This window comes from Procambarus clarkii, chromosome 39, assembly GCF_040958095.1.
Source record: "Procambarus clarkii isolate CNS0578487 chromosome 39, FALCON_Pclarkii_2.0, whole genome shotgun sequence".
Taxonomy (NCBI): domain Eukaryota; kingdom Metazoa; phylum Arthropoda; class Malacostraca; order Decapoda; family Cambaridae; genus Procambarus; species Procambarus clarkii.
This window is the reverse complement of record NC_091188.1, coordinates 5,889,473-5,948,785: the sequence shown is the minus strand read 5'-3', so window position 1 is coordinate 5,948,785 and position 59,313 is coordinate 5,889,473. Positions and strand designations below refer to the sequence as shown.

Genomic DNA, 59,313 nt, shown 5'->3' with positions numbered 1-59,313 from the left:
TAATTTAAGTAATATTTGTTTAAAAAGTATGAAGAAGATGACCAGCAATTTAACATAGAAGTCCAAATATCAGTAACAAGCAGTCGCAAGTAAGTTAATTATTCAGTGTGAACACTTACAGGTGATAAGAGAGACGTGATTGATGGATGTCATAGTGACGGAATTTATTTCCCGAGGAGGCTGGAAAGATTCTATATTCATATAGTCTGTCACAGTGAGACGAAACCTCAATTCACTACACTTCAATGTAGGACACTGGAGTGGCATTGTTAGTTCTGGAACACAACCTTAAGTTTCCATTCACCTGAACTCTAAGAGACTCGAACCGTGAACCCCACGAGTGTGAGGCCGAAGCTCTATAGTCTGAGCTGTGTCGATAGAGTCTCCTAGAGCCCAGGTGAATGGAATGTTTATTTCCACGAAAGTGTGGATAACAATTTATACAACCTAAAGTTTTCAGCTTGGAGTCCTGGCCATGTTTGGTTGTGCCTGGATTGTACCGACCTGAAAACTGACCTTCCGAGTAAGGGAAATATTATTCTCTTACAATTTTCTCCTCGCACCTAACAAAAGTTTGGAGAGTTTTTGGTAAGTTTTGAACAATGATGAAATATTGGTGGCCATTCCTGAGAAGTTTTGAGAATTGCTGATATTTTGAGGACCGTTTTGGAAGTGTTAATTACCAGGTAATTTCAGTACTCTGTTTTGTTACAATTAACAAAAAAATAAGTAATTTATCGGTATTATGAGAGGCAATAATGTTTGAGTCCCCGCTAGAAAAGGTGTTAGTAATTACGTAGAATGATAGGGTTGAAGAATCATGCACTGTGTTGCGTGTTGTGAAATAACAATTAAAGATTTAGGCTGGCAGAAACAGGATTCTACGATTGCAAGAGAGGAAGCTCCCCGGGACGAGGAGAAAGACTCGTGCTACAGTTAGTGGTAGTCTGATCTGTAGTTGAGTAGTGACAGACGGAGGCGATGAGAATGACAGAGCTTCATCGGATATCTCAGATTCGAAATGGATTGATTGATGAAGATTAGCCACCCACGAGGTGGCAAATTACCAAACTTAGTTCCGCATCTGCTAAAACAGCAGATGCAGAACTAAGTTTGGGAATTTGAATTAGAGAGAGAGAAATTAGCTTTTTAAGCGAAGATGCTAGATACCGTATCCAGGGAAATCCCGAAGAAAAAAACAAGATTTGAGAAAGAAAAGTGAAGAAAGCAGGTGAGGTGTTGTTACAGAGAGTTGTGGATTACACATGATGCCATATTCGTCAGTCATAATCGCATTGTCAAATACCGACAAGTAATTATTAAAAGAAAGAACCAAGAACGATAAATGTGTAATTAAACCACACATACAGTTGTGGCACTTGTCGGGGAGTTAGTGCCAGGCCTCACCATCGCTGGCACCATCACCCTTACTGTTGGACCACGTCCTTGCACACTTAGCAGTGACGGCCGATAGTCTGTACAAGTGCGCTTGTTCTGACCAAACTACCTGACAGCGTGCCCATTTAGGCACACCAGGGTTCGTGCCGGAAAATGATCAGGAGATGATGAGGTAATTACGAGAGAAATCGCTTGTGTAGAGTGTCTCAGGAAGGTTTATAAATTGTCACGTACGTCTGAAGGAATTGTCAGCTATCGTTTAAATAGTTGAGGATAGGATAGGTATGGGGTGCATAATAAAGAAAGGTAGGATGAGCAACCAACTTCTAACGTAATGTCCGATAATCTTGATGTCATTACTCCCGTCCCGTCTTATTCTCATGAAAACCTTTAATCCTGTTTTCCTAATGATGCGTAGAAAGCTAGACGAAGAGGAACTCCCTGAAAAGTTCCCCCACCTTACCAACACTGTCATCAAATGAAGCAATATTTGATGACAGAGCGTGTACCTGTCTTCTCTTTATGTTCATTATTACAATGTACAGACACTTCGTAGAGACGTTACCCCTGACTTATCAATACACCCTTATCAAGCTGATATACTTAGAGTGGGGTGTACTTAGGATTCGGATAGCATTAATATAATGATAATCAACAAGCCTTTCTTAGGATGTCAAGATAAAAATAGATGCAATCTACTTCAGGGGAAAAGAATTAGTAGATATATAATAATAATAATAATAATAATAATAATAATAATAATAATAATTTATTTAGGAAAAGTACATACATAGATGTAGAGTTACAAACAAACTGTTGGATTTAAGATAGAGTTAGTACATACAATGCCTAGAGCCACTTATACGCTCAGCGTTTCGGGCAAGCGCTTCTGGTAAGAAGATTCGCTTCTGTCGTAAGATATCAAAGTTAACATGTGCTGTTTAAATCAAACAAATGTACTCGGCAAAGGAGAAGATCACAATTATAAGACTCAAAGTCTTGTTCAATTAACAATATACCAGAAAATCTTAATGACAATGTTATTATAATTTTTGCTTCATACCAGCCTGGACAACGTCTAAAGAGATAGTGATATAGACTGCATTATCATATACACTAAACAATTAATATTATAAGAGAGAGATATGTAAGATCCAGTACATGAAGACTGGAGGCAAGAGAGGCCAGAATGGTGAGCAATACGACCTTGGCAAGTGAGGTATAAAGCCCGACTGGTGGCCGGGAAGGAGCCAGTGTACAGACAACTGACTACCGAGGCAGTTGGAGCATCTTAAACACAAGTGTTTCATCATCACCCCAACACGACGCTAACAATTATGTTCACCTCAGTGAGTAGCTTACAGTTCACACACTAGTGCGGTCGACTCACAACCGATTGGTCCCGGGTTCTATTCCTGGGCAGGGCGAGACGTTTGGGCATGATTCCTTACACCTGACGTTCCCCTAACAGGAAATTGGTAACCAGGGGATAGTTAACGACAACGGCATTTAACACATTTTGTAAATGATCTATAGATACATTTGAAGCTGTTCTTGGTCTATATATAAGGCAACAGTGACAGTTCATTCAAATTCTAGAATTTTAGAGCTCATAATTTGCTGCATGCGGCTTCGGAAATCAATGCTTTTTCACAATCATGATAACAGCTATACAGTCGAGCGATTGAGTATCCAAGAAGTTAAAAAAATGAGCGCAGAAATATAAGACAATCTGGAATACAAAGTAAAGAGTTGCTTTTTGCATACATATTTCCTTAACCATCGCTTGAAACACAATATTATATTATCACATAATAACTTGCATTGATGTGTCCCGCAGGTGGTGTTGATGTGCATGATGGCGGCCCTGGGTGTGGCTCTCCCAACCGGCTACAATGTAGGTATTGAGCATTTATAGTCCAGTGAATGATAAACATGACTATAATTTTCAGTATTTTATTCATAAATTGAACTGAAAATATGACAAGGTCGTATCTTTCTTTCTTGTGTAAACAGGTTCCCATCCCTTACAACTTTGATTACGGAGTGAGCGCCGGGAACAACAACTTCGGCCACCAGGAGGCCGGTGACGGCCACAACGTGAAGGGTTCGTACTTTGTGCACCTTCCCGATGGCCGCGTGCAGACTGTGAATTACTGGGCCGACGGAAGCGGCTACCACCCCACCGTTACCTACCAGGGCACCGCTAGTTACCCCAGCTATGCTCCCTCCTATGGTTACCACTGACACACCCGCCTCAACAAACGCCTGGTTCAGATTTACCCCCAACATGGTCAACCATTAAGCCAGAGCTGTTGAAAAATAACTGAAGATACTGTTGTAATATTCTTTCCATGTATTGTTTCCTGGCTGTACAAGAAAGGGTGTTGATGTTAAACTGGAACTTGATCGGTTGTGTAATAAGAGGTAGGCTTTAGTACCCAATACTTTCCGATCTCACGTTCGATCTCTTGTATTTTTTCTTCCTAATTTAACTTATATTATTCCTAATAAATATGCAGATATAAAATGTAATGTTTTCCTTCGTTCATGATATATTAGTTGAATGCTGTAGACCAGTTTATTCTCTTTTCCTATGTTATTATTAATGACAAGCCGTTAGGGTGAATTCAAGAAAGGTGTTGTAAATTATGTTACGTTGATCATTAGATGTCATAAACGAGAATAATCTCATGAATGATCAGGTTAGGAACATAAGTTAAGTGAAGTTATGTGTAAAATCTGAAATGTTATTCACAAAAAAATCTTCCTCTAGAATTACTGGTACTTTAAAGTGCAGAAAAGAATCAATAACCTAATCTATCCTCTCCTAGACCTAATATATGCAGTTCTAGACCTAATATGAGGAATTCTAGGCATATTAGGTCTAGAGATATGCTCAGTCAGGCATATAGAGATATGCTCAGTCAGGCATATAGAGATATGCTCAGTCAGGCATATAGAGATATGCTCAGTCAGGCATATAGAGATATGCTCAGTCAGGCATATATAGAGATATGCTCAGTCAGGCATATAGAGATATGCTCAGTCAGGCATATAGAGATATGCTCAGTCAGGCATATAGAGATATGCTCAGTCATACATATAGAGATATGCTCAGTCAGGCATATAGAGATATGCTCAGTCAGGCATATAGAGATATGCTCAGTCAGGCATATAGAGATATGCTCAGTCAGGCATATAGAGATATGCTCAGTCAGGCATATAGAGATATGCTCAGTCAGGCATATAGAGATATGCTCAGTCAGGCATATAGAGATATGCTCAGTCAGCCGCAGAACAAGGCCCTCTGCCTTGTTCTGTGGTTCTTGTTTCCTCGTCCCCACTGCTGGTCCCGGATGTGCTGGGAGGTGAAGTGGAGGCGTGGTCTCCTACTGTGGTGGGACCAATCCTTTCCCCCCTGTCATCGAGGCTGCTGACGTCTTGCGCTGTGCAACGGTGCGCCCTCCCTCCCCTCTGCGTTTTCCCTGCTTCTGGTTCCACCTCTGGCTCTGAAGATGTGCGGCCGGGTCCCAAGCGCTCGTAATGTTCTTTTTCTTCTTCTGCCTGGGCCGATGTGGGTGATTTTGACAACTCCGAGTCTGCGTGTGTCTGTGAGGTGGTCTTTGGGGCGTCGGTGTCGACTGCGACGGTGGTAGCGGAGGTTCACGTGCCTGCTGCTTCCGCTGATGGCCCTGTATCTATGTTAACCTCTGTTTCTTCTCCTGCTGGGGGGTGGTTCCACCTCCTCCTGTGGAGGATGGTGCGGCTGATGATGAGGGCCGGGGCTTTGTGGTGGTCCTGAGGAAGGATGTCTGTCGTGGTGTTTCTGTGCCGGTGCCTGACCCCTGTGAATGTTGTTCCGGCTGTGGACCCTGTGGTGTTGCCTTCTGTGGGGCCTCCTCCCGAGGTGCGACCCGCTGAGGCCGTGTCTGGAACCATTGACCTGGACCTTCAGTGTATTTGTATTACTCTTTTCAGACGAATTTTTGCTCGCGGCGAGCCCTCACAGTGGGAGCGGGTGTTGACGATCCCTGTGCGTCCGTCTACTGTTTGGGTGCCTAATGGTCGTGTCTTTCTGTCCGGGCTTCCGAATCTGATGCAGCGTCCTCGTGAGCCTGTTGATCCTGCCACGGCGCTTATTTGGGAAGGGTATTGCCTCCGGTTTCCGATGGCGCACTTTCCTGAGAAATATGAGAAAGCGTGGCGCTGCTTGCTCTCGCCTCCCGCTTGTTCTGTCTGCTGTAGGCCCTCCAGGCTTATGGTCGTGTGCCTTGGGTTTCTTTATGTTTCATGGTTTTGTATTTTGTATATTTTTGTGTGTTTTGTACCTGTACTGTAATTTTCTGTTTTGCTTTCTCCTGTTTTTTTTGTTTGTTTTTGTTTTGCTCCTGTCCGTTGTGGACAGGCTACTGTAATGTGTTTTTGTGTGTTCTCCCTCTTTGGAGCTTTTAAGTTTGTGGCTCATGTTTGTCATTGTTTGCTGTAGACCCTTCAGGCCTGTGAATTTTGTGCTCTTGTGATCTATGTTATGTGTTCTAGTTATGTGTTCTGTATTTTGTTTTGTGGCCCTTCAGGCGTTAGGTTATGCTCTTTTATTTTCTTACCTTTGTGTTTGTTTTCTGTGAATATAATGTTATGTATTCGCTTGCTTTGCATGTAAAAAAAAAAAAATCAACCAATGGGTGCGGTGGGGCCAAAGTCTTCATTCTGGTAAAAGTGATGAACGCGGCAAAAGCTGTCGTTGTTGTTTTAGATTCAGCTACTCAGAACAAAAAGTTCCAAGTAGCACGGGCTATTGCGAGCCCGTAGTAGACTTACCTGGCACAGCAGCGGGGCTGTAACTCAAAAACTGTCGTTTCTAACTTCAAGCACGATCACATGGCGGCAGTGTGTGTTCGGGTATGGCGACTCAAGAGTGCTGGAACAAGTGGAAATTTGTTTGACGGAACTCAGGGAGGATAACATCCACACTCCGAGTAAGGCGCCAGGATCAGAACTCGGGAGAACATCGAGAGAGGACGCAGCTATATTGAAGAATGTTCTGTGTTCGGCATCACTTGTGTGTTGGAGACTTACTGTATGGCCAGTATGGGGGCCCTCTGTGGATTTAAGATTCGCTGTGCCTCGGTGGACAGTGTCGTTTTGGGTGACCTGAAGAGAGCAGAGCTCTCTGTAGACGAGTGCTGAATAAACTGTGATTCCACATAAGAGCGAGACTCGTTAAAGTTTGCACATAATCGTAGCAAAAGAGATTTCTCTAAGCAAGAAAAGCTTGTCGTAAACTGTTGCTCAACAAGAGGGCGAGACCGAAACACCTGTCAGTAATCACCACACGAGGCACTACCGGTGTTACAACACGTGTCAGTGGGAGTACTGACTTGACCTCTGCAGTAACCATCACGGGACGCCCTACAGGTGTTCAAGAACATGTGATATCACCTCACAATACCGGCACAGGCTGGCCGCTGGAAGGAGCCATTTAGAATACCTCGACCATACGGCAACATAATACACACCTAATTATAAATCTTTTATGCTACGAAAGTTTGACGGTAAAATATACATAATACATGATACTAAAGTACACATAATACCAAGAGATTGAAGCATGTAACAAGCTGCATTTTGAGTATTTATCTGAGGGATGAAGTGAGTGGCTCAATTCATCTGGAAAATTGAAAGTTTAATGTGAATCACAGTTTAGTGCGGAGGTTTTAGCAGGTAACACTCGACCTTGACCGACTGCGGGACGGCGAGAATGACGACCCAGGGACGGGCTTGAAGTATAAAGCCCGACTGGTGGCCGGGGAGGAGCCAGTGTACAGACAACTGACTACCGAGGCAGTTGGAGCATCTTAAACACAAGTGTTTCCTCATCACCCCAACAACACGCTAACAATAATGTTCACCTCAGTGAGTAGTGCTCAACCTACAGGGGCATACATACTCCGTGAGGTGTATCCATGTTTCTTCCTGTATAAACACTGAACTTACTGGTTGGTAAATGTACCAACCAGGACAGGAAAAAAATAATGTTTCTTATTTTTTTCAGCTGCTCCTACTTGTTGAGCAATTTTCAATGACGGGTGGATATTAGTGCTTAGGTTATTTCCTTCGTGAATCGGTTGCATCGTAATGTAGTTGGTAAGATAGTTACGATGAGCAGTGTAATAACCAGTGTAATAATAAGTGTGCAATGATATTTTGCAATATCAACAAATAATTGCGCCTTCTGGCCATTTCTGGAGTTCATGTAGATTGGTTTTCAAAGATTCGATCTCGTTTTGCCTTCCTAATTTACATATAAACCTTTGTGTCGGTTGCAAATTTAATTATGTGATTTGTAATATTCTATTCTTTGCCGTTCATAACAAAAGAAATAATTGGGCCCGTTTCTAATGCCTCTGTTCACCAAGCAGTAACTAGTTACCCCAGAGTTAACTGTGAGTACCCCAGTGAGTACTGTGAGTTACCCCAGAGTAACTGTTGTGAGGTTGCATCCTGGGGTAGGTCAATAGTTCGAAATAGGGGGGACGGGGGCGTTAATATAAGCCTAAAGTATATGTGTATATATGCACAGTATTTAGAAAACACAAGAAATTTAGAGTCGATATATCGGTCCGAAACCATGACCCTCATCAGCACTGAGAGAAAAAAGGAACTATAGTTGCTCTTTTGGCTTCATGTCAGGTGTCCTGGTCATAAGGACAAACATTAGGTAGCAACCTCCTTGTTACATATTCGTTCACCAAAAGTTGATTCTATTATTTTTTCTTTTGAAGTGTTGGGGATAATTTATAAAAAAATTATTCAGTCTTGATAAGGGAGCCGAGTGCTGTCTGGGGCTTGAGGTTATTGTCCTAATTGATGATTTTTGTGTTGGGTAATTAGGGGACGAAGTTAATTTTGGGTAGAAGAACCCCCAAGCACAGATACCATATGTAAAACAAGGTAGATAGAAGAGAAGATAGAATAATATAGCATTGCCAGGGCAGAGCGAAGTACGTAGCATCTGTTTTGTTTTTTAATATAATGCCTACTGTTTTAGAATTTTGTACGCTATATTTAGTATTTGGCACTGGAAATTCAACTTGTTACCAAACTTGTTCCTGTTAATTCAACTTGTTACCAAAGAATTTACCATCTACTTTGTTACTAATTTGGCTAATATAAAATTCTTAGGTTAATTAGATAAATGGATTTATTGCCAGACAAAATATAGGTTTTATCAATATTAAGGGTGACTTTTTAAAAAGTTAGCCAAAGATGAAATTTTTTAGTACAGTATTCACTGCGCCATTTAGAATAAGGGGGGCTAGGACTGGAGAAAATGAAGATTGTGTCATCAGCAAATAGAATTGGCTTGATGAATTGAGTGACATTTGAAAGGCCATTCATGCGAACGAGGAAAAGGAGAGGACCAAGTATTCTGCTCTTTAGAACGCCAATGACCTCTGACTCTATAGTGTTGCAGTTTTTGTCAAGAGCTGTACGTATCAGGTCATAATTACTAATTAGTGCTTCTTTGGAGTCTGAAATCATATTGGCAAGAACTAAGCTAATGTTATGCTAAATAGGATTAGAGTTGCTAGTACATTAGCTTTTCAAATATAGTTTGAGAGAAAGAATGCTCTGTGGACAGAGCATTTATATAGCTTAAGGCGTTAAGCTTTGCCTCAAGACGAAGCTTGGGCTGATCTTTAATTGGCTTCTTGGGTGGAAAAGGGGAGATGAAAATTTGAACTTTAGAGAGTAACTTCCCACGATGCTGGAAAGTGTTGCTAGATAGAGAAGTCAATCATTGAATATACGTTTTCTTTGATATTGTATTTAAGAAAGAATGCAAACATAATTGGGTGACTAAAGCAAAACATTGAAATTAGTTGACTAAATTCAATATGTTGCACACATTTTTAACTGTAATTATGCCACATAACCCAATATGTTTCTAATTTTGAACGTGTATATATAACTCATTTTTTTAACCGTGCAATAGAAAATACTAACCAGAAAAATGTCAAAACATGGTAATTTTAACCGTCCAGCCCAAGTGGTTGGACAGCGAACAGAACAATTTCGTCTAGGTCCGAGTCCTAACCAGGGAGAATTGACTGGGCACCAAACCCTTTATTGTTCATTATGATTACCCAGTAATATTTGACGACCGGGTAGTGATCAAACTTTGGCGAGTCGTGTTCCAGTGAAAGCTGCTAACAGTAACTAGAATTCTTCCAGTCTTGCGTCACATGTTTACACAAAAAATGGGAAATATAATCATTCAGAAAGATTTAATCTGAATGTCATTTTAATTTAGTGTTTGCGATATGGCACCAATGTTATTGGCTGTTTCCTCATAGTTTATTGAACAACATGACTTGTCTCCTAGGTCATTTTCAATAACATGATCGACCTGCTGAATAACAGGACCTGCTGACGTCCTGAATAACACGACCTGCTGACGTCCTGAATAACACGACCTGTTGACGCCATGAATAACACGACCTGCTGAATAACATGACCTGCTGAATATCATGATTTGCTGACGTGCTGAATATCATGACCTGCTGAATAACATGACCTGCTGCATCCCGCCATATTCAATAACATGAGGTGCTGCAAAACCCTAAAGAGAGAGATAGCTTGCTGGGGTGTATCATCCCCTGACGACGCACACACACACACACACCCTCATAACCTCCGAGTGTATTTGGTCTCGGGAAATACTACACCAAAAATGATTAGATGAAGCTCCATCTTATACTTGATTGTCAATTTTAAGCTTTGTGACAAGTTGAAAACACTCCATAAATGCTCCAAACTGACTCTCCAAACACCTGCGGTTTACAAATATTTAAGAATATTCTCTAGTATTTAAAAACATAGACTTACATCTACTTGTAATAAATGTAGGCCTACATTTATTTAATGTAGGCCTCAGACACTATATTATATTATTTAATAACATGTAGTGATGTGTCCCGCAGGTGGTGTTGATGTGCTTGATGGCGGCCCTGGGTGTGGCTCTCCCAACCGGCTACAATGTAGGTATTGTATTGAGGATATATATTTCACTGGCTTAGAAACATGACTTTTTGTGTTTTTGGTATTTTACTCATCTACATAACTAAAAGCGTGACTTCAAGGCCATACCTACCATCTCTTGCATAAACAGGTTCCCATCCCTTACAACTTTGATTACGGAGTGAGCGCCGGGAACAACAACTTCGGCCACCAGGAGGCCGGTGACGGCCACAACGTGAAGGGTTCGTACTTCGTGCACCTTCCCGATGGCCGCGTGCAGACTGTGAATTACTGGGCCGACGGAAGCGGCTACCACCCCACCGTCACCTACCAGGGCACCGCTAGTTACCCCAGCTATGCTCCCTCCTATGGTTACCACTGACACACCCGCCTACACATGCTCAAATGTTAACGTAAATATTTTGTTGAAATCTAAAAACACACACAGTCATCGATTTATTGTTGAATCATTTACGTTATCGAAATTGGTCGTTGAAAGTAAACACAGCAGTAATGTGCACTGCTTCTCCCAACTTCTGTTCTTATTTTTGACGTGTAAATAAACTTTTTGTGAATAAATATCCGAACATAAGGAGTTGTGTTTCTGTCAACATTTTCTCGGTACAGATTCAAGCTCCGTATTGAGTGAGATATAAATGTAATTAATTATAAAAGTGCGAAAGAATTATAAAGCCAATTTAATAGATGTTTTACATCTGTGTGGTTACTACCGACATCGGTCTTGTTCATAGCTTGGTGGTAAGGGGTAATGGCCGCCTTCAGCCCTCGAGGACGAAGATGAGAACAACGTAGGCCATTGCTGCGTCGTAGACGATGATCGCCCGACCATGAGAAGGGGCGCTTGACCGGCTGTGTCACCTCCTACGTCCTTAACACGTCTCTCGCTCTTAAGACTTGTCTCGCTCTCAGGACGTCTCTTGCTCTCAAGACGTATCTTTCTCTCAAGACGTATCTTGCCCCCCAAGACGTGTCTCGCTCTCAAGACGTCTCTCGCTCTCAGGACGTGTCTCGCTCTCAAAACATGCTTCGACCCCAAGACGTGCCTTCCCCCCTCCCCCCCAAGACGTGTCTCGTCATCCTGTCGTCTTTCTCACTCAAGTGAAGTCTCGTACTTCAGACATCTCTCTTCCAGGCCATCTTCATCTCCCACGACCTGGAGCCAGACTGATCGTTACTTATCGATGACTTCAGGTAACTAACGCATGCCATCACGTAACCAAAACAGCAGGTAACGTGCTCCCGACAGCAGGTAACGTGCTCCCGACAGCAGGTAACGTGCTCCCGACAGCAGGTAACGTGCTCCCGACAGCAGGTAACGTGCTCCCGACAGCAGGTAACGTGCTCCCGACAGCAGGTAACGTGCTCCCGACAGCAGGTAACGTACTCCCGACAGCAGGTAACGTACTCCCGACAGCAGGTAACGTACTCCCGACAGCAGGTAACGTACTCCCGACAGCAGGTAACGTGCTTCCGACAGCAGGTAACGTGCTTCCGACAGCAGGTAACGTGCTTCCGACAGCAGGTAACGTGCTTCCGACAGTAGGTAACGTGCTTCCGACAGCAGGTAACGTGCTTCCGACAGCAGGTAACGTGCTTCCGACAGCAGGTAACGTGCTCCCGACAGCAGGTAAAACGTGCTCCCGACAGCAGGTAACGTACTCCCGACAGCAGGTAACGTGCTCCCGACAGCAGGTAACGTACTCCCGACAGCAGGTAACGTGCTCCCGACAGCAGGTAACGTACTCCCGACAGCAGGTAAAACTTGCTTCCGACAGTTTCTAGCTCATGAGTGAGAAGAGTGAGCTCAGCACCCTGAAGACGATACTCGGCCGCCCGCGACAAGGTCTGGCTCGCTCACGACGTTATTTGGCTGCCCTTCGAGTGAGGGGGTCGTCACCCCCTCCCCTTCCCCCAGCGGGTAGAGCTTGTTTGGTCCACACACCTGCCTCGCCTTCATCGTGTACATTAGAGGGAAACCGGTTGAGCGAAGGTCTCGCATCATCCGGGATCGGAGTTCAATCCCCAACCGTCCCACAAGTGGTTGGGCATCATTCCTTCCCTCCCCCCCGTCCCATCCCAAATCCTTATCCTGGCCCCTTCCCATGGCTTTTTAGTCGCAATGGCTTGGTTCTTTCTCCTGGTTTCCCTTCCCTTCGACTTGTTGCTTTTACAAACATTATTTCAAGAAATCCTTTAAATAACCAATTTACAAAAAAAACACGTATAATAATGCATGCGGTCAAACAGATTTCAAATGACATGAATAGTGAGATGTACAGTGATGGTGAGAAGCACGTCACCGCTTACATCATCCAGCGTTCCTCACCGCAACACCATCGTTCTTTACTGCGGTGGTGGGAAGACGTGGTGGAGAAGGCTGGTGTTGGGGAGGCTGGTGTTGGGGAAGGCTCACACACACACACACACACACACACACACACACACACACACACACACACACACACACACACACACACACACACACACACACACACACACACACACACACACACACACACACACACACACACACACACATGATCACAACCTACAAAATCCTCAGGGGAATCGACCGGGAAACAAGGATAAACAATTCAACACTGGCGGGACGCGAACAAGGGAACACAGGTGGAAACTGAGTTCCCAAATGAGCTACAGAGATATTAGAAAGAACTTTTTTAGTGTCAGAGTGGTTGACAAATGGAATGCATTAGGAAGTGATGTGGTGGAGGCTTACTCCATACACAGTTTCAAGTGAAGATATGATAGAGCCCAATAGGCTCAGGAACCTGTATACCTGTTGATTGACGGTTGAGAGGCGGAATCAAAGAACCAGAGCTCAACCCCTGCAAGCACAATTAGGTGAGTACAAAAGGTGAGTACACTGTGTGTGTGTGCCACTGACTTACAGTGCTATACCCACCTGGTATAACACTGCAGCACCTAGTATACTGCAGTAACATCTAGTATACCATAGAGACACCTAGTATATCACAGTACCACCCGGTATACCACTGTTGCACCTAGCACACCACAGTAACACCTATATACCGGTCTAACGCCTAGTTATACCATAGTACCAATTAATATACCCCGTGTAGCGCCTGGAATACACAGTACCACCAAATATACCACAGTAACAGGTAGTATACCACAGTAACAGGTAGTATACCACAGTAACAGGTAGTATACCACAGTAACAGGTAGTATACCACAGTAACAGGTAGTATACCACAGTAACAGGTAGTATACCACAGTAACAGGTAGTATACCACAGTAACAGGTAGTATACCACAGTAACAGGTAGTATACCACAGTAACAGGTAGTATACCACAGTAACAGGTAGTATACCACAGTAACAGGTAGTATACCACAGTAACAGGTAGTATACCACAGTAACAGGTAGTATACCACAGTAACAGGTAGTATACCACAGTAACAGGTAGTATACCACAGTAACAGGTAGTATACCACAGTAACAAGTAGTATACCACTGAAGCACCTAGTGGTTGGTGCTCAAAACGTTCCTCGCCAACCACCTCAGGCAAAATAGCAGGAAAGCTGTCCGGCCCTGAACCAGGGCTGGTTTTTGGCGGGAACGAGCCCCCGCGTTCGTTGTGTGCGCACGAACGCGGTGCACGAAGCCACTAGTCACACAAGCGATGATTACTGAAGCAGCTCGTTCGCTCGATTTCCTCTGCGTAAAAAAAAAATGAATGGAATGGATTAGCCTAACTAAAAAGCGTTGAAACCTATATGCTATCCATCTGGCCGACAGAAACCGATTGTTCATTAGTCTCCCCCCCTTCCCGCCCAACCCGAAAAAAGCGTCACTACTGAAGGGCAATTAATTTCCATAAACCACTTTTACGCCTGGGTCGACTGCGTATAAAATGTAGTGCGTAGGTCAGTAAAAGGTCAGGGGCTAGATTCACGAAGAAGTTACGCAAACACTTACGAACCTGTACATCTTTTCTCAATCTTTGGTGGCTTTGTTTACAATTATTAAACAGTTAATGAGCTCCGAAGCACCAGGAGGCTGTTTATAACAATAACAACAGTTGATTGGCAAGTTTTCATGCTTGTAAACTGCTTAATAAATGTAACCAAAGCCGTCAAAGTTTGAGGAAAGATGTACACGTTCGTAAATACTTGCGGAACTGCTTCGTGAATCTGGCCCCAGGTTCCGGCTCGGAGAAGAACTGTATAGGGGGAACACAGGCGGGAGGACAGAGCTTTGATTTGTTTAATATATCCATATCTATTAAAGAGAATGTCTCTGTCTGTCTGTCTGTCTGTCTGTTCGAGGCTGGAGGGCGGCCGGGTGCGGTTAGCCTCCATGCAACTTTCCACCGTCACTTGTATGGTAAGTGTTATACAGAAAACAAGTGACAATAACAAGTAACTTCTTCTTTCTTACAGTTTTTTTGGGTCTCCCTTATACGAGGGCGTTAGGTTTAAGGTATATAACAAGGCATATTATAACAAAGTATATAACAAGGTATTATAACAATATAACAAGATATATAACTAGGCATTATAACAAGGTATAACAAGACTTTACTTCTTACTGCTCTTGGTTCCTCAAGTTGTTGGCTTTGGAAATAAATTTTCAGAAAAAGAAGATAATTGTATGAAACAGATTATATGATTCATTGTTATTGTATTTTTTCATATATTGATTATAAATGCTAAGCTAAGCTAAGCTAAGCTAAGCTAAGCTAAATAAATGCTCTAACTCAGTTAACTGAAAATAACAAAGATTCTTACCATTAAATCTGACCATCATTGTAAACTGAAACATTTAAGAACTGATTCATCAAAAACAATTAATGCTGATAAGATTATTTTTAATATTTTCTGAAAGAATTTTATCCAATGAAGAGAAGGATGTGCTATCCTTCGGTCTTTATTTTTGTATTGCTTTGTACTAAGGTAAACTATATAATAATGATTTTTCTTGAGCGCGGGTTAGGTTCCCGGACAAGGCGCGAGACGTTTGGGCACGTTTCCTTACACTAGCAGTATATTGCTGGCTTACACTAGCAGTTACACTAGCCAGGGAGTTAAACAATAGTTGCCAGAAATACTGTGCGTATTAGTGACTTTAGGCACTGTATGTTCTATCTAGAAATCCAACATTTTGTTTGTAACTCATCTTGAATGCATCTACTTCTACCTGTATAAACATTTATTTATTACTATTGTTATTTATTATTATTTATGTTGTGAGCTGCATCCCGGGAAGGTCACTCGTTAACTTAGATCAGAGGAACGTCAGCAACGAGAGAGCAATGTAAGGTGTGGACATTAGACGAAGTATTGTCTAGTTTATTCTTTAATCAATACGCGATATTACTGAGAGTTGCATCACTTGGTAAGTTCAATAAACTTACCACTTAATTTAAGGAAAGAAATATGCTTCGCTGGAGTGAAATCTTCTGTCAATAATTATTTATGCTATTATTTGATCGTTAGATTTGTACTCTATGAATAAAATTGAATTAAGACTGTCATGCACTTTGGCAATAGTAAATATTTAAACTGAGTCAAGTCTTATTCCTCTCTGTTGAAAGACTGATAAATAGTTAATATATTTTGAACGAGTTTTAGATATCTGCGTGAGTGTCGGTATGAGTTTTGTTGGTCAGAGGGCCATTCGGTTTCCAATTTGCAAATATCTTTTCTCAAATGTGGTGACCGTATGTAAAATTCGATTTCGAGCCCTGGGTTCGATTTCCCCAACAGGACGAGACGTTTGAGATCTTTCCTCACACCTGTTCGTTCACCTAGCAGTTAATAAATAGCTAGGAATTAAGCAGCTGTTGACGAAGGCATTCTGGGAAAGGTCAGACATTGGCCAAGAGGCATTAGGATAACCCCGATAAGCCAGCCAGGCTTCGTGGTCTCTTAACAACGACAACTCATGTTAATGAACTGTGCACAACGGATCCTGACTTTCTCGGATCGAAACTGGATAGATCTCCATGAACCCTAAAATGGTAGTGGGATTTTTCTTCTCTCACTGCCTCAACACACAACAGACTTGGCGTACTGTCACTCTCACTCACAGGTCTCTTTATGTACTTTGTAAGCTCTGGGGAGTTTGTCAATAACCTGCCAACGAATTTGGATTTCTAATGCGTATTACTCTGTATTTATCAATATTAAAAACACATCTCCCACATGTCGCTCTCGTTGTGATATAACTTTGATCACTACTTTAGTGTCGTCAATGATTTGTTAAATTGTACAACGTAATCCATTATCGAAATTATGATCAAGACTAGTACGTAGACTTACCTACTTGTTATGCCTATGCCAATCCTCCGTGGAATAGTCGGTACAGCGACGGCATTACTTCTTGCAGGTCGGCGTTCGATCCTCGATGGTCAAAGATTAGGAGTACGGTTCCTTCTCTCAGTCTTATTCCCAGATCCTTGTCCTCTTATCCCAGGTCCTTGTCCTCATATCCCAGCTCCTTGTCCTCATATCCCAGCTCCTTGTCCTCATATCCCAGCTCATTGTCCTCATATCCCAGCTCCTTGTCTTCATATCCCAGCTCCTTGTCCTCATATCCCAGCTCCTTGTCCTTACATCCCAGCTCCTTGTCCTCATATCCCAGCTCCTTATCTTCATATCCCAGTTCCTTGTTCTCGTATGCCAGCTCTTTGACCTCATATCCCAGTTCCTTGTCCTCATATCCCAGCTCCTTGCTTTCAAATCCCAGCTTCTTGCTCTCATATCCCAGCTCCTTGTCCTCATATCCCAGCTCTTTGACCTCATATCCCAGCTCCTTGTCCTCATATCCCAGCTCTTTGACCTCATATCCCAGCTCTTTGACCTCATATCCCAGCTCCTTGTCCTCATATCCCAGCTCTTTGACCTCATATCCCAGCTCTTTGACCTCATATCCCAGCTCCTTGCTTTCATATCCCTTCAGAGTGATATATAGTAAGACCGGCTTTGTGCTTTCTCCTCATAATTACCTTACCTTAGCCAATCCCGTTGTATAGTATTTTCCCCGTAGAGACGTTGTTGGAGGGGGTATTTCCCTGTAGAGACGTTATTGGAGGGGTATTTCCCCGTAGAGACGTTGTTGGAGGGGTATTTCCCCGTAGAGACGTTGTTGGAGGGGTATTTCCCCGTAGAGACGTTATTGGAGGGGTATTTCCCCGTAGAGACGTTATTGGAGGGGGTATTTCCCCGTAGAGACGTTGTTGGAGGGGTATTTCCCCGTAGAGACGTTATTGGAGGGGTATTTCCCCGTAGAGACGTTGTTGGAGGGGTATTTCCCCGTAGAGACGTTATTGGAGGGGTATTTCCCCGTAGAGACGTTATTGGAGGGAGTATTTCCCCGTAGAGACGTTGTTGGAGGGGTATTTCCCCGTAGAGACGTTGTTGGAGGGGTATTTCCCCGTAGAGACGTTGTTGGAGGGGGTATTTCCCCGTAGAGACGTTGTTGGAGGGGTATTTCCCCGTAGAGACGTTGTTGGAGGGGTATTACCCCGTAGAGACGTTGTTGGAGGGGTATTTCCCCGTAGAGACGTTGTTGGAGGGGTATTTCCCCGTAGAGACGTTGTTGGAGGGGTATTTCCCCGTAGAGACGTTGTTGGAGGGGGTATTTCCCCGTAGAGACGTTGTTGGAGGGGTATTTCCCCGTAGAGACGTTGTTGGAGGGGGTATTTCCCCGTAGAGACGTTGTTGGAGGGGTATTACCCCGTAGAGACGTTGTTGGAGGGGTATTACCCCGTAGAGACGTTGTTGGAGGGGTATTACCCCGTAGAGACGTTGTTGGAGGGGTATTACCCCGTAGAGACGTTGTTGGAGGGGGTATTACCCCGTAGAGACGTTATTGGAGGGGTATTACCCCGTAGAGACGTTGTTGGAGGGGTATTACCCCGTAGAGACGTTGTTGGAGGGGTATTACCCCGTAGAGACGTTGTTGGAGGGGTATTTCCCCGTAGAGCCGTTGTTGGAGGGGTATTTCCCCGTAGAGACGTTGTTGGAGGGGTATTTCCCCGTAGAGACGTTGTTGGAGGGGTATTTCCCCGTAGAGACGTTGTTGGAGGGGTATTTCCCCGTAGAGACGTTATTGGAGGGGTATTTCCCCGTAGAGACGTTGTTGGAGGGGTATTTCCCCGTAGAGACGTTGTTGGAGGGGTATTTCCCCGTAGAGACGTTGTTGGAGGGGTATTTCCCCGTAGAGACGTTGTTGGAGGGGTATTTCCCCGTAGAGACGTTATTGGAGGGGGTATTTCCCCGTAGAGACGTTATTGGAGGGGGTATTTCCCCGTAGAGACGTTATTGGAGGGGTATTTCCCCGTAGAGACGTTATTGGAGGGGTATTTCCCCGTAGAGACGTTATTGGAGGGGTATTTCCCCGTAGAGACGTTATTGGAGGGGTATTTCCCCGTAGAGACGTTATTGGAGGGGTATTTCCCCGTAGAGACGTTATTGGAGGGGTATTTCCCCGTAGAGACGTTGTTGGAGGGGTATTTCCCCGTAGAGACGTTGTTGGAGGGGTATTACCCTGTAGAGACGTTGTTGGAGGGGTATTACCCCGTAGAGACGTTGTTGGAGGGGTATTACCCTGTAGAGACGTTGTTGGAGGGGTATTTCCCCGTAGAGACGTTGTTGGAGGGGTATTACCCTGTAGAGACGTTGTTGGAGGGGTATTACCCTGTAGAGACGTTGTTGGAGGGGTATTTCCCCGTAGAGACGTTGTTGGAGGGGTATTTCCCCGTAGAGACGTTGTTGGAGGGGGTATTACCCCGTAGAGACGTTGTTGGAGGGGGTATTACCCCGTAGAGACGTTGTTGGAGGGGGTCTTTCCCTGTAGAGACATTGTTGGAGTAGTATTTTCCTGTAGAGACGTTGTTGGAGGGGTATTTCCCCGTAAAGCCGTAGTTGGAGGGGGTATTTCCCCGTAGAGACGTTGTTGGAGGGGGTCTTTCCCTGTAGAGACATTGTTGGAGTAGTATTTTCCTGTAGAAACGTTATTGGAAGGGGTATTACCCCACAAAGACGTTGTTGAAAGGGGTATTTTCCCTTAGGATCAGTGTTAGAGGGGTATTTCCTGTGGCGACGGTGATAGAGGGGCATTTCCCAGCGAGGCGTTGCGGTGGGTTAAGGGTGAAAGTGAACGGTGGATGGACTTTGTGTACACAACATGCTGGCCCCAATGTCCTCTCACTCGCTCCCCGGCAGTATTGGCGGACGCCACCACCTGTACGAGCCTCGCAGCTCCTCTCAGTGCTCGTAACTTGTGGAAGAAAAGGCAACAAATTGACTGACTTTACCGCATCTTTGTGAGATTTATTACTCAGTGGATCCCGGATACAAGAAACAAATCTGGGACTATTATTTTTTTCTAAGGCCATTTTGATCGGTGAGTTTTAATCCAATTGCGTTATTGAAAATTACAATATTTTTTAGAATTAAAACTGTTATTTTTAATGATGACAATATTCTCTTGGTGGCAACACGACCACTTAGTAAAGAAACAAGACACGTTTGTGGATGTGAATCGTGGGTAGTAAAACCCTTTGGAGGATGTGAACCTAAGACATGGTGGTACTTGTGAATCTTGCACAGCAACACACGTTGATCAACAGAGGTCACACGAGGGCACTCCCTCCCCCTTTTGACCTTCAGATTTCAGCTTTACCTATCTCCATGTGGCTTAGTGGTAGCTGGCAGGAGACGCTCCACACGAGTGAACTCCAGCACACTCTCACAAGTTCTTCTCCGCCTTTGATGCTTACTACACATCGATAGATTTTTACTCCACAGAGAGAGAGAGAGAGAGAGAGAGAGAGAGAGAGAGAGAGAGAGAGAGAGAGAGAGAGAGAGAGAGAGAGAGAGAGAGAGAGAGAGAGAGAGAGAGAGAGAGAGAGAAAGAGAGTTTGTTTACTGTGAGGGTGTGGCATACTATCGCCTCACATGCGTGTGTACGCCCTCTCAGGCGTGACGACACTACGCGTTCTTACACGAGTGCTGGCGAATGAGAGGTCAGGCCACCGTCCGACACCCTGGAGAGGCCTTCCGCAGTGTGTACCTTGCCTACACCTGTGCTCCGGGTGTACATTGTCTATACCTGTGCTCCGGGTGTGTTTAAGGATCCCCACAAGTCTGTGCATTTATTCAAACAAAGGAACTTAGTGGGGGTGTTAACCTGTATGACGTACAGGGAGAAGAACTAATAGTTCTCTGGAACATCAGAAATGACGAGGTGATTCTAATGTACAGGTGTCAGGTGCTTTAAGAAAGGAACTATATACAGGGTTTTAAATAATTACAAATACGAACATTTTAGATTTAGAGAAGTAATGTTATAAGTACGTAGAACAAGTTACTAGCTAGCGTCGTCAACTCTCGCACTCTGGCAAGCTTCGAGCATGATGTTGGGCAAATAGATGAGTGAAAGGGAGTGGCTGTAATCACAAACTACCATGCAGTTCCTACCTGTTTCTAAAGAAGAGAATGTCTTTCTTTCTGTCTCTCTATTTGTCTATTTGTGTGTTTGTCTAGTGTGTGTGTGTGTGTGTGTGTGTGTGTGTGTGTGTGTGTGTGTGTGTGTGTGTGTGTGTGTGTTTTCACCTAGTTGTGCTTGTGGGGGTTGAGCTTTGCTCTTTCGGCACGCCTCTCAACTCTCAATCAACTGTTACTAACTACTAACTAACTAATTTCATCCCCCCCCTCACACTCACACCCCAGGAAGCAGCCCGCAACAGCTAGCTAACTCCCAGGTACCTATTTACTGCTAGGTAACAGAGGCATCAGGGTGAAAGAAACTTTGTCCATTTGTTTCTGCCTGGTCCGGGAATCGAACCCGAGCCACAGAATTACGAGCGCGCTGTCCACTCGGCTACCAGACCTCCTAATACATCGCCCTTCACATTGAATAGTTGAACTCGAAACATCTTGATTTATTTATATACAAGATGAAAACTGATTTCTTCCACCTTCTAGATAAAAAACTCCCCACCCTCGAAAAAAACTCATCTAATTAATTACAAAAGAGATTTTATACTTAATTCAATAAACAAGATATATAAAATACATTCGAAACTAAAATTCACGCGAAATGCAGTTCCCGCGAGAACTTCCAGGTAACAGTAATAGTAAATAATGAAATGCAGTTCTCCCGAAAACTTCCGGTAACCGCATTTTAAAATATTTGTAAGAATTATCTCTAGAACTTCCCGCCAATATCATGGAAATATACCAACAGTAGACGGGGGAACCCGGACTTGCTCAGGTGACAGGTCACATCTTCACCACATACTACCTTCATCGTTGTAACCATCGTCCTTGCACACTATCTTCATCACTGTAAATTTCTACCCTATACACTATCTTCTACACTCTAGTCATCTTAACTAAAGACCTCGTCTCTGCTTTCACCGTATTTCTCACCTTCCCTGCCCTTCACCACCTTCCGTACTCTCAATGTAATTTATAACATTATGTTCACATTAGTCAACACAGGTTGACTAATGTGAATATGTAACTCCCTGGCATATGTAACTCCAGTAAGTTACCACCCTTGATCAATACAAGTATTCCCCTGGGGATGAGTCACAATAACGTGGCTAAAGTATATTGACCAGACCACACAATCGACTTGAGAATGGTCCAGGACGGACCGAAACGTCGTCGTCCCTTCACCTTCTCGTGAAGGGACGGTCAACATTCTGGTCAGGGGAATGTCTGGTCAACATTCCCCTGGGGTAAAATACTATTGAGAGTTTCATGGTATCCATCGCTGGTGTAAGATGTTAGACTGTTGCCATCTCTCAACGAAGTTGGACTAATTTTTGCCACATTTCCCAGGAGACATATGGTGGTGCCCATGACCGGCCTGGCGTGGGTTCTCATCCTTGCCAGCTGCTTCTACATCACCCCGACTCACTCCTGTAAGTTCCCCTTCAACCTCCTTTCGTTAAATCCAATTAATTTTTTTTAACGAACAAATTTCACCGTTCCGTTGATTAATTGGGATATGAAGACTATTCAGGTTGCTTCATCTAAGAACTCTTTACCCCGTATAAGAATAAAGTTAAAAAAATATATATTATATAAAAATATATAAGCTAATTCATTATAATTAGCTTATAAGTAACCATATTTACAAGGGAAAGTAAAGTTGTCTGGGGTTTTAATGAAATTGGAAATCGTATTTATAAATAGGAATTTTAATTTCCAGGTAAGTGGGGGCAATCATAATATATCCCTACTTATTTGTGTATCTATTTCCAGTGTATATTATACACTGAGTATGCATATTCAGTGTATGCTTGCATGGTCTCCTATTATGTAGCAGTAGGACAGGCAAAGAATATATGAATCCTGTGTACTATACATGGTCTTCTATTATCTAGTTGTTTAATAAGTACAAAATGCATGTATCCAAAGCATGTATACATAGCCCTGCTATCTAGTTGCACGACAAGCACTGAGTATATGTATCCAGCGTATGTATATTAGATTTCCCTATCACCCGCTATCTAGGAGTGTGACAGGCATAGAATCCCTATCTGATGCACAACCTGGAGGAACCCCTCCATACTAACCCCCAACCTTAATCACCCACAAAACTACAATATATTCATCGTAAGCTTAACCTTTCTCTTCCTTCTGCATTCACCCCCTAGCTCCTCCCAAGTCTCTACTCATCCATTCCTTCCGCATGTCACAAACCTCTTAAAGAATCCTTAATATTTGTATATTATTCCTGCTAGGGCCGTTGGCGGGGCCGTCGCCGCGAGGGGACCACAAGGCGGGCTCACGGTTGGCGCTGGACGGTCTGGAAGCGTTCCACCCGTTTGATGCTGAGGATCGTGTCGTCTTTCCTGGGAGGTCGACCCGCCAGCGCCATTCTCCGGAGGATCCGCTGGTACGTATGCTCGTAGTACTGGCGCTTGTTATTGGTCGTGGTTCGGGAGATAGCAGCGATAGCAGTTTTCTTGGACTGCTATCTCTTGAGAGAGAGAGAGAGGAAGGACCTCTATCAATATTATATATATAGTGATGGAAAAAAGAAGTTAGGTGTTAGGCAGTCCTCCCAATGGCTGGTGTCAATGCCTATCACATTTAAAAAAAAAAAGATGACTGCGTACCTGTTGTGATCTGTGGCAAAGTAAGGCAAAACAAATAGTATGAACAATGAAACTTTAATTAAATTGAAAACAAATTATGAATAAGACAATTCCTTGGCTATGTACAGTGCAGATTAACAGGATTATAAATTAAAAAAAATAACATAAAATAATATAGTGGTGACGTTACTCTAAAATGGATAAAGACAAAATGAAATTAACAGGTGCTGAGAATAAAGCGTTGGCTGAGAACATCCACTAATAGACAGAGCGTATATCAGATGGTTGTTTCAGCTTGAGAGCACAAGATATTTTAACTCCAATGGCTGGTGCAGGCCCAGACATCGGCTAGGTAGATGGCGCTGAGGTGCAGAAGTGCAATGGTGCAGACGTCGATTCACCAATCAGAAGCGGGCAGGCTGGAAATGGTAGTTTGGTGATCGACGACGAGGGAGGGGGGGAGGTGAAGAACGAGTGTCTGATACGTTTGCGCCTGGCAAAACGTATTTGACCAAATATGTACTACACTTGCTTGTAGTATCTAGATGTTGTATATGTACTGAAGTAACATGACGATAGGAAAGAGCAGGCCAAATCTCTCTTGAAGGAGATTATCGTAACAATATATATATATATATATATATATATATATATATATATATATATATATATATATATATATATATATATATATATATATATATATGTATATATATATATATATATATATATATATATATATATATATATATATATATATATATATATATATATATATTATATATATATTGATAGAAGAACACCATATCTAAATCTTCAATTCCTTAAACTCTGAAGGTCAAACAGCAAATTTTGCAGAACCCACAAAATTGGTCGATTTTCACTCCTTACAACACACGATTAACGTAAACCCCTTGTATTATTATTGTTTACTATTGCAGGAAGAACTGTCGAGCTTGTACCCGTCCTGGCCGCCGCGTCACTATCAGTCTGCAGAAACCGGTTCTCAGGGTCAGGGGAGGACGGTGAGAGGTGGAGCCCGCCAGCCCCGCCACCACCACCCCCTCGTGCAGGCGCGTCACCAAGTCAATAACCCCTGGCGACAGGCGAAGTACATGGGTTACATGGCCAGGGGGAGGCCCCAGTCCCACTCGTCTCTGTGGTATTGGGACTGATGCTCTGCAAGCCCCTCAGTCTCACTCGTCTCTGTGGTACTGGGACTGATGCTCTACAAGCCCTCAGTCTCACTCGTCTCTGTGGTACAGGGACTGATGCTCTACAAGCCCTCAGTCTCACTCGTCTCTGTGGTACTGGGACTGATGCTCAACAAGCCCTCAGTCTCACTCGTCTCTTTGGTACAGGGACTGATGCTCTACAAGCCCTCAGTCTCACTCGTCTCTTTGGTACAGGGACTGATGCTCTACAAGCCCTCAGTCTCACTCGTCTCTGTGGTACAGGGACTGATGCTCTACAAGCCCTCAGTCTCACTCGTCACTGTGGTACTGGGACTGATGCTCTACAAGCCCTCAGTCTCACTCGTCTGTGGTACAGGGACTGATGCTCTACAAGCCCTCAGTCTCACTCGTCTGTGGTACAGGGACTGATGCTCAACAAACCCCAATCTCATTCGTTTCTCTCTGGAATTGAGAGTGATGCTCAACAGGGCTCAACTTCACTCATCTTTCTGGTACTGGAACTGATGCTCCATAAGCCTCAGCATCCCATATCTCTGGTATATTGCAATCATAATTGTACAGGAAGTTTAATGAATTTATGACAGATCCAATATATATACGCGGAAAACCACAGTGAAATGAGAAAGGAGTTAAAACGTTTCCGGCCTCACAAATCAGTCTAGTTACTGAAGAAGACTTGAAAGGCCAAAAACGTTTTACCTCCTTTCCCATTTCACTATCGTTTTCCGCGTATCTATGATCAGTGTTGTCTGATCGTCAGTTACACACACACACACACACACACACACACACACACACACACACACACACACACACACACACACACACACACACACACACACACACACACACATATATATATATATATATATATATATATATATATATATATATATATATATATATATATATATATATATATATATATATATATATATATATATATATATATATTTATAATGTACCAGATTTATCTCGTGTATATACACCAGATTATTCTCTGAAATACATTATATATTAAGTGTGCAGACGGAAGTTTGGTATTTAATTAGGTGTTAGCTAGTTTTATTAATTCAAAAAAATTGCTAAATATACGCATAGCTTAATAAAAGCATCGAAAAAGTTTAGTTAATTCTTTCAAAATCATCGCATTAATGTAACTACAAATGTTTATATGTTAATATTAGCTGTGTATATATATATGTATATTAATAATTTATTTAAATATTTATTTTTGTAATAAGTTTGTTAAAATGAAAGTAATAAAAAATATAAAATAAATCACATGTATTTAATCGGTTATTTATTTACGGTATAATATGTAAAATGTGTGTTGTAAAACTCGTGAAGATTTTGCAACACATATTAGGAGGGACTCGGGTTTGCTCTGTGTACTCAAGTGGCAAGTCAAACAACACACTTCTGGCTCAATCGAAAATCTTAACATTATTTAACCAGTTTCAAAGCTTAACTCTTTCCGTAGCAGCTTCATTAAGGCAAATCATTATAAAAGCCTTTATTTAAAAGAAAATATTGTGAAAAGTATTTATTTATATGAAATTGATCATATTTGCTAGCAATACAGTTCACGGGAGGTGAGAAATTCACTGAAGTGTTGATTAGGAAAGTGGAAATTCAGTGTTGATTATTCCGTGTATGGTGATGGAGTTCGTCATATTGTAAGGTGGTAATAATGTGCTGAGTGCCCCTCTGGTGGCACTCAGGTGTTAACGTGAGCTCCCTGCTGACTGCTGAGCTCAGGCCTCCCCCCTGCCACTGCAACTGTTGTGAGAGTTCAGGTCTCCTCTGCCCCTGTACTGGTAGTGAACTCATGCCTTTCCTGCCCATACAACTTATGAAAAAATATGTCGTAGGAAAGATAATGTAATGATGAATTACAGGCAGAACAAATGGTGATAGGGAAAATATAAGGAAAGAGAGGAAGACTAATAGGAATAAATGGGACGGGAAAAAGTGAGAGAAAACGGAGAAGGAAAAGGAGAAGGAGGAGGTGAAAGAAGAAAAGTAGGGAAACAAAGAGAGGCACACGGAGGGAAGGGAAGGCACGGAATGGGTACGCTGTTTTTTTACTCCAGGATCATGTAGGAAAGATGGCGGAGGAGAAAGCATTGTCAGTTAAGATGGTGGATTCCAGAAGTGTGAGCCGCCAACAGGAAATAGCACTGGGTAGGGATAGTGGGGAAGGAGAGGGCGGCTCGGTGCTAGTGTAGCCCTGGCTCGGTGCTAGTGTAGCCCTGGCTCGGTGCTAGTGTAGCCCTGGCTCGGTGCTAGTGTAACCCTGGCTCGGTACTGATTCAGCCTTGGCTCTTTTACGATAACTTAGTTTTAGGATAGGTTAGCCTATCTTGAGGTTATCTTAGGATGATTTCAGGGCTTAGCGTCCCCGCGGCCCGGTCCTCGAAAAGGCCTCCTTTTTGTTACACCCCCCTGGGAAGCAGCCCGTAGCAGCTGTCTAACTCCCAGGTACCTATTTACTGCTTGGTAACAGGGGCATCAGGGTGAAAGAAACTTTTTGCCCATTTGTCTCCGCCTTCACCGGGGATTGAACACCGGAACCTCAGGACTACGAATCCGAAGCGCTGTCCACTCAGCTGTCAGGCGCCTCTGGACTCCTGAGCCTCGTTGTATTGACTGTGTGTGTGTGTGTACTCACCTAGTTGTACTCACCTAGTTGTGCTTGCGAGGGTTGAGCTCTGGCTCTTTGGTCCCGCCTCTCAACCGTCAATCAACAGGTTGATTGACGGTTGACACACACACACACACAGGTTGTGTGGTTGACACACACACACAGGTTGTGTGTGTGTGTGTGTGTGTGTGTGTGTGTGTGTGTGTGTGTGTGTGTGTGTGTGTGTGTGTGTGTGTGTGTGCTAAGTTGACAGCGGGGAAGGCAACAACATTCTCTGTAATGGTGAGCCCGAGTGTGTAAGGTGCCAGGGTAGGCAGGGGCCGCGAGACTTGGCCCACAGGAGAAGTTTTAGCTGGAGATCCTACGGACGATAAGAGACTCCGGGATCAAGAGTGAGCGACTCGTATACCAGGATCAAGTGGGAGTGCCCCGTCTACCGGCCGTGCTCATCACCCGTCTTCGCTACCAACAGGTCCGATGCGTACAACAACAACGAGATTTATTTTAGCTCCCCCTCGTGTATGCGTCCCTACCCAGTTGTTGGCCAAAGTTGTGTGTCAGCAGTGATCGTGCTGCAGCTCCTGGGTCTGGTGAGATATTTCCCTACTTCCATATAGCCAGAGGATGGCTGTGGTATGTTGACCAGACCACACACTAGAAGGTGAAGGGACGACGACGGTCCGTCCTGGATCATTCTCAAGTCGATTGTCGAAATTGTGACTCATCGCCTGCATATGGGTGAGGTGTCCCTAATAAACTAAAAAAAATTAATATTAAACTAACCAAAATATGACGCCTTATATTTGGTTAGGTTAGGTTTTGTGCATTGTTTAGGAGTGAGTTTACTTGTGGGTGTTGCATACTTGTTCTCGTCTGGCATAGGTATGCTTGAGTGGGTTCTGTGGGACTGTCTGTCACGGTTTCCGAAAGATCTAAAAAAGTTCCAGGTTTGTGTATGTGATGTGATACCCAGTTTAAATACCCTTCCTGGACACACACACACACACACACACACACACACACACACACACACACACACACACACACACACACACACACACACACACACACACACACACACACACACACACACACATGTAAACACGTGCACATCGCCATAGTACGCGCGCTCACGAACGCAAACACACACACACACACACACACGCACACACTTTGATCTTTGGCGGGACCAAAGAGCCAGAGGTCAACCCCCGCAAGCACAACTAGGTGAGTACACACACACACCTTGAGGTTACATTGAGGTATTTTCGGGGCTTAGCGTCTCCGCGGTCCGGTCGTCGACCAGTCCAGGCCACACACATACATTCCCCAGAACACATAAATATGTACAGAGGAATGTAACAAAAATACAGGCGATAAACATACTTAGATAACCATATGAAATTATTTAACCTAATGTTTGCAAAAGTCTTTGCATGAGTAAATGAAAATGATATTCCCGCGCAGCAAGGGACAACGCTAAGCATCTAGCGGTAAGTAATTAAAACACGCGACGGAAATTAGATATGATTCAGTATCCTTTGTGACGCCGGTTTGATACTCTACACGAAACGTAGCAGCCAACCTCGTTCGTATATAAGGGTGTGGACGCTGGAGAGAGCCAGTGAGAGCGGCGACGCTCGTAGTATCCAGTAGACTGACTCGAGCTTCGTAGGGACAGACAACACTTGCTAGAGGCCAGCCATAGAGAAGGTGAGTCAGGCCGGTGCTGGTAATTTACATTTTCAGACATAAATGTAAACAATGTATTGTGGATGAGTAGGAAGTGTGTCCATGAATGCTCCAACGACTGTATTTGTTTGTATCAGATTTCAGCTCCTGGGCCCTGACTCCTTATTCATTAATCGGTCAATGTGATGATTTCCCCACCACGGTTTCATATTTGTTAATACAACTGAAAATTTAGTTTCTGTGAGTGCAATTACATCTGCGCTTTCCTAGTTTTCCTATTCCACGAGGTTTACTCGCCATGTTTGTAATATTTTTCATTTTGGTGTACATTTGATTCAAGTGCTCACCTAGTTGGACTCACCTGGTTGTGCTTGCGGGGGTTGAGATTCGGCTCTTTGGTCCCGCCTCTCAACTGTCAGTTAACTGGTAAACAGGTTCCTGAGCCTACTGGGCTCCATCATATCTACATTTGAAACTGTGTATGGAAGTCTGCCTCTGTGTGGGTGATGTGTTGTAAAGAGGTTGACAAGGATTTCAGGTGGATAGGAGGTGGATAGAGAGGGATTGGGTTTTATTTAAGGCTGTTTGAAGAAGGTTAGGTGACAGAGGCTGGGTGGGGATAGTTATGATTGTAACGCATGGTCATCGAGTAGGAGCTGGTGAGAGAGAGGGGTTTAGAAAAGGGTAATTTATATTTCTGTTGTGGTTGGCCCTTTGTATACTGAGCTGAAAGATGTGAATTTCTCAATTCAGTTCCATCCCCGGTGCCTTCTATGCTACCGTTTTCTTTGTCATACCCCTCTGGGATTTGTGATCATTCCATTATATTTAACTTTGCTTATATTTTAACATGTGCAGGACAATGACAACATGAAAGTTTCTTTATTGTAGGCTGAAAGTAATCAACCAGATGTCATGCCTTTTATAATATGGAGTTTGGCAAGGAAACCTTATTTTCTAACTAATTCTGTAATTAATTTGACTGACTTCGTCTCCCAGACCTGCAGTGAGAGTGATGGCTGGCTCCCTGCCCTGCTTGATGCTGCTGGTGCTGCTACTCTCCTGGGCGCCCTCTCCTGCTCACTCTGGTGGGTGCTCCCGTACAGCAGTCTTCATTGCACTAGTGTACATTATGTGTCAGAAACTTCCATGTTCGAAATCTAATACTCATATATATTAATAAAACGTATTAACTAATAGTTATGGATTGCCACATATAACAAGAAGCTCCAAACATAATGTTTATGAGTGTAATAATTTTGTTTTATTATAAATTGTATTTATTATTGTAATTTTTATTATTATACGTGTGTTCACAGAGAGCAGACGGCCTGGTCGTCACGGGATTAGAGGGCAAGGAAGGCAGCCACCGACCTCTACAGGCGGTGGGGTTTTTAAACCCTTCTTTGTTGGCGGTCAAAACGCGAATAATCCGAGCACGGTAATATACCTTCTCTGTACGTAGGCCTTAAATAACCCGACCTGCACGTCCCCACGGGCAAGGCTGAGTAAATGATTATGATGTAACAGTGAATCAACGTTGAAAATGTATAAACGTTGATCCAACATTATTTAAACGTTAATCGAGGATGTTTTGCCCGCTGGGATGTGAAATGAAAGTAGCGAAGGATGCAGCGCCCTGTCCTTATCAAGGAGTCGTGACGGACCGACACGTCCTCACTGTCCTTCTGTCACCATTTTCACCATACACTCTCTCCATCACTGTACCAAATGGTCGCCCTTCCAGTGCAAATTTGTATTTTTTTATTAGTACATGAGGTACATCTGCATTAGTGCAGCTACCCTAGACTATATGAAGTGGAGTACAGTGTGTCAAAAAAGTTAACTACGTGATGCTAAAAAATCCCCATCACACAGGATGGTTAGTCATACAGAGGCATGTGATAGGCAGTCTGCACTGGCAGACTCCGGAAGCATTTTGAGGATATCATCAACACAAGATTGAATAAGGTAGCAGTGGTAATACAAGTCCCCCATCTCGCAGGATGGTTAGTCATACAGGGCCATGTGTTTAGTAGCCTGCACTGGCAAATTTTGGGTACACTGTGAGGATATCTTCAAGAATACGAGAATGAATAAAGTAATTCCAAAGCTCCAGGTACCTCATGCCAACTGGTCTGAAAGGTCTAATAACTGGGCATTCGGTGATGTAGTGTGGGAGATCGTGCCGCAGTTCCTGCTCACAGAGTTTGCAACTGGAGTGCTCAGGATTGGGAGATCCGTCACCTGCAGCCACCTGCCACAGGTAACGGTAACCAAACCTGATCCTTGCAACCACTGTGTCGCACAGTCTAGTGGACGTTTTGTGCTGCCCATAGATATAAGTATTGCAGCCAAATTAGCGTGTAACAAGGATGAAGTTGAATTAGATCTAGGTATCCCCATCTCTGCTGTCAAAACTGTATTGGTCCAAACACTCAGGTATGATAAGAAAGAAATTACTGACTCCCAACGACCTGAAAGTACTAGTATAAAAAGCTATGATTTGTTCAGATCTGAAACCTGCAAATTTGTAGTCTGATATATAAATGCTAAAGTCTATGGACTCAGGGCTGAACATTTCACATTCATAATTTTCGTGATGGAGGCGCATCACGAAGGACACACACACACACACACACACACACACACACACACACACACACAGGTCCTCGCGGCCGATGGGACAAGGTTCAAGGGTTGTAGTCCTAATTTAAGGGCTTGGATTTGATTCCCAGCCGAGGCAGAAACAAATTTACGTAGTTTCTTTCATCTAATGCACCTGTTCACCTAGCAGTAAACAGGTACCTGGGGGGTTAGTTGCTACAATCTGCGTCCTGGGCAGCTGTGTGTGTATATGTATGAGAGAGAGAAATATATATATAGTAGTAGAGCAGAGTAGAAATAGAAATATGTTGTAGTAGATATGAGAGAAAGTTAGGTAGTGAGTCAGTACATTAGACATCAGACGGTAGAAAGGCGGGGTCCAAGAGCTAACAGCTCGATCTAGCAGGCGCATTGAGCAAATGCAAACAGTAAACACACACACACACACAAAATAAACGTTTAAACAAAAACCTTCTAATAAATTACATTAATTTCACTAAAATTAACTTTCCAGGGAGCGTTGATATCTAACCCGTGGGGAGACTACGGCTACCGACCTCCCATCGTCTTTGGCCCCAGGCGCCCCTCCTACGACTACTGGGACTACTGGTATTAATACAAATACCAATGATGGTATTAATGGTAATACCACAACTTTCACTCATAACAAAGATCAAATCACACACTTTTGGTACAGAGGTAACACAGTTCCTCACATGCCGGTAGTGGATATAATACTGTTGCTCAAGATACATTAAGGTATTAAACTCTCTATATTAAGCTGTTTTCACACAGGTGCCGATAATAATAACGCTGTTTTGTCGTGAGTAGATCATCAGATTTACAGACATTGCTAAAAATAATTCTCAAATACATACATGAAATATCGACCGCTGATGCGTGCATATATCTCCCTGGGATGAACATGCTCCCAGTCGGTCTGCTTCGAGTGCTGTTTTATCTAAGTTTTTTTTAATGATGAATTGTTAAATATTTGTTAAATTGTTTGTAAAAACTTTTGGTTTTTATACTGTTAACTACATAAATAAAAAATATTGATGGTTTTTAACAGATTTTTTTTTCTCAAACTCCAATACAGCGCTTACCTAACAGAGTTTATCTAAAAGTGACTTTTGGAAAAAGAGGTCTTGCTACTTATTCTCAAGCAATTACGCTATCTGCTAGCCTAGTTGTGTTTGCTGCGACTAGTACCAAGACAAACTTTTCTTGAGAAAGCACTTTATATTTTAAATCTTCATACGACGTGCTCATCAGATTACAAAAAAAATTCTCATGAAAAGAAGCAAAACGTTTCTAAAAATTTAAGTTGAAAACATTCAAGACAAATAAAAATAATCAATTAAAAAAATTGCCTAAAGTCAGTGATAAAAAAAGTTAATTTAAAACACTCCCTAATATAAAACGAGATATAACAATTTCACAAAATCTCCATAAAAAAGTTAGTTTTGTCCGATGTTGGAGGCCAGGCGCTTTGGGCGAGCTTCACTCAACTTTGCAGGGTGAATGGTCTGGAATACGGAGCGGACATAAGTTAGTCGGGGTCGCCAGAGTTCAAAAGAGAAGAGCGTGTCAAGGTAACATACTGACCCCCCACGACCATTTTTTGCACTGGCTATATTTTGAAAAAACTAATTTTTTTTTTTATATTTATAAAATAATTTATCCAACAGCAGTGAATAACCTTAAATTTTCTACTATTCACATTTTGGCAGTGGCAACATAAACTTGTTACTTCAATACAACCATCTTCCCTCCCACCGCCCCATCTTACCAAGGGCCGACTCACCATCTTCCTGCACACTCAAAACACATATTTACTTCACTATAAACTGAAATGTTATACAGACGAAGCGATTTCAATTAATTGTGACTATTGTGATGGAAAAAAGAAGTGGTGTTCAGCAGTCCTCCCAATGGCTGGTGTCAATGCCTATCACATTTAAGAAAAAAAGATGACTGCGTAGCTGTTGTGTTCTGTGGCAAAGTAAGGCAAAACAAGCAAAACAAATAGTATGAACAACGAAACTTTAATTAAATTGAAAACAAATTATGAATAAGACAATTCCTTGGATACGTACAGTGCAAACTCACAATATTATAAATTAAAAAAAAATAACATAAAATAATATAGTGGTGACGTTACTCTAAAATGGATAAAGACAAAATTAAATTAACAGGTGCTGAGAATAAAGCGTTGGCTGAGAACATCCACTAATAGACAGAGCGTATATCAGATGGTTGTTTCAGCTTGAGAGCACAAGATATTTTAACTCCAATGGCTGGTGCAGGCCCAGACATCGGCTAGGTAGATGGCGCTGAGGTGCAGAAGTGCAGTGGTGCAGACGTCGATTCACCAATCAGAAGCGGGCAGGCTGGAAATGGTAGTTTGGTGATCGACGACGAGGGAGGGGGGAGGTGGAGAGCGAGTGTATGATACGTTTGCGCCTGGCAAAACGTATTTGACCAAATATGTACTACACTTGCTTGTAGTATCCAGATGTTGTATATGTACTTGTCGGAAAATCCGACACCATTTAATATATCATACAAATAATTTCTGCTGTATTACCAACAAGTTACCCATAGAAAACGTAACTTGTAGTGGAATTACCGTCTAAAGAAAACGGGATATCATCACCACATACTATTATAATTCACCAGCTATTCTGCTGGGAATTATTCTTAAATACATAAGTCTTTGGACTTTACCATCATAAAAACATCTTATATAAATTAACTTAATTATCAATATTAAAGTAGAGTAAATGTGACCCTTCTATCACGTTCTGAAATCTGGACAATGTAAGCCAGGCGTCAGAGTGCAGGAAGGAGGGCAGCCATTGTTGTTGTACTAGACCAGAGGCTCACACGGGAGCAAATTCGGCTCCTGTTAAATTTACTTGGACGTAGTGTTATGGAAACTAAAAGTGTACCATTATCAACACGCTGTCTACAAATTCAAGTTAAGTGTCTATCCGAAACCCATTATCTATCATTAGTGGCCATTAATGTCATTGGGTAGGGTTATCCGGTTAGATCACATGGAAGCCTCAAACTAAAGGTAATTAAGCCAGGTCCTCATGTTCCATGTACTGTTTTCTCTGATATACTTGTCATATATAGGATTCTGGCTTCACAGCTAGCGCACTTTTGACAGGTCAAGACGAGGAAGGATTTGTGCACCAGTTACTGGGTGATATGGAAGCTACCTCAAAGAGGATAATTTGGTGTCTACACCCTAGTTATACCTGGTGGACTAACCTGCTGTACTATAAGATAAGGAACCTCTTCAATGTTTAATAGTATGTAGCTATTACTGTAGTTTGATTGGCTGCATATATATTAATTTAATAAACCCCCCCTAATGTGTAGAGGATCGATTTGTGAGATTATGAGATTATTGCAGAAATACAGTCCACTCATTATTATACAAATTGCTATCGAAGTATATAAATTAACGTAAATATAAATTCATATAAATTAAATAAATATAAATCTCACAGGTCGGTTCCCACATTATTTGGTCCTTCGAACCGGATTATTTGGACCTTCGGAACCGGAATATTCGGTCCTATGAACCCACATTTGGTCATCTTAGTACCGGATGAACCAGTTATCCAGTGGATTCATTAAATATACTAGTGCAGTGTTATTTAAACAAAGGCCAGCCAGTCAAAGACGGAAGCGTAGCCTCGAGGGAGCTCAGGAGCCTCCCTCAGTTCAGATCTGCCTCATCAGCGGTTTCATGCACACCCACAGATATTTGGTGGCGTGTTATTTCGTGAAATGACAGCGCTAATATAGAATCCAGCCAAATTAGTGACTGTGTCTTCGCGAGATTGTTCACGGATTTCGTGGTGTTACATTTCGCGAGAGATTATCTACGAATTTTGTGGACTTTATTTCGCGAGGTCACTAATAATATTTAATACTTCTAGATAATATTAGAAGTTTCATAGAGGCTAATTAAGAGGCTATTGTCAATAATTGTGTATATTATTTCTCCAAAATAGAGAATCATTTAATATATACTGCACTAGTGATCACAGTATAATATTTACTAATTGCCAACCCACAACAGGGTAGGATATGACTAGTTGAACTATTATTGCTCATCCTAGTCCCATTATTACCATAGTCAGTTGAACTATATTGATCAACCTAGCACCATTAATGAATGGTCCAGACCCTATTTTGGGTGTAATTTTTATCAACTCGAGTTGAGTTGTATATATATATAATTTACTTATGATCATTACACCTTTGAGTGATTAATTAGTGTCTCTACCATCCTAGGGTGATATAGAAGAGCTAACCTAAAGGTACTTCCAGTGACACTGGTTTATCACTCAAATCATTAGTGTGTATGATTGTATATATATAATGTGTATTAATTTTAAGTGCTAACCTCTAGTAGAGGTAGGATTATTGCCTAGTGAGTTCAGAATTTAACCCTAGGCTGCCATTAGTACTTGCTCACAATTTATGAGCCAGTGGTGCCCAATTAACAAGTCACCATGACTAATCCACAGAAAGCAAAGCGTGCTTTAATATCAAGCAAACGCCAACTAACAAGAGATCTCAACCAATATGAACAGTTGTTATATGAGCCTGTAATTAATTATCGTCGGTTGAAAATACCACTGTTACAGATTCAAACCCAATTGCATATATTGAAAGCAAATAGGAAATCTTACCAAAATCAGGTCCACGACGACGACGACATAGTAGTTGAAGATGTGGAACCATTCCTGTCTGACCTTGCACAATATGAAGAAGAAACTCAAGCCAGGTTGGAACATTTACACAGGATAATTGAATCAGAACAAATAGCAAGTACACCAAATAAAGTAGATAATGTTATGGATGATCTGGATCTTTTTGAGAATAAATGTAAAGCCAGATTAGATCCTTTAATCAACAAGGATAAAGCTTCACCCACTACAGCTTCACCCAATAATATACCACCAGAAATTAAGCAGTTTTCAGACAATTTATCCACAGTCTCTGTGGTTTCTGAAAACCCAATACCTGAGGCTACTAAGTTAACATGCCTCCAAACTAGAGGTGAAGCTGAACCAGTAGTAGAAAATGTAAATGAAAATAGCGACAGCACTAATTTCCCAGTCCAGCCTCCTAGGAATAATGCTGGCAATGAGAAAACTGTCATACATCTAGTACTACAATTGCTGGATTTACCTCAACCTGATCAGACTGCTGACTCATTACAATCCTTCAGCATGGAGTTTGAGTCACTACTAAGAACATTCAGACTTAAGGTTGATATAACTACTAGTGAATGGATGACCAAAGTAGTCCTTCAACGAAAATTGTCCAGCGATATACTAGATGAATTATATGCACATCAACATAACACCATCCTGACAGTACAGGACATCACTGAAGGTTTACATTCCATCATAAACAAACGACGAGCAAATGAGGAAGTTAAAGCCTCTTGCAAGCCTTCAGAAATAGAAAATAATAGTCAATTAAAGGGTAAAACAACCACCCCAAATAAACATCAACCAATTACTCAAACATCAAGTTGCAGAAAATCTGACAATGCAGCAGCATCCTCCAAGCCTACTGTTACTAGTTCACCCAAACCGGTAACTTCCAAACGTGCAGTAGGCTGGGGGACATGTATGTTCTGCAAAAAGAAACATTCAACATACCGTTGTGCTAATTATCCAACCAGAGACACTCGTATTGAGCGACTCCAGGAATTAGGGAGATGTTCGAGGTGTCTCAAGTCACACAACATAGACTATTGTGATACCCAATTCAACACCTGTAACAGGTGTAGAAGAGGTAGGCACCATGCAGCACTGTGCAAATATACGAAATTAACGTATTCAAGACCCAAGGTGGAAGATAGCATTCCCACCACAGTACAGTACTGCAAGGTGCAACCAACAAAGAGTGTCCAATCGGCAAAGTCTAAAGGTAATACGACTTTGCCTACTGCCCAAATTACCATCCTGAATAAGAGGGCCAAGGTCCATACCCGTGGGTTGTTTGACCAAGGATCCCAGAGAACATATGTCACTAAAAAGCTGGCAGATGAATTACAATTAAGGCCTGTAGCCCAGATGTCATTCAACATCTCAGGGTTTGTAACAGATGCAGGACCTCAAGTCTACCAGGTGGTACAACCATCAGTACGTTTAGGCAGGTACGTCTGTCGAGTACAAGCCATTGTGGTGGACAAAATACCAGTAGACCTACAAGTTCGAGGTCTGAGAGCAACAGCCAAATTCCTGAGAAATAGAGGAATAAAATTGGCAGATAATATTAAGTCTGATCACCTCACCGACTTCGGTCTTCTTGTAGGGACAGACTATTGTCATCGATTCATCGGTAGCCCTACTAAATATCAGGGTATAACCATGTTAAACTCTGCAGGAGGTAAATTACTCTCAGGCCCAGTATCAAGCCTGAGGAGACCTATGCCTGCAGATAAACATTACCAGTAGAAATCTAAATTTGTCAGCTGATTATATTTCTCCAGTAGCATTATACTAAGGAGATTACAGCTGACTATAGTAACAGAGGTTGATGTTAGTATCATCATTTAAAGCTGAAGATGAGTTCATGAGGCCTCAGTGGCAAATCAGTGAACAGTAGCCTAAAACAGCTACAAGTCACTGCGACCAATGTCACTGAACCCACTGCAGTCTCAGAACCATACTTTACTTTAATGATGAGCTATTCAATCCTCTGAATCAATTAATTAAATTAAACCCCAGTAAATCTGATGACTGATTTGATACATTTATTATTTAATCAAGATGTATTCCATGGGCCTCAGTGTTTATATATCAGTGACTAGTTACCTGAACAAACTTCAAGTTATATCTAATGTCACTGATCTCACTGCAGTCCCTGAATCATACTTGACTGTAGTACTTGATCACATCCAGTCTTCTGGGTTAAATAATATGTAATAAGGCTTGAATATTAGCCTTTCAAGAGTTGACAGGGAAATGAAATCGCATTAGACTTCTAACCCCTGCAACTCTAGTACGGGACATCCGTCCTGTACGAACAGACGCACAAATGTGTGATTACTAACTACTAACATCAAATTAATCTAATAATTCGAAGGAGGAGTATCGGTGTTCGTCTGTTCTAAATAGGACTTCGACCCGTGAGCAGCCCCTGGGGAATTATGTCGGAAAATCCGACACCATTTAATATATCATACAAATAATTTCTGCTGTATTACCAACAAGTTACCCATAGAAAACGTAACTTGTAGTGGAATTACCGTCTAAAGAAAACGGGATATCATCACCACATACTATTATAATTCACCAGCTATTCTGCTGGGAATTATTCTTAAATACATAAGTCTTTGGACTTTACCATCATAAAAACATCTTATATAAATTAACTTAATTATCAATATTAAAGTAGAGTAAATGTGACCCTTCTATCACGTTCTGAAATCTGGACAATGTAAGCCAGGCGTCAGAGTGCAGGAAGGAGGGCAGCCATTGTTGTTGTACTAGACCAGAGGCTCACACGGGAGCAAATTCGGCTCCTGTTAAATTTACTTGGACGTAGTGTTATGGAAACTAAAAGTGTACCATTATCAACACGCTGTCTACAAATTCAAGTTAAGTGTCTATCCGAAACCCATTATCTATCATTAGTGGCCATTAATGTCATTGGGTAGGGTTATCCGGTTAGATCACATGGAAGCCTCAAACTAAAGGTAATTAAGCCAGGTCCTCATGTTCCATGTACTGTTTTCTCTGATATACTTGTCATATATAGGATTCTGGCTTCACAGCTAGCGCACTTTTGACAGGTCAAGACGAGGAAGGATTTGTGCACCAGTTACTGGGTGATATGGAAGCTACCTCAAAGAGGATAATTTGGTGTCTACACCCTAGTTATACCTGGTGGACTAACCTGCTGTACTATAAGATAAGGAACCTCTTCAATGTTTAATAGTATGTAGCTATTACTGTAGTTTGATTGGCTGCATATATATTAATTTAATAAACCCCCCCTAATGTGTAGAGGATCGATTTGTGAGATTATGAGATTATTGCAGAAATACAGTCCACTCATTATTATACAAATTGCTATCGAAGTATATAAATTAACGTAAATATAAATTCATATAAATTAAATAAATATAAATCTCACAGGTCGGTTCCCACAGTACTGAAGTAACATGACGATAGGAAAGAGCAGGCCAAATCTCTCTTGAAGGAGATTATCGTAACAATATATATATATATATATATATATATATATATATATATATATATATATATATATATATATATATATATATATATATATATATATATATATATATATATATATATATATATATATATCACAACTACTATCCCACAGTGTCAACTATCAGAGTTATTACCCCACGTCAACACCCACCACAGCAACTATCCCACGATGGAGTCAAAAGATGACACACAGGTTGTGAGTATCCAGTTTGCACCGCAGACGTTCCGGCCGGGACCCTGATCTCTGTGTGTTTCCCAGCGCGGGCAGTTAAGCACTTCTGCTGGAACTGATTGTGTGCTGTGTGAATTATGGCGGTAGAGGAAGAGGAAGTGATGGAGGAGGAGGAGGAGGAGGAGGAGAAGGAGAAGGAGAAGGAGAAGGAGAAGGAGAAGGGATGAGGACACAGGTGGATACTGGAAACCGCAAAGGAAGATAAGGAAGTACTCGTACCCTGTACGGATACTTAACACGTCAAATGCTCTGAAAGAAGTTGTGGACCATCTCCATCCACAACTTTAAGGCTCGGTTCGACAAAGAATTTGAACGTGTAGAGGTGGAGTAGGGAAGGTTGGCAGGATGGTGGAGAAACAAGGAAAGCCCGTAGCCACAGGGACGGGTAAGCCAGTTCAATGAGCTGCAAAGCGAAGGTGTCTTTGAGAGGACTGGTTTAGAGGTCAGGGATGGTGTTCCATCTCCCCGTCCTGGTGAAGCACGGGGGAGATGGGACTATTGCACAATAGCTTGGTACTATTAAATTGAAACTCACCCAATCATTCTTGCTCAACTTACCTCCTAATTTCCATCCACGTGCTCCCTGGCTCTATATACTGCTGATTTTCTTGTATGTTGTGCGCGATCAGGAGTTTCTGTCTTTCCCAACGTCTGATTATTCCTTTGTTTCAGAACCGGTCTCGTAAACTAGCTTTTTCTGACTTTCTCACTTTTAATGCGTGTACTTGGGGCCATATTCTCCAGTAGTGGTCTGGCCTGGTCTGTGTGGCCATGTCCCAGAGTGGTTGTTATTGTTTGGCCCAGATGTATATAAGTAGGAGGGAGGGAATTATCAAGGGGAAAGCGCCAAGCCATTACGACTATATAGCACTGGGAAGGAGTCAGGATAAGGATTTGGGATGGGACGGGGAGGGGGGGGGGAAGGAATGGTGCCCAACCACTTGGACGGTCGGGGATTGAACTCCGACCTGCTTGAAACGAGACCGTCCAGCTCAAGTGGTTGGGCAAGTGTTTTGCCCAGAGCGATTTTTTTTATTTTGCCCAGAGTGGGTTTCTGTCTAGGGTTGCCTTTTTTTGCCTTGTTTTTTTCCCTAGAGTAGGTTTTTTTTGCCCAGAATGGGTTTTTGGTTCCTGAAGGTCTTCATATAATTTCCAGGTTATCAGATATTGTTGATAATATTCAGGAATACATGGCCGGGGACAAGCACGGTGTGTTGTTCATTGTTGTTGTTTTAGATTCAGCTACTTAGAACAAAAGTTCCAAAGTAGCACGGGCTATGGTGAGCCCGTAGTGGACTTACCTGGCACAGGAGCGGTGTGTTGTTCACCTCGTGACTCTGTTGATTTCATCGACTCAAGCCTGCAGGATACTACTAGGGTCAACTCCCGACCATCCCCCAGGATGCAGCCCACAACAGCTTCCTGGTACCTGTTTACTGCAAGGTGAACAGAGACATCAGATATAGGGACTCATTGGTCAAACGCATCTGTCTTGCTGCAGGGATCGAACCCACGATGAACTGTGATTTAGCATGTGCCTGCCTAAATGTGCCTGCAGGGTCAAGCGCCAGGCCTGCCAGTAGAACCATTAGTTGTTTATTGCAATTACTCTCTTTACTCTTGTATTTAATTTAATATTTTATCACATAAAATTGTGTCTCGAGTTAAATTTAACGTCTTAATCTAATGCACTACTACTGAAGACGTAATTAATGAAGCCTGACATTTCTGACATCTGTTTTTCCCTTTGAACATTTTTTGTTATTTAAAAATCATTTATACAGGATTAAACAGCAGCAAAGGTATATTTGAAGATGAAAGAAAAATTGGGCGAGAAATAAATTCAGTAAAACTAAAAACAATGCTACAAGATGATCTAGACAACTTTCAAAATGAATGAAATATTTGCTGTTTTAAGCTGAAATGTGTAGTGATCTGAGTTTAAGTAATATTAACGGTTACGAGATATCAGCTGAACAATATTCATGTTGCAAAGTGTGAATATGAGAAAGATCTGATTCATGATAAGCAGAGAACATGGGCAAAAATATAAGTGCATAAGTGTACAAAATAAGGCAAATAGGATACTGGACTGATTTCTAGAATCGTTAGCAATAACTAGTCTACTAATATTCCATAGTCGTTTCTTGGCCTTGTTAATACCATTTAGATTATGCAGCTCATCAGTTTTGGTCTCCAATCCATAGAATGGACATAAAGTCACTTTAACTCATAAAACGAAAGAAATTACAAACCTTCTTTATTACTTACAAACCTTCTTTATAAATGAGTAATAAATGAGAGAGAGAAGACGAGGTTCTAAAAGAAGTGTATAAAAATTTCCTTCCCCAAATAGGCCTTGCGTAACTTTCAGACTTTCCCAAGTCATATTGAAGTTCCACTCCTTTATAAAGAGAAAAGTTAAAAACGCATATTTTACAATCTCCAAAAAGACGAAGAGGAAGAGGATGAGCACACAGCCGTGTAGAGTGTAACGAGAAGACGGGAGCAGGAAATCTTAAAATACCTTAAAGTAGTGATCAAAGTTAAGTGTATTAAAGCCGGTGTTTGTGTGAAGGAAGGAAGGTTAAGCCCGCCAGAATGTGCCAGGTTGGTATAGACAGCCGAGCACAACCTGGTAGATTATGATTGACAATTCTTAGGAAAATAAACGTAAGTCACTTCCCGCGATAAGGAAGTTTTGATACTCGTCACGAAACGTACCATCAACCTCGTCCGTATATAAGGGTGTGAACGCTGGAGAGAGCCAGTGAGAGCGGCGACGCTCGTAGTATCCAGTAGACTGACTCGAGCTTCGTAGGGACAGACAACACTTGCTAGAGGCCAGCCATAGAGAAGGTAAGTCAGGGCGGTGCTGATAACACACGCCATTTTCAGATATAAATGTTTGAAAAACGGCAGAACCTTTTAACCATCCAATTTATGGTGGATGTGAAGGAGAGAATAGAAAGTGTGTTCATAAATACTTATTGCAACTCTACATGAATGTGTTAAGTTCCAGCTTTTGGATCCCTCATTAGTCGTTCAGTCTTGTGCCTCCCCCCCCACCCCCCACCGTCCTGGGTTTGTCGTAGGAGTTTATAAATCTGAATTACGAGATTGCATTAGCCTATTAATTTCCCTCACAGAGTGCTCCAACTCCCTTCCCCTCCATCCTCCACCGCCCCATTCTGCCCAAATTCCGTCTTTTCCCCATATTCCATTCCCCACAGCCTTGTACCCCATGTCGAGCCCTTCCTCCCATATCTAACACAGTTATGGTCAATTTCTGGGTGATTGAGCTGTAGAAAATGGGATACTAGATGTGTAGTTGAAGGGGAAACCCAGAGAGATGGGTTGTAACTATTTGGGTAGGGGGAACTGGAGAGTTGGCAGGGGGTGGAGTATCAAAAGTCGTGGGGAGGGGGAAGGGAGGATTAAGTAGATGGTGTTGAGGATGCATTAAGCAGAGGGAAGGATAGGTTCTGGAGGGGGAACGGGATAGTGTGTGTGGTTGTTGTGTTCAGAGCAGTAAATGTCTGGTCTGAAGAGCAGGAGACTTGGCTCAGCATCCGAGTAGGCTCAGATACTTAAGACTCACTCAAAATTGAGTAGACTTAAGTGAGTGTCGGAGACTTCTAGAGGGGGGGGGGAGGTATCGTGGTAGGGAATGAGGAAATGGAAGAGGCCCATTGTAGAGGGGTCAGGAGGCGGAAGGGGCCCATGGTAGAGGGGTCAGGAGGCGGAAGGGGCCCATGGTAGAGGGGTCAGGAGGCGGAAGGGGCCCATGGTAAGGAAACCGGAAATCCGGGCTGAGGAAGGGAGGGGGGGGGGGTATACTTCGATGTGAATTCTCAGGATGTGGGGGAGTGTGGGTGCTACTCATCTAACTTGTCTTATTGCCACGCTCATATATGAGATATCAACACTGAAAAGTGTATTCCTATTATTGGTGTAAATACACTGATAGTTTACTTTATTCCTGGACAATGTGCAGGATAAAAGCATATTTGCTGGATAGTTAATAGCTAGTTTTACGGCCTTAATAACACAGCAGAGGTTGACAGGCCAACGCCAAAGCACTACTAGTGCGCAGGTTTGGCCTTGGGTAACGTTCACGGTCCTCTTGCCACGCGAGAACTATCTCACTGTTGGCCTCGTTATCACCGGAAAGGAGGAATTACACTACTAATACCTGTTTTAACTTCTAGCTCCTGATCCTCTCTCTCTCTCTCTCTCTCTCTCTCTCTCTCTCTCTCTCTCTCTCTCTCTCTCTCTCTCTCTCTCTCTCTCTCTCTCTCTCTCTCTCTCTCTCTCTCTCTCTCTCTCTCTCTCTCTCTCTATCTCTCTCTCTCTCTCTCTCTCTTGCTCTCCCATCATGGATTGAAGATCAAGTTTCACTCAGTCTTGCTTCGCTCTTTTTCAAACTATTAACATGATCTGTGCTTTCTCGCATCTTAATTATTTGCGTATGGTCATTGATTTGATTTCCATATGTTGGGTGACATTGGTGGTCCTGTTGCCTCGTTATATACCCCCCTAACATATGGGTCCCAACACAGTAACCTTGATCATGTTCTGTTGTCTCCCAGGTGGCAGGGGCTGTGATGGCAGGCTACCTGTCCTGCTTGACGCCGCTGGTGCTGCTGCTGGTGCTCTGCTGGACGCCCTCACCTGCTCTCTCGCGTGGGTACTCACTTTATGTAATAATTAATGAATCATAATAATATGTGAATAAGTCCACTACGGGTTCACCATTGCCCGTGCTACTTGGAACTTTTGTTCCGACACATGCACTAATTATTAAATACAATGTATTGCATTAGTCTATATTACTGGCATCAACAAAATCCTTACAGTCGCCGCATAGAAAAGTGCTGGTCTCTTATTTCGACTGTCGTCCCACAGAGAGCAGACAGCCTGGGCATCACAGGACTGTAGGGCATGCAAGGCGACCAACGCACTCTCCAGGAGGTCATGTCAGGCGTCCCCCGCACTCTAAGCAGACGCCACCATCTGCAGGAGGGCAGAGGAGGCGCCCGCAACCTTCTGCAGGAGGGCAGCGAAGGCACCCGCAACCTTCTGCAGGAGGGCAGCGGAGGCACCCGCAACCTTCTGCAGGAGGGCAGCGGAGGCACCCACAACCTTCTGCAGGAGGGCAGAGGAGGCCGCAATCGCCCGCTTCAGGAGGAGGAGGAAATTTCGAAGCCTTATTTGTAGGCGGGCAAAATGCCAACAACCCGAGCACGGTAAGATAACCTTCCTTGTTGTGACATCGGGGTGCTCCTGAAGAGCAGCAGTGTTGCATGTGAACTAAAAATACAACACTTTTATTGCTTTTATTATTAATATTATTTATATACATAATTTTTACACGTCACTAGAGTTACTTTGAAGTCTGTCAGCTATTATTCCATTATATATATATATATGTATATATATATATATATATATATATATATATATATATATATATATATATATATATATATATATATATATATATATATATAAACGCTTCCTATCGCCGACAAAGCTGATTATTATTGATTATTGTAATTAATTTTTCTTCGCAGGGAGCGTTGATATCAGGTTCCTCGGGAGGCTCCGGGCCACCAATCGTGTTTGGTCCCCAACGCTTCACTTCCAACAACTACGACTATGACTACTACGGCTAACACCTCGCTTCGCGCTGAAGCTGAGGTGGCGGCCCCTTCGTGGTGTTCTTAATGGTGTAGCTCACAGGTGGGTGTACTGCGGGTGTAGCTCGCGGGTGGGTGTACTGCGGGTGTAGCTCGCGGGTGGGTGTACTGCAGGTGTAGCTCGCGGGTGGGTGTACTGCGGGTCTACTGCGGGTCATACTGCCAGTCTTTGCTTGTGTTCTCGGTACAACTGTCACTTTCATATGTGATAATGATGACACTACCAGTCCTCTGCAGTTGCAGGAATAATACAGTTGTTGTCACTCAACCAAGTATCGAGGATAATACAGTTGTGCTGAGAGTGAAGGATTCCTTTCACTGACATAGTGCAATAACGTGTGAAGGTGTTAGTCTCATGCACCTTCAGGAGACTATTGTGCAGCTTGTTCCGTGTGTGGTCTCAGGTTTGTTAACTTCGTGTAATTTCGAGCTTTTAAACATAGGTAGCAATTGGTTGTAAATGCAAACGTTGCATTTACCGCCATTGGCTACATGAATAAACTTATTAATTGCCGATTAGTTTTACTAATTCTATTGTAAATGTTTAACAATCTTTGTTATATATTAATGAAATCCTGAGACATTATTTACCCTTGTACATAGGTTGAGGCAGACATAAGCCGGCTGGGGGTCAGGGTGAGGCAGACATGAGCCGGCTGGAGTCAGGCTGAGGCAGACATGAGCCGGTTGGAGTCAGGTTGAGGCAGACATAAGCCAGCTGGAGTCAGGCTGAGGCAGACATGGGCCAGTCGAGTCATGCCATTCTCACGTTCTAATTAACCTCGGTAGCCTCTCATATTATCTCCTCATAACATCAGTGTAAATCTTACGACTAAATTTGTACGTGTTTCTCTCAGAGATAATCATGGTAAAGCCTACCCCTGCTCAAGTGAATAATATTGTAATTATATTCCATACACCTGGATTGCATGGGTCTCGGGAGGACCGTGAGGACCCTACGCGTGTGTGAGGACCCCACGCGTGTGTGAGGACCCCACGCGAGTGTGAGGACCCCACGTGTGTGTGAGGCAGTAGCCCTGTCGACTGGGTTATGAACAGTCTTAAAAAGGAAAGTTTCCAGAAGCAGCATCCTGCTGCCAAGCTTGTTACTATATGCTTATAAAGCTGTTTTACTGAGTAATTATTAAGGACAGGAAAGAAAAGGAAGTTAATGAGGCGCCACACGAGGTAAGGTGACTAATAGGTAAAAGTGGTAAGCCAGTATGGCTATATATATATATATATATATAGCATGTGTAAGGAATATGAAGACAAGGAAGTAGCAAATGAGGATGGAGTGAGGTTCGGTGCCCTACAACTTGGAACCATCGGGAATCGAACCCCGATCATGCAAGAAGGGAAAGTGTCTCTCTACTGACCAGTCCAAGTCGAAGGGCATCGCTTCTGAGGATGAACTGGACTAATCTTGTAGTTGAAATCATAAATGGGATTTAAATTTAAAGCAAGAATCACCTCGTTACTATCATCATACTTAGCGTCAGCTTTAGTCAACAAAACTGCAGAAATACCATTAACATTATTGTCGATGACACAATAAATGTGAAATTCATATACAATTTTATATGCTAAAGTTTGTATGGTTACCTTCTTAAATTAACATGACTTTTGATAAACTTACTGATGAATTAACAGGAACAGTACTCACCTAATTGTGCTTGCGGGGGTTGAGCTCTGGCTCTTTGGTCCCGCCTCTCAACCGTCAATCAACTGATGTACAGTGGAGAGGGGAGAGTGCTTCTTAACGTTAGTCATACCCCATGTGAGTATTACTGAACTCGCAGCAACACCAGAGGAAGGAGAGTGCATGGTGAGGAACACAAACATACTCTCAGGTATTGTTTATAAGAACGACAGAGATTAATACATTACAGAATTATTAACATCAATGATTATTCTAAATAATTTGAAACTAAAATGAGATGCATTTTACTAAGTAAAATACACTCATTATTTGCTGCAACATAATACGAGATGAAAACAATTCAAGGCTGACATACCAGAATGTACCATCAGCCAAGGTTGGAGTTGATAGTAGATCAAATGCTTGAGATGGACATAATGTAGCCATAATGGATGGGATGAGTGACGCTGATCAAATTTAATTTGTTAACTTCGACACCAGCTATGTGCGGCTGGTTTGTAAGGTGGGTGTGTGTATATACGAGGTGCAGGTCGTTTGGTGAATCTAAGACAAGTGGGGTTGTGTGAGAGGTGGGTTTATTAGCCAGACCACACACTAGAAGGTGAAGGGACGACGACGTTTCGGTCAATCCTGGACCATTCTCACGTGGATTGAGAATGGTCCAGGACGGACCGAAACGTCGTCGTCCCTTCACCTTCTAGTGTGTGGTCTGGTCATCATACTTCAGCCAAGTTATTGTGACTCATCGCCTGCAGGTGGGGCTGTGTATGAAGTGGGTCTGTATTGCAGGGCTGCGTGAGACGAGGCTAGCGCCTGCGACCATATACCACAGTTGGACGTCGGTTTCTGATACTGCCTGAAGCTCTCAGTAATGCTCCCTGCAAGAAACGTTAAAACATTATTCACTCTGAACTATTAATACAATAAATGATATTACTAAATACATATTTTCTTTATTGAAGAATTAGACAAGATGTTGGACTTATTTTCACACTTCTTGCTGACTCGCTGTTTTTACTGCATTGTTTATGAAACTTTTGATTAATGCACTGTATCGCTACTTCTGTATATTTTCTTGCATAAAATATTATTATTGTTATAATTACCTCCTCTTATTAAGTGACTACCTTTAATATTATCCCCCTTTCTTAGGCCACTATCTGCCCCTTTATAAGTGCCTATTTGCAATTTATCCTTACCACAGCTTTATAAGTGACTCTCCAGTGACTTAAATCTGCCACGTTTTATTTCATTCAATGCCTCTGTTCACTTAACACTACATAGGTACACTGGAGTTAGGCAACTGTTGTGGGGTTGCATCCTGGGTAGGTTTAGTAGTTCGACCTTGATGAAAGCCTAAAGTATATGTTTACACAGGCTTCCTGTTCCGGACAAAAGACAAAAAAAGATATTTTGGGAGAATGGGTTAGAATGTTCATGTGTTCAGGTCTTAAGATAAATATAAAAGCTGTAACGCATAGCTAGACAGAGGGCGCAACAGACGGCAGTGTGAATTAACATTACCACGGCAGGTTTGAAAGCGTCGCGTCCACCGGCGATTCTTCTCTTACTTTTTTCTAGCGGAGGTTGTGTGATGAGGCTGGCGCCACGCTCTGGAGCAGTCACCCCTCCGACGTTCTCTGTGACGGATGACAGACAAAGATGATGCCAACATTCCCCACCTAACAGTTAGAACCCGGGTCCCCTCCGATTATGTGTCGGTAACGAAGCCAACTGTCATTTGATAGTTGTAAATTGTAAATTGATATTTTGTAAAAAAAAATACAGATAAATGGCACAGGCGTAGATACATTTTAACTCTTGTTGAAAGGATTAGCTCTTTTCCTTTCCATAGGTAATCCTAAACCTTACCCTAGAACAGCTCCCGCTGGAACACCACCTCGCCTATCAGTTTACAACGATGTCCTCCAATTACTATCGAGTTACGAGGGAACAAGCTGTTATGACTCGATTATACATCACAATTTACATTCTGCAGCCCAAGTGTTTTTGTTGTTGTTGTAAATTTTTGAAACCTTATTACACATAAATATATCAAGCGTGGCACATGTGGGGTACCCACCGGCGTGAACGGGTGAGAGGGTCCAGCAGAGAGCCACCACCACCACCATCAGAAAGGTCAGGTAGGCAGCCATCACACTCTGTCCTGGAAAATTAACACCGAAAGTTATATGAATATAACACACACACACACACACACACACACACACACACACACACACACACACACACACACACGACATCATCAAGGATGGACTATGACTCCCCTCACCAGGAGACGTAACCTCCTAAAACATAGGAGGAAGGTAGTAAAACGTTATGTTAAGAGGTACGTTAGATTAAGTTAGGTACGCTACGTTACGTTCTGTTAAGACGTAACGTAAAAATGGAATGTAATGTTAGGGGGAGGGGAAGGGGGGGGGGGTCTGGTAGGGGGATCGGAACGCATGCAGGACTCGTTATTCTGTGGCCCGGGTTCGATTCCCGGACCAGGCAGAAACAAATGGGAAAAGTTTCTTTCATCCTGATGCTCCTAGCGGTAAATAGGTACCTGGGAGTTAGACAGCTGTTACGGAGCTGGTTCTTGTGTGAATGTGTGTGTTTGTGTGTGTGTGTGTGTGTGTGTGTGTGTGTGTGTGTGTGTGTGTGTGTGTGTGTGTGTGTGTGTGTGTGTGTGTATGTGTGTGTGTGTGTGTGTGTGCGTGCGTGCGAAAAAAACATTAATTAGTTAGTTAGTAGTTAGTTACAGTTGACTAATTGACAGTTGAGAGGCGGGCCGAAAGAGCAGAGCTCAACCCCCGCAACAACAACTAGGTGAATACAACTAGGTGAATACACACACACACAGGAAAGGATGCATGAATTGCACCTCACATCGCTGGAAGACAGAAGAGCTCGGGGGACATGATCACTACACATAAAATCCTCAGGGGAATTGACAGGGTAGACAAGGATGAAATAACACGGGTGGTACACGCACAAGGGGAAGGTGAGTACCCAAATGAGCCATGGAGACATTAGAAAGCATTTTCAGCGTCAGCGTAGTTAGTAAATAGAATGCACTACGAAATGATGAAGTGGAGGCCGACTCCATATGCAGTTTGAAATATAGATATGAAGCTCAGGAATCTGTACACCAGTAGATTGCCGGTTGATGAGGCGGGACTAAAGAGTTAAAGCTCAACCCCCGCAAGCACAACTGATTGGAGTGAACACACACACACCAGCAACCAGATGACCTCGTCACACGTACGTGTCACACGTGCGCGTCACACGTGCGCGTCACACGTGGTCCGTGAACTTCCGTGTGAGGTTACGTCTCCTGGTGAGGGGACTCATAGTCCATCCTTGACGCCGAGTGTCCGGCTGGGAACCTACTTCTCCTGGGGACTTACTTCTTTGGAACCGAGACGATTTGTTTCGTAATTTGCACAAAAATATTTGCAGGTCAGCCTCCTTCCCTGTTCAATAAAATCACAACATGGTGGATTGAGAGATAATAAAGATATAACAAAATAAATCCAGTAAAATGTCTGGGAGCCATATTGAGCGCTGTTAGAGAACAGTGTAGACGTCGGAGGTCCTCGACTCTGCTGTCACCAGCCAGCAAACATAACACATATTTATGTAACAAAGACTGATGCTTTTATTAAGAGAGAATTTAATACCTTAATTCTAGATTTACTACATCAGCCAGGCTGTGATAGCTATCTGGACCTCCGGGATACTGAGATAATCATCCTCACCAATCAGACCATCACCAGGGAAGCGATGGGGGGCTGCCCAAACTTGAAACACTCGAAATCAACCACAGGTAAACTGTGAGTGGACAACTTGTCTTTACCGGGAACCAAGTTGCCTAAAACTAAACAATATACAGCGTGTTTGTGTGTGTGTGTGTGTGTGTGTGGGGGGGGTTATCACATTTGCTGAGCGTTATTGACAAGGTAAGTACTACTAGGACTGATGGGGAGGGTCTCTGCCCTAGCACTGGCGAGGTTCATGCACGTGATAAATGATAGTCACCTTGTTCACGTTTGTTCACTCGGCGTCACTGACTGTGTTCAACTGCGTCACCACGCTGACTGCCTTCAGGTTCTGTGGTTTAAAAGACGGTTGACGTTATCAGAAGGGAAACACCTGCTGGGATTCTCCTCGCAAAGACACTGCAGCTGTGTACTCACCTGGTTGTGAGTACATAGCTCTATAGTGCCTTCGCGAGAGGTATCCCAGCAGGTGTTTTCCTTCTGATAAATGTGTACTCACCTATTTGTGCTTTCGGAGGTTGAGCTTTGGCTCTTTGGTCCTGCCTCTCAACTGTCAATCAACTGGTGTACAGATTCCTGACCCTACTGGGCTCTATCATATCTACATTTGAAACTGTGTATGGAGTCAGCCTCCACCACATCACTGCCTAATGCATTCCACCTTTTAACTACTCTGACACTGAAAAAGATCTTTCTAACGTCTCTTTGGCTCATTTGGGTACTCAGTTTCCACCTGTGTCCTCTTGTTCGCGTACCACAAGTGTTGAATAGTTTATCCCTGTCTACCCTGTCAATTCCCCTGAGGATTTTGTAGGTAGTGATCATGTCTCCCCTTACTCTTCTGTCTTCCAGTGTCGTAAGGTGCATTTCCCGCAGCCTTTCCTCGTAAATCATGCCTCTTAATTCTGGGACTAGTCCAGTGGCATACCTCTGAACTTTTTCCAGCTTCGTCTTGTGCTTGACAAGGTACGGGCTCCATTCAGGGGCCGCATACTCCAGGATTGGTCTTACATATGTGGTATACAAGATTCTGAATGATTCCTTACACAGGTTCCTGAAGGCTGTTCTAATGTTAGCCAGCCTCGCATATGCCGCAAACGTTATTCTTTTTATGTGGGCTTCAGGAGACAGGTTTGGTGTGATATCAATTCCTAGATCTTTCTGTCCGTTTCAAAAAGTATGTTGTGTGTATGTTGTAAGCATGTTGTGTGTGTGTGTGTGTGTGTGTGTGTGTGTGTGTGTGTGTGTGTGTGTGTGTGTGTGTGTGTGTGTGTGTGTGTGTGTGTGTGTGTGTGTGTGTGTGTGTGTGTGTGTGTGTGTGTGTGTACTCGCCTAATTGTGCGTTCACTCATTAAGATTCAACTCATTCGTCATGCATCTCACATGTCGTATATTCATTTGAAGCAGTGAACAGACTTCGCATACATTATTTTACTTTTTTTCCCATTCCTTCTGTTTACTGTTTCCGACAATGAAAAATTCTTTCAATTGTTTGTCTTTCATATTTGGGTACTTGGTTTCGAGCTGTGTCCCCTGTGTTTGTGTAGCATCAATTCCAAGTATCTGTCCTTGTCTCTACCTCGTCACTGCCAATGAGACATTTATTGGAAAAATATCTTACCTAACTCTTCTGACTTTACAGTTATAGATTAATTCCTCTATTTTCTCATAATTCATCTCTATCAACTCTTCGATTTATCTATCCGGTATGCCTCTGGAGTTTGTGAGTGTGTGCGTGTTTAACGATATAACCGCCTCATGCGCTCGCCACATACTCCAAACCTGATTGGTGTGATGTGTATGTGGTATGCAGGTATGTGGTATGCAGGTATGTGGTATGCAGGGTCCTAAATCAATCTGTATTTTGGTTTCTGATGGAAGTTTTTATGTTGGTCAGTCTTGCAGGTGCAGCTAATGATATCATATCAACTCTCCAGGATTTTTCTATATTCGATTCTTGATGCTTTGCATCTGGTTTCATGTTGCCTCAACATTAATTTACACTTGCCTTAGTTAAAGTCTAGTAGCCACTTTTTAGGGACCGCGTTTTTTAAATTTTTCCAGGTCATCGTGTAGCTTATTATACTTCTCCACTATATGTTTCCTCTTTATAATTGTTGCATCATCAGCAAACATCGAAATAGTACATTCCTTCTGGGAGATCACTTGTCTAGATCTGATCTTTGTCTCGTCTGATCTCTGTCTCTCAGTCACAGAATTATATAAAGTTTGTGAGGCAATATTTGTTGTTCATTAACCTTCGCTGGTGTTCGTCTCACCGGTATTCTATTATCTTCTTTCTCAGGGAATTTCCCATCACCTTGTTTTGGATGTAAGGTATTAAGGGGCCTATATGTCCCAAGAGCTTTTCGAGTGTAACTAAAAAAAATATTTTTCATCTCCAGGTCACTGAAAACAGTGAACACCACCAGGTCGCTGAACACCACCAGGACACTGAACACCACCAGGTCATCACTGAACACCACCAAGTCGTCACTGAACACCACCAGGTCATCACTGAACACCACCAGGTCATCACTGAACACCACCAGGTCATCACTGAACACCACCAGGTCATCACTGAACACCACCAGGTCATCACTGAACACCACCAGGTCATCACTGAACACCACCAGGTCATCACTGAACACCACCAGGTCATCACTGAACACCACCAGGTCATCACTGAACACCACCAGGTCATCACTGAACACCACCAGGTCATCACTGAACACCACCAGGTCATCAATGAACACCAGAAGGTTCTTAATGAACATCATCAAGTTATTGAGGCGTGTACTCACCTAGTTACTCACCTAGTTGTGCTTGCGGGGGTTGAGCTCTGGCTCTTTGGTCCCGCCTCTCAACCGTCAATCAACAGTTGTACAGGTTCCTGAGCCTATTGGGCTCTATCATATCTACACTTGAAACTGTGTATGGAGTCAGCCTCCACCACATCACTTCCTAATGCATTCCATTTGTCAACCACTCTGACGCTAAAAAAGTTCTTTCTAATATCTCTGTGGCTCATTTGGGCACTCAGTTTCCACATGTGTCCCCTAGTGCGTGTGCCCCTTTTGTTAAATAGCCTGTCTTTATCAACCCTGTCAATTCCCTTGAGAATCTTGAATGTGGTGATCATGTCCCCCCTAACTCTTCTGTCTTCCAACGAAGTGAGGTTTAATTCCCGTAATCTCTCCTCGTAGCTCATACCTCTCTGCTCGGGTACTAATCTGGTGGCAAACCTTTGAACCTTTTCCAGTTTAGTCTTATGCTTGACTAGCTATGGACTCCATGGTGGAGCCGCATACTCCAGGATTGGTCTGACATATGTGGCATATAATGTTCTGAAAGATTCCTTACACAAGTTTCTAAAGGCCGTTCTTATGTTAGCCAACCTGGCATATGCTGCTGATGTTATCCTCTTGATATTAGCTTCAGGGGTCAGGTCTGGCGTGATATCAACCCCCAGGTCTCTCTGACTCTTAAAGTATTTCATCTCCCAAATGATACCTTGTATCTGGTCACCTGCTTCTTACCCCTATCTTCATTACATTACATTTGCTTGGGTTAAATTCTAAGAGCCATTTGTTCGACCATTCCTGCAGCTTGTCCAGGTCTTCTTGAAGCCTCAAGCTGTCCTCCTCTGTCTTAATCCTTCTCACAATTTTGGCGTCGTCAGCAAACATTGAGAGGAATGAGTCTATACCCTCTGGGAGATCATTTACGTATATCAGAAACAGGATAGGTCCAAGTACAGAGCCCTGTGAGACTCCACTGGTGACTTCACGCCATTCTGAGGTCTCACCCCTCACTGTAACTCTCTGCTTCCTATTGCTTAGGTACTCCCTTATCCACTGGAGCGCCCTACCAGTTACTCCTGCCTGTTTCTCCAGCTTATGCATCAACCTTTTATGGGGTACTGTGTCAAAGGCTTTCAGACATTCCAAAAAAATGCAGTCCGCCCATCCTTCTCTTTCTTGCTTAATCTTTGTCACCTGATCGTAGAATTCTATCAAGCCTGTAAGGCAAGATTTACCCTCCCTGAACCCATGTTGATGGGTTGTCACGAAGACTCTTCTCTCCAGATGTGTTACTAGGTTTTTCTCACAATCTTCTCTATCACCTTGCATGGTATACAAGTTAAGGACACTGGCCTGTAGTTCAGTGCCTCTTGTCTCTTGATATAGACACACGTGTGATAAAGACTCCTGTCCTCACACTTAACGTACGTCAATATATACGCTATAGATCACAGCGTCATATTCCAAGTGCTTTATGAAAGTATAAGTTCCATAATATTGATCCTCCGTGGTGGACGTTTGACCCTGTCGTCTATAGCTTTTGGTTCGACAAAACCACTTAAAATTTGACGCTTATGAGACGGTGGGGACAATTCATAGTTGCCATGTGTACTAGATACAGTACTCTGGGCTATCAGCAGTACTCTGGCCTATCAACAGTACTCTGGCCTAACAACAGTACTCTTGCCTATCAACAGTACTCTGGCCTAACAACAGTACTCTGGCCTAACAACAGTACTCTGGGCTATCAACAGTACTCAGGCCTAACAACAGTACTCTGGCCTAACAACAGTACTCTGGCCTATCAATAGTACTCTGGCCTAACAACAGTACTCTGGGCTATCAACAGTACTCTGGCCTATCAACAGTACTCTGGCCTAACAACAGTACTCTGGCCTATCAACAGTACTCTGGCCTATCAACAGTACTCTGGCCTAACAACAGTACTCTGGCCTAACAACAGTACTCTGGCCTATCAACAGTACTCTGGCCTATCAACAGTACTCTGGCCTAACAACAGTACTCTGGCCTAACAACAGTACTCTGGCCTATCAACAGTACTCTGGCCTATCAACAGTACTCTGGCCTAACAACAGTACACTGGCCTAACAGCGGCGCCCTCCGGCAGGTCCACCTTCACCACAAATAAAGAAACGGGAAATGTATCGTTTTATTATGTTTTATTTATATATATAGAAAATGCACTGTTGGAGGAGTTTTGCTTGTTCTGAACTCCGCAAGTGTTGAGTATATGTCATTAGCCAGGTGATGCCCTCAGGAAGGTGACGCCATCAGCCAGGTGATGCCCTCAGCCAGGTGACGCCATTAGCCAGGTGACGCCATCAGCCAGGTGACGTCATCAGCCAGGTGACGCCATCAGCCAGGTGAAGTGAAGTTAGCCCCTGTACCATTGTCTATATAATCGCCAGGATTGCGCATATCTGATTCGAGGTCTCAAAACGGTATTACTGCCAGACGAAGAAGTAAATGCCGCTCCCTGGAAAGAAAATAAACACACATGAAAAGATCAAATCCTTAAACATACTAACAGTGCATGGAGATGATAACAATAATAACATTAATTTCATAGGCGATATTGCAATAAATTTTTAACCTAGCATCATTTGTGTTTTCCTTACAGTCCATCATTCACTCTCCTGTATAGCGGCAAACAGTATAAGATTGTAAAAGGAACTTTGGAGAGTTTATTTTTTAACTTCCTTCTGGAGTGAAGAACATTAAAAGCATAGAAAAGATTCGTGCTAGAAACATTGGGCTAACCCCCTCCCCCTTGTATCATGGTCAATAATATATGTCTACAAGAAAGACACTGCAATATTACCGTGCTCGGTATGACGGCATTAATTCCACCTATAGCTAAACTAACAGGACGGAACGGGGCCTCTCTGGCCAGCCTGGCGCCGCCTCCAGGAACACCCGGCCGCCAGACGCTCTCTGTAAGGAAGAGAGAGAAAAAGAGATGACAATTGCGATCACCTGTGGTCTCCTGCGGCTCGTCTGGGAGCAGAAGACATCAGTGTTAACATCAGTGTTATAGAGAAGGTTACGGTGGAAAGCTAATATAAATCTACATTTACCAATATTACAATAGCAATTTTTGTAAGATTTGAAAACAGATGTATATCGTATGGTTATAACTTTTGTTGCTATATTACGGCAACATATAAGAGGACAGATGCATTAGGGTAGCTACCAGACAGAGCCGGTGAGGGAGCGCCACAGAGCAGCAACACAACCACCCACGCCAGGAAGGTCACCCAGCCAGTCATCATCCTTCACCTGTGGAATCATTTATATGAGTCAGGTAATATAAAATAATCAGAGATATTTAAGAAAATTATCGTATGTAGTGTGAGTAATAATCAGGTGAAATTCATTAATTCATCACAGATTGTGGCATCAGGACGCAGGCACGTCTACCTCATAACACCTGTGGTACAGGACGCAGGCACATCTACCTCATAACACCTGTTGTACAGGTCGCAGGCACGTCTACCTCATAACACCTGTGGTACAGGTCGCAGGCACGTCTACCTCATAACATCTGTGGTACAGGTCGCAGGCACATCTACCTCATAACACCTGTGGTACAGGACGCGGACACGTCTACCTCATAACACCTGTGGTACAGGTCGCAGGCACATCTACCTCATAACACCTGTGGTACAGGACGCAGGCACGTCTACCTCATAACACCTGTGGTACAGGACGCAGGCACGTCTACCTCATAACACCTGTGGTACAGGTCGCAGGGACGTCTACTTAATAATACCTGTGGTACAGGACGCAGGCACGTCTACCACATACCATCTGTGGTTCAAGATGCTTGTACGTCTACCACATCAAGGCTGTGTTGCAGGATGCAAGCACCAATAACATTACAACCTCTCCTCTCAACTATTACGTCTCATTCCGTTCGTTATGGTCTTCAACGTACAAATTACAAAGTACTATGAAAAGTAATGGTACACAAATATCCCCATTATTTATGCATCGGCAGGAGAGGTTAGGTGGGTGGCATGGGTGCATTCGTTGCTGGTTAGGTTAACACTTTGTATATAATACGTTGTGTTCAAGCAAGAGACCCGGGCAGACCACGAGCCACTTGCCCAGTGTCGTCCAACACCGGGAAAAAGTTAATTTCTTAAGGTGAGGCCACGAGCGGTCGTGGCGGCCCCCGGAGCGTGGACGTCGTGCTCCAGGGGAGCCTAGCGAGGAGCATCCACTTTGAGGTATGCTCTTAACACTGGCACACCGCCCTACTGACCAGCCACTAAAAAGGAAAAATTGTGCTACTAAAAAGGAAAATATGTATGCACGAAGGTTTCAAAAAGTAAAGTTTACCTTTTATCGTTGGTAGTCAAGTTTTGATGCCACACTTTGGTCTGTGTGTGTGGGGAGCGACCTGCCGGCTTCACTGGCGTCTCTACCTGTACTGTGCTGGCTGGTCATGTGCTTAAATGTCTTACCATGGACGTCAGTAGGTGGAAAAACTCGTTTCACTACTTGAGTCTCGAGGTTTCATTTGTTACTACCGGCAAAATTTTTCCTGTTTTTTGTGGTCTTGTCTGGTGCTTATATTCACTCACTCGACTCTCTTTTGTTTTCTCTCCCGTAATGTAAGCAATATGGAGAGGGCGCGAGTGAGCGCGATCATCATTGTTTCCTGTCAACGTTTATTTTTGTTTGTGGTTCACAGAGCCGCTCAGTTTTCTGGTGTTCCTTCATCCTCTGTTCGTTTGCTGGTTCACTCTCACCACCCGCGGGCATTATTACCTCATTAGTGTGACTTACAGCTTCCCACAACTTCATTGAGATGAAACGATCTATGAATCTTTTTCTTACTATCTTCCATTTGTTTTCCTCCATCTCGTCTTCGTTTTACCCCGTACAAAAGGTTGAGTACAGATATTGGTACGAAATTGTACATTGTTACAATAAAAAAATATATTTTTGTAACATGGCATTTTAGAGCAGTGAACATTGGAATCGGCCAACAGTTTAATATTCGACCCGGCCAGGCCAGGACGGCATGTTTTGGTCCCTTTTCCTACCTCCTGATGCCCCCCATTCATCTAGCAGCAATAGGTACACCAGGGAGTTAGCCAGCTGTTGTGGGCTGCATC

General features: G+C 43.0%; 2 protein-coding genes and 4 long non-coding RNA genes across 8 annotated transcripts; 4 read left to right on the top strand and 2 right to left on the bottom strand.

Moving 5' to 3' along the window:
* The first annotated feature begins 2,647 nt into the window (after nt 1-2,647).
* Nucleotides 2,648-3,928, top strand: LOC123760558 (pro-resilin-like). Its single transcript, XM_045746247.2, has 3 exons — nt 2,648-2,747; nt 3,239-3,295; nt 3,415-3,928. Exons 1-3 carry the CDS (start codon nt 2,736-2,738, stop codon nt 3,643-3,645), a joined length of 300 nt encoding a protein of 99 aa, XP_045602203.1. The 5' UTR covers nt 2,648-2,735; the 3' UTR covers nt 3,646-3,928.
* Nucleotides 3,929-20,322: 16,394 nt separating this feature from the next.
* On the top strand, nt 20,323-25,527 carry LOC138372511 (uncharacterized). The gene is made up of 4 exons (XM_069337985.1): nt 20,323-20,678; nt 22,283-22,365; nt 23,191-23,345; nt 24,489-25,527. The coding sequence occupies exons 1-4, from the start codon at nt 20,671-20,673 to the stop codon at nt 24,720-24,722; spliced, it is 480 nt and encodes a 159-aa protein (XP_069194086.1). The 5' UTR covers nt 20,323-20,670; the 3' UTR covers nt 24,723-25,527.
* A 3,418-nt stretch (nt 25,528-28,945) lies between these two features.
* LOC123760393 (uncharacterized) lies at nt 28,946-32,753 on the top strand. Its single transcript, XR_006773150.1, has 4 exons — nt 28,946-29,103; nt 30,082-30,170; nt 30,402-30,523; nt 32,204-32,753. It is a non-coding gene; the product is annotated as an uncharacterized lncRNA (long non-coding RNA).
* A 10,200-nt stretch (nt 32,754-42,953) lies between these two features.
* On the top strand, nt 42,954-53,886 carry LOC123760394 (uncharacterized). Of its 3 annotated transcripts, none has more exons than XR_011230934.1 (5): nt 42,954-43,068; nt 44,802-44,895; nt 45,118-45,458; nt 45,786-45,954; nt 53,768-53,886. It is a non-coding gene; the product is annotated as an uncharacterized lncRNA (long non-coding RNA). The 3 variants fall into 3 exon arrangements; XR_011230933.1 differs by lacking the exon at nt 53,768-53,886 and adding an exon at nt 48,364-48,517; XR_006773151.2 differs by lacking the exon at nt 53,768-53,886 and having other exon boundaries at nt 45,786-46,424.
* LOC138372753 (uncharacterized) lies at nt 47,758-51,682 on the bottom strand. Its single transcript, XR_011230935.1, has 4 exons — nt 51,622-51,682; nt 49,658-49,741; nt 49,099-49,214; nt 47,758-48,452 (listed from the first exon to the last, which is right to left on the bottom strand). It is a non-coding gene; the product is annotated as an uncharacterized lncRNA (long non-coding RNA).
* Nucleotides 53,887-56,329: 2,443 nt separating the features above from the next.
* LOC138372752 (uncharacterized) lies at nt 56,330-58,663 on the bottom strand. Its single transcript, XR_011230932.1, has 4 exons — nt 58,532-58,663; nt 57,381-57,466; nt 57,009-57,121; nt 56,330-56,663 (listed from the first exon to the last, which is right to left on the bottom strand). It is a non-coding gene; the product is annotated as an uncharacterized lncRNA (long non-coding RNA).
* Between the last annotated feature and the right edge of the window lie 650 nt (nt 58,664-59,313).

Bases quoted from the DNA above. Each gene is read 5' to 3' on its own strand.
- LOC123760558 (XM_045746247.2), top strand. The intron at 3,296-3,414 runs GTAGGTATTGAG...TTGTGTAAACAG, and splicing joins CTCTCCCAACCGGCTACAAT to GTTCCCATCCCTTACAACTT.
- LOC138372511 (XM_069337985.1), top strand. The intron at 22,366-23,190 runs GTAAGTTCCCCT...TATTCCTGCTAG, and splicing joins CATCACCCCGACTCACTCCT to GGCCGTTGGCGGGGCCGTCG. The intron at 23,346-24,488 runs GTACGTATGCTC...TTACTATTGCAG, and splicing joins ATTCTCCGGAGGATCCGCTG to GAAGAACTGTCGAGCTTGTA.